Raw genomic sequence first — 69,541 nt, forward strand, 5'->3', positions numbered from 1 at the left:
CCAAGCCAACCTCCCAGATTATTGTAACGTGTTGATTGGAGATGTCTCGGCTGAGCTCCCACAGGGTCTAAGCAATAGACGGGCTCTTGCCTGTGAGAGCTTTTCCTCAAACATTAATGGGTAATCCACAAAAATAAAGCCCAAAAAGATAAAGCATACGAATGTTCAATCTAATATTGTCCGAGATTCTGAGAATCTAGACCTGCCAAATCAGGACTTTATTCTTCTCCAATAAACATCAAGTTAGATTCATTGTTTATTCATTGATATACTCACTCATCTACACACACAATATTCTCTCTGTTTTTTATTCTTTGACTTGAATGTCGGAGGGGTTACGCCGGAACAACCTCTCGGCCCCCTTCTAACATTCTTGTTTGTGTTTTCAGATTTCGAAGGTCCGATCCGAACTCTTCAAGTGAAGATCCGACATCTTAACTACCATCCCGGATTTCAACAACTATCTTAATTAAATCTTTCTGACAAAAAATGAACTCTAAAAATTATCAAATAATATTAAATCGAAACGTGTCGAGAAACCTGGACTAAAGAACATTTTCAACTCTTCAAAAATAATTCATTCAGGATATAACAAGATCGTCGCCCTAACATTTTCTAGAGAACAGCGACAAGTCAAGACTTCTTTAAACATTTACGTACTACATCACATTAGCAAGTGAAAAAATCAACGAGATATTGGCATATAAATTTGGGAAGTTGTCTCGAACACTTCATAGACTAAAATACAAAAGCCAAATAATAACAATATAGTATATGAGCACTACACTGTCATTACATATTGCTTAGAAGAAAGACGACAAAATTTCCAACCAAGTCAACTGAATGTTTAGAAAATGAATAACCATCAATTCTAAATTAATATAGTTCATCTAAAATAACTATCATTAAATATAATAATGACTTCTCAGATTATATTTCTTTGAAATATAAATTTAATTATATTTTCTAATATATTAACAACAAATGTGAAATCCAAAGAAAAATAACCCCACATATATTAATAAAAAACATCAACCCTTAAATAGATCTTGGGAATTTCCCAAGTGTACCATTTTGTTACCCCGAAAATAAAGATGTAAACGAACCGAGCTGGTTAACGAATTTTTCGAGCCGGTTCAAAAAATATTTGATTAGTATACGAGCTTATCGAATTCAAATATGTTCGAGTCTTTTTTCGAGTCGAGATCGAGCTCAAATTATTTTGTTCTATATTTCGCGAGCCTCTCACGAGCTTTAATATTTTAATATAATATAATTATATATTAAATAAATAAATTTCGAACCTTTAGATTACTTATTTTCGAGTAAATATTCAAATAGTTCGCGAACATGTTCGGATCCGTGGGGCCGAACTCGAAAGTTAATTCGAACCAAAACTTTTTAAAATTTTCGAACTTCAAATCGAACTCAAACTCGAATATAACAAATCAGATCCTTCAAATTTTTGTCATATTCAATTCGATTTGGTTCGTTTCCGTTCGTACTCGAAAATGTTCAAGAGTGTCTTGGAAAAATCCGAGCTCCCTCCACTAGTATCACAATCCACAATCCTAGATCGACCTATTGGATGGGTTAAAATAAAGGTCCAGTCCTATATAGATGTTGGCCTTCTCTTGTGGACGCTTTGGCATGTTACATTGCCTAGTATTTTTGGGCCAAAACATTGATCATTTAGCGTCTTTCTGGACTGGACTGGGTCGCTCACAGGTCAAACTCCTTAGATAATTTTCTTCTTTGACTGCGGTTGAGGTATTTGAATCAGTGGATTTCGGATTCATTCGATTGCGTCGACGAATTTATACTAATTATCAAGTATTAATAATGTATTGGACTATGATTCCATTGAAGATATCTACAAGAATTTCATACAGATTAAATGAGCTTTTTTGAGTTTTAGCTAAACGAGGCAATTGGAAGTCCACGATTTCAAGAGGATAAGAAAACTAATTTATCACCAGATAGAGCTAGAGATTTATAATTTGTACCAATATTATGCTGCTCTTTTGTCCATTTTCTTGGTGTGTTTAGTCAAAACTAATTGGGGGTTCAATAATTTGCACACGTGGTTGTGTCTTTTGACAGCAACTTTTGGAGTTTACTTTAACCTTTTACACTGCAACAAAAATGCTAGATATTAAAATTTTCAATTATAATTTGAACAAAAAAGAGGGGATTTTGATAATATTTTAAAATCATAATGGGTTTTCGATACGCCGATCCGTATTCTGTTCTGTGTTTTTTTTTCTTTTAGTTTTTTTACCAGTTAACATTTTAATTGGAAGGCAAAATTCATTTTATTCATTTTACTCTATGGTGGTGAGTCTCCAATGATTTTCTTCATTCAAAACATATGAATTCATTATTCGTATATCGATCTAATATTTTATTCGATCAAAACATATATTCGTTAATCCAACGTTTTATACCATGGAGTACTGTATAAATGTAGCTTATTGTAACCAAACCAAGTTAAACAGAAGCCAAATTTTAGCAGGAGTTATTATTTCGAAGATGAGCTTGAAAGAAGATATGGAAGCCAAGAAATGGAGCATGACGTGGGGAGTTTTCGTCCGAGAAACTAAGAAAGCTGGTCATATAGCAGCACCAATGGCGATGGTCACAATTTTGCAGTATTTGTTGCAAGTTGTGTCGATGATGATGGTGGGACGACTCGGCCAGCTTGAGTTATCTAGCGTTGCCATTGCCACTTCATTAGCCAATGTCACGGGATTCAGTCTTCTGGTGAATACCCTTCTGCTGACAAGCATTTTCTTGAAAATATGTTACTCGAATAGAAATTAACACAGCCATTTTACTTCTTTTTGTTGAAATTTTGAACGTACTGTTAGTCGGGATTGGTTGGCGGTCTAGAGACTCTTTGTGGGCAGGCTTATGGAGCAAAGCAATACCACAAGCTCGGTAGATATACTTACGCTGCAATTTTTTCGCTGATTCTTGTTTGTGCACCGATCTGTCTTCTGTGGACTTTCACGGATAAAATACTTGTGTTTATGAGACAAGATCCAACTATCTCTTTGGAAGCACGAAAATACGCTATTTGGCTCATTCCTGGGTTGATCGGAGCTGCGATTTCTAAGCCTCTCGTGAGATATTTGCAGACTCAGAGCTTGATTTTTCCGATGGTCGTAAGTTCCTTTGCTGTTTTATGCTCCCACGTGCCTGCGAGTTGGGTTTTCATATATAAGTTTCACCTAGGAAGCATTGGTGCAGCTATGGCCTTCTCCGTTTCAAATTGGTTATATGTGCTTATGCTTGCAATATACATCAAATTTTCGCGTTCATGCAAAAACACGCGTTTGACATTCACAACTGATGCTTTTTTTGTTATGGGAGAGTTCTTTCGTTTGGCGATCCCTTCCGCAGTGATGGTTTGGTATTCTCATCTTCTCTGATATCCTTTTCTTTATATAATTTCACGGAGTTTCGAAATTTGTTATCAATTGTGGACTGTGGTTTTATATTTTTGTAGCTTGAAATGGTGGTTTATGGAAGTGCTTGTTTTGCTGTCTGGTCTATTACCGAATCCGACACTTGAAACATCAGTAATATCAATATGGTATGCACTATGGATAAAAAACTGTTAATTCGACCGATAACAAGTAAGACGATCTTGAAGTTTATTTGTTTTTATCAGCCTGACAATTTCAACGTTGCACTTCACCGTTCCATATGGATTCGGAGTTGCAGCGAGGTCTGCTTCGATCCTATCTTTGTATATATTCTATATATAATTTCTAATAAATACCAAGATAATACACGTCTTGTCATATTTTATAGCACTCGGGTTTCAAACGAATTGGGTGCTGGAAATCCACAGAAGGCTCGAGTTGCAGTTTGGGCCGTCATGTTTCTTGTTGCCACAGAAACGATAGCCGTAACAATAGCTCTCTTCTGCAGCCGACACATCCTGGGCCGAGCTTTTAGCAAAGAGAAACAAGTAGTGCATGACATATCTGTCATGACTCCTTTGATTTGTCTCTCTATTGTCACAGATAGCTTACAAGCAGTCATCTCGGGTTCGTCCAGTATGGTTTTTGTATGATTTTTGGCTACATTTTCCACCGAGCCATTCAGATCTTCAAAGAGATGAAAAAGTATCCAGAAAGAATAAATTTTGGCCTAAAAGAAGTTCATTTTTTGTGCATCAGGAATTGCTAGAGGGAGTGGGTGGCAACATATCGGTGCTTATGTGAACTTGGGGGCATTCTATCTAGTCGGAATTCCATCGGTAGTGGTTTTGGGTTTTGTTGTTCATTTAAAAGCGAAGGGACTTTGGATCGGAATAGTGATTGCTTCTGTGCTACAATCCACCATTCTATCCCTTTTCACAGCTTTCACCGATTGGCAAAAACAGGTTTCGCTCGACATTCCTTCATCAATTCTATTAAAATAAATTTCAGATTCTAGATTTTTAAATTTACTGAGAAAAATATAAAATCACGTTCTCAGAGGTTGCAAATACTTTTCCGACCATTTATATTATATTTGCATTGGTTATCCGTCCAGGCCACAAAAGCCGAGGAAAGGGTACATCGAGAGGGACAAAACATCCAAAATAGCAATTGAATAATGGTAGATGCATGTATGTGTATACCTTCGGTTTTATTTTATATTAATTTTTGTGTATTTTATATTGACCAAATATAATAAGAAATAATTGACCAATTGAAATATGATCTAAGATTTAAAGTTGTATCTTTGTAGCATTCCAAAGACTTTTGTTTTAAATCATTCTAAGACCTTTTGTGTTTTCATGTGCTTTTATCGATCAAGTTCACCAACTATCAATATTCATTTTAAGCTTTATAAAACAATTTCGCTATTTATCAGTGTTTCGTAAATTCAATTTAATGGAATATCGCATCATTAAATTTTTGTTGCTCAATATTTGACTCAACAAGTTAATCTAGACTATACTTTTGCGTAAATGAAAATTTAAACAGCTCTCCTTCCATTGTATGAAATAATTTAAAATTAAACATCAATATATCCGGTACCATATTAATATAAATATAACATGTTTTTCGAAAATAAATACAAGCTAATTTTTTACATTTTTTATAATAGCATTAGAACATATATGAAATGTCAGATTTAGTCCGAAACAATTACTCGCTGAAAGGGAATTTTTATTATTCCTCTTTAAAATTTCTTTGCTAAAATAATTGATTTTCCAAAATATCTATTTCGTAAGTGGCCATTCCTAGTCATAAAGCTCATTTGCTAGTAAACATGTTTGAAAGCAATTGGTATTTGGTGATGTAGCAAGGCTTGAACTATGCTGAAAACGTGTTTTGGTGGTTGAGAGTCAAAACTTAACTAATACTATGCTGAAAACGTGTTTTGCTGGTTGAGATTCAAAACTTAACTAATCAAATTTAATCAAATATCTATTAAATAATCAATCTTGAGTATTTAAATAACTTAAAACTCATAAAACTTCCTATTTTATCAATATATACATTTCAAAGTCGACATTCGATTTTTTTTTTTTAAAAGAGAAAAATCAAACTTGGGTTTTCCTTTGCTCTGTTGGAATAATAATAATATACCATTACTAATAATATATAAAGGATAAGAATAATTGTTTTTTTTAATTAAATAACATAAATAATAAAAAAAATTTAATTTAACAAAATTCTCACACATTTGTAGTAAGAATCACGGCCTTGAAAATTCCCTCTCTTTATTTTTATTTTTTAATTTTTAACTTACATTTTTAAAATTATTAACAAAATATCGAAAATTTTATTCATGATATTAATTAAGTAATTTCTTTACTATTTCTATTAATTAATAATGGTATTTAAAAAAAATAAAGTTTCATATATTTTACTAATAATTAATTAAAAATATATATTTAAGAACATTTGAGAAAAACAGAAATAAAATTAAAAGAGGGGCCCCGGGTTTGAAAGCATATCCTTGCGCTTAAGCCGTTAGCCGACCCAGCAAGAAAAGCACATCTGCTGAATCCAAGTCCAAACCCTTGCGCTTAAGCCATCTCACTCGACCGACCCTCCTGTTATCCTCCGTGTATTTTTGGGTTGTTCTGCAATCGGGTATAGCTCCTTCGGTAACCCACTGTTCGTTTCCTTTAAGTTTGTGCTGCTTTTGACTTATTTTTCTGTGTGGCTGGAAAGAATTTTTGTTTACTAGATTGCTGTTTTCGTTTAATGATTTTTATCATTGTCCATTTGTCTCATTTCGTAGCTAATGTTGTGTTTTTATTGCCTTTGGTTTGTGGTTTTTGGGTTTTAAATTCTGTTAGTTTCTATATCTGTCTTGTTCTGTGGTTTATTTCGAAAGAGTTTTGGAAGCTAATGCTTTGTTGAGTTTACGTTAGATTTCTATTTGGCTACGAATTCGTTTTTCTTTTTAATTTGTGGTTTTCGTGCTTTCAGGTTCATTTGCTCTCTGTAGATTATCAGTTTAAACTTTGTTCAAGTTGCAGCCTCTTTTATGTCCGAACAGGCAGTTCTCTGTTTCGGAACAGTCGGGCTGCTTGGAGAATATTGCCCTTCACCAAGAAGAAAGAACCCCCCCTCATTTTCAAAGAAGTTGACTGTATGCATCTGGCTCGACCCTGGAATACACTGGATTGTTAGGTTGCAGCAGACAGCAACCTTACTTCTTCCCAAACAATCAGTCTTTTCGTTCTGAAAAGTCTTTGGATGATGTTTATCTACTGAATCCAGACACTTTTTATTTGTAACATAAGAACCTTTATTTCTGATTATTTGTGCTGGCGCAAAAATGGCTTTGCAAAATATAGGTGCAAGGCCGGCTTCCTACACTACTAACATTGTGAATGGAGCCCATGATACTGGCAAGCTTGCTAGTCTTCTTGAAACTTTTATTAAGAAGTATGTCCAGTGCTATGGTTGTGGGAACCCTGAAACCGAGATCTTGATAACAAAAAACCAGATGATTCAAATGAAATGTGCCGCCTGTGGTTTCGTTTCAAATGTGGACATGCGGGACAAGCTCGCGACATTTATAATCAAGAACCCTCCTGAACCAAAGAAGGGCTCCAAGGAAAATAAAATTTTAAGGAGAGCTGAGAGCTGCAGATGAGGAGCAGAATAAGCTCAAGAAAGATGTTAAGAAGAAAGGGTCTTCCAAGGAAGGACTTGCAAAAATAAGCTCTAGCAAAAAGAAAGGTGGAGGCTCTGATGAGGAGCACAAATCACCCAGAAACCTAACAGATGACAGAGAAGAGAATGATGAACGTGAGGATGATATTCAGTGGCAAACTGATACTTCATTGGAAGCTGCTCACCAACAAGTTCGTGAGCAGCTGAATTCTGTTACAGCTGGCATGGTGATGCTTTCTACTGACGAGAAAGAAAAAGTTTCCAAAGGAACTGCTTCATCTGCAGTTGATGAATTTATGGTCAATGATGTTGAGTCGATTCACGAGAAGCTTGTGGAGGAGATGAAAGCAAGGCTTGACAAGGGAATTAGTGTCAACGAATTTCAATCCCTTTTAAGATCATTTTTGGGCTCTCCCCTGGAGGTGATGATTGCTCGTTATGAAGCACTTTTTGCAGGAATTGACAAAGGCTTTGCAAAGGTGGTTGCAAAGAAGAAGAATTATCTTGCTGCTGCTGTTGGTCAGAGTGAGGGTTCACAGCTGCTTCTGCTTCGAGCTATTGAGGACTTCTGTCAGAAGCCGAACCCGTCAGCTGTGAAGGAAGTGGCTCTTGTTTTGAAAGCTCTGTATGATGCTGATGTATTGGAGGAAGAAAGTATCGTGCAGTGGTACGAGGAAGGAGCGGTTGGAAGCAACAAGAACTCGCCTATCCGGAAGAATGCTAAACCCTTTGTTGATTGGCTCCAAAGTGCCGAGCCGGAAAGCGATGAATGAATAAATTGCGTGAATTTTGAGAAAATTACCAAATTTCCGCTCCTTGTTTGGAGAAGCTTTGTGTATTTTTGTTCTACTTAGATTACAGACTCTATGCTGATTCTAAACTGGACGGCCAACTATGAATAAATCATGTTTGTCATTTTGTGTTATCTCTTTCTAATGTTCTATTTATGTGTTATATATTCTCTTTTGTGTTGTATGTGGTGTAATATATTATTGACCCCAAAAGTTCAGAGGTAAATTGGATTTGATCAATATAGAAAAATAACTTGGTAGATTCAGCCTAAAATTTTCCCTTTCCAGCTCTGCGGCAATTTGTCTTTCTCACCCTCATCTTTTCCGTCACCAAGCCTACGTTTTTTGGCCGGTGTTGTGCTAGTCAACTGTTATTTTGTCGCCTTGCTTTTGGTTCTCAAGAAAGTAAAACTTCGTAGGTTCGTAGGTTGAAGTCTGGTTGTTCTTTCTTAGAATTATTTCCGCTTTTAGTTATTTGATCTTAAGCGTAAGTAGAAACTTCAAAGGTGGTGTTTTGCTCTACATAGATTGGCTTGGGGATGTAATTAAGTAGAGTCTCAAGCTTGAATGGGATCCTAAATCGATCTAAATTCATATGAAAAAGCTCGTTCCCGTCACGGTTCAGAATTAAAAGATTAATAAAGGCAACGTTAAACACGAGCTTAGCAGGCAAAGTCCACGCCCTTCTTCATTCCATTAAATACTATAGCATACACAGACAAGTTATTGTAGTAGAAAACAGAGCTCAAGCATAAGGAAGCAGCATCTTAAAGTAAACTATGGCACACATTGCCAGTGAGAAAACAGCTAAGACATGTTGCCAAAAGAGTAGGGCCGACGCTTCTTTTACTGCATAACCCCTCAAGTTAGCCACTGCTCCCAACAAGATGGCACTCGGTGTCGAGTACTGCAAAAGAATCACGAATCGATACATCATATCCCCATGGATAAAAAAATTTAGTCTATCTGCCAAAGAAACAACCCCTACACCTACTAAGGGGAGAACCAAGAGTCTCGCAACTATAATGCCGACTGTAGTTCTAATTCCAAGTTTTGATTCGTTGGGACCCTCAGCAAGCATCCCTCCAAGAATTAGCATTACCAAAGGCACCATCGCTCCAGCCAGTATTTCTAAACTATCCGTGATGAATGCAAGTGGAGCATTATCACCATAGACAACAGATTTGATAGGCGGAATCATACCAATCAGAAAAGCCAACAATGTAGCAAATGTCGGGGGCTGAAGAATGTGAGAGATTGGAGTTTTCTCAGCAACAGTTCTTATTTTTCTAACCATTCGTGGCTCAGCTAAGCATCTGAGTGATTTTGGACTCCCACGGACGTGAACATACTCCATCCGATGAATCAGGATCCGGAATAGAAATTTGAGAAATGATCGATGCATTCCCAAATACTCTGGCTATTAATGGAGTTTTACAGTGCTCAGTTTCTCTATCTTCCATTCCGGGCCATTCAGCTTCTACAAAGAGTGGTCGGCTAAGATCATTCGTTAATAAATGTTCCTGAATTTCAAGATCATCCTCAACAAGCTCGTAATATTCCAATGGCGGCTCCATCATGTGGTAAACCAGAGTGTAGAGAAGAAGAACAGCAACCCATTGAGCAAAAGATACATAAGCTATCCCATTTGTGTGACATTCTGGACCAAATAGATTATCGGAGCTACGGCAAATGGACCCGACAATAGCAAGAGGGAGGTTTCCCGTGTTTCCAAATGCCGTCATAATAACTGTAAACCTAACAAATTCTGGAGGAGGGCGGCATATCTTTGCCACTATGAAGCCCAGAACACAGCCTATAGCAGTACTAAGAATCACATTAACAGGTATAAACCACCATCGGACAAAATTCTTCAGAGTTATAGCTTCCCCGAGATGAGTGAAGATCACACAAGGCAAGAACAATGCAAACACGAGCTTGCTAAGAAGCTTGAAAGTGGCCTTTGGAACCAATTGCGTTGTTGGGTGAGCGAGAATTAACCCAAAAACAGTTAGACAGATGAGTTTCAGTAACGGAAGAATGGAGTGTATAAGATCATCCCTAGTGGAGTGCATGCTATTCTGATTTTGAGCAAAAATGGATTCCATCCCAAACTCCAAAAACCAAACTTTTAGAAAAAGAAACAAACCCCACAAAATCTCCCACAATATTAATTTCAGAATTTCAAACCCTAATCGACAACGGGAATTCAGAAAACAGATTTTGAGACTTCCATATGGGGCAATAAGAAGATTCAGCAGAAACAAACCCCGAGGCAAATTCGAAACAAAACACCGCAACCAAACTCCTGAAACATCAACAATCAAAATAGCATCCAAAACAGCAATAAATTTAAATAACTGAATCTGGAAACAAAAACTCAAAAAATTGAAAACAAGGATTTCTTCAAAGGACGCAGAGCTTTCGTGTTCGGTAGGGAATTTGGAAGTACTCCGGGAGTTGGGGTGCGATTGGCGAGAAGCCAATTGTTTCTCCACCCTTTTAGCTAACAATGAGACATCATTTCAATTACATTTTAACTACTATATCCGCACGTGGACATATGTTTTTTTAAAAAACTTTGAATATCAATTATTAACTTGATATTTAAATGATATAATTATATGTTTTCTGAATTTAAAAAAATTGTTTTTGTCCTTGTACTAAATTAATTTTTTACACAAATAATGTCAAATCATGTTATGTATTTTCTCCCAAATCTATTTTCCTGCCAACTTACCTTTTTATCACAAGCCCAAATAATAATTATCATGTCTTTTCTGAAACGATATCACAAATTTTTATCTGTGAAACGAGTTAATCATACCGATATTCACAATAAAAATAATGTTTTTAGCATAAAAAAATAATATTTTTCATAAACAGAATACAACGTATGAAAATATCTTATACAAACTTTTGCTAATAATAAATTGGGCAGGTATAAAGTGATAAAAAAAAATTGTGAGACAATCACCCTCTTATCCGTTAAACGAAACGTGTCCTAGGTAAAAAGACAACATTATCCTCATCCATGATCTTGTATCTTCTTCAATCCAATCCCCTCTTCAAACCCTAGACGATAAGGCTGTTGTGGATTTGGGGCAGTAATCGCAAGAAAAATGGCAGGGATCAACAACAGTAATGAGCCCAGTACTGCGCCGCAAGCCGATCGATGGTACAATCTGACACTGGGCTCCTCCTTGAAGGATCCTCATCACTCCTCAAAGTTCTGCACTCTTCGCTGTATGTGTTTACTGGCTTGATTCAACCATTTATTAATGTTTTCCCTTTACGCAAGTTTCATTTTTTAAGTTACATTGTTCTTTGCTGACATGTTGGTAAGATGAAAATTATTCCCTACTGGTTCTGATGTTGTATTGAGGTTCCTTGCTTAATACTGAGTTTTCTCTTTTTAAAAAAAAAAAATATTGTGTATCTCAGATGAATTCAAGCCAGCTTCAATTGATAAAAACCAGCGTGGCACGTTGCATAAGAGCAAGGATAACAAGGTTACAGTTGAGTTTCAGAATAATCAACCGGGGAAACCCAAGGTGACATTTGAGGGTATAAGCGAGGATTACAAGGAAAATGATGCCGTTCTTTTCTTTGATGGTGAATCCTTCAGATTGGAGCGGTTGCACAGGGCCGTTAAGCGTTTGAGGCATAACCGGATGCAGGGTGAATCCACAGCCACTTTAGCTGCATCAGCTGGACTTTCTGATGCAAGTCCACCACCTGTTGGGAAAGGGGTGAAGCATCAACCCACGTTTAAAGATGCCATTCATGCAATGCCGGTGCGTGCTCTCTCGTAACTCTTCTGTTGATTGTTTTGTCATATGAATATTATGGTTCAGTTTTGAGATTTGAAATGGCTGTAGTGCACTGTCTTCTCACTAGGAAAACTTTACTTTAAATATCCCAGTTGGATGGTTCCTTTATTATCTATAAAAGTGGTTTTAAAAGGAAGGTTTGTATTTTGATTCTGAACGATGTGTTGTGATGACTGAAAATGTTTGTTGATGTTGAAATCGACTGAAACTTTTTATTTATATAATTGTGCAGGTTGAAGTGGAACGAATTGATATTGGGGACTTCAAGAACTCAGGCATGTTTTTGTTACTCCAGAATTTGTGGACAGAGTATGGTCGTGATTCCCGCCTATCACTAACCAACGGGAAAAGCCATATGGTTGATTGATCCTATAGTTGAGGGGTGCATAAAAATATGCTTTATGTTCGAATGATCAAATTATCCTTCTAGAATTAATAAAAATATATATGCTTTTCCTGGTTTTTAAGGAAATTCACATGACTTCGCTCACAAAATATGAAAAACAGCAAAATATTTATGTCTCCCTCCTTACATGGATGAGATGGACTGTGTTTGTATATATTATTTCGGGAGATGTTTAGGTGTGGCAAACGTAATTTTTTCATTGCTTGGCTATGATTTGGTCTTTAATGTTATTTCTGCAACTTTATTATGTGATAATCCTTCCTGATGAGTCTATCAATTGTACTCTTTCGAGGAAGCTTAAGATTATAATTTCATGAAAGTAGCACTATATTTCCTTTTTATGAGGTTAGACATCCTCTTTTGTTTTCCAAATCGTGTTTTATCAATGTGAAATCCAATCGCCGTGTGCGGGGATGATCTTCGTAAATTGGTGAAGTTGAGGATATTCGTCATCCGGTGGTGATGTTTTTTGCTGTTGTTGAACCAGATACAAAACCAAGACAAGAAAGCCTGTTGATTATCCTGCATCCCAAGCAAAGCCTCCAAATCCATCACCGGACCATGAGAATGAGGATGACCTGGAGGAGCAGTTGGATATAATGAATGCTGATGAGGACTATGATGATAATGCAGCAGCTGATCGTGGCGCTATTGGTGTAAAAGAGTATAACACTGGCATTGATATCAATATACCGATTGATACAGATGATGAGATTGCCGATGTTGATGTCAGTGACGATGAAGCGGATAAGGGTCCGAATGCTGCTGAAGCACTGAGAGCACAGGTCAATGCAGAAGAAAGAAAAAGCCAGACTTCTAGCTCAAGTGGCAGTAGCGGAAGTGAGAGCAGTGGCAGTGGGAGTGGTAGTGGGAGTGGGAGCGGGAGCGGAAGTGGAAGCAGTAGTAGCGACAGTGAAAGTAGCGACGGTGATTCTGTAACTTCCATTTGAAAGCTTAAGTTGGTCGGGAACGAGGCAAAGACTAAAATATTGAGAGCAATCTTGCTATATTTTTGGTTTTTTTAAGCTGTTTCCGATTCTGATGGAGTAATGTTTATTGACTTGATTTTATGGAGCCCTTTGCTTTCTGTCACTCCTACACAAAGATGCATGTAAACTACACTCCATTCCAAATGAATTTATAAAATAACTTGTATTGCATATACTATTGAAGCTTTTACATGCATTCTTTTGTACTACTCTCTACCGCAACATAATCACCAAAGCGATTAGTGTGCAAATAATTATTTATGTCCAACATGTCATTGCATTTTAAATTATTATAATTCAATTCATTATTAAATAATCGGAAAGATATTTTGTTTAAACTTATTCTAATTTTAGATCGTCGATTACTTTGTATTCAAGTAACACTGTCTTTAACAGAAACTTTAGATAAACTTCGCGAGTTAAGTAATGTTACAATTGAAGGCTGGATATGCAAATACCTCGCTTTACAATAGGTCCCTTTTAATTTTTTTTCCTAACCGAGATTAAGAACTATTATCGATCGTGTGCCAAAGGACCAAGTATTTTTATGCATAAATATCTTTTATCTGTTTTTATAAATGATGAAAAAAATGATTGATATTGGTACGATGTCCACTTAAATGAGATACGTGAGTATTATTTGGCAAATATGTGAAGCGTCATATTCGATAAATGTTCTCGTTGTATTGACACAGATCTTTCCAGTGTGTTTATATCAACAGTTGATAATATATTTTCATTCAATATCTAATAGTTGGTAATGCACTAAACAACTGCGAATTAATAGAGAGATTATATGGAAATTGTGTTTTAAAAGTTAAATAAGACTTATATACTCTTTGCTTGCACCTACAAATTTGGACGCAATCGTGGATGAAGTAAAATATCGTAGTATTGGCCTGTGGTACATTAATTGGGTTAGAGAAGCGATGGATGGCCGTAGATTGTAATTAAGCCTCATAATCTAATTTTATGGGCATATATTTTTATGCCAATAGAATAAATATTCGAGGCTTGTCAAAACCCTTTTTTTTTCAAATTAAACACATGCAATATTCATAGCAAAATAAAAATTATCAATAATAATGATAATGATAAAACAAATTAATTTGGAAGAAGATTTCCATTAGAATCATACAAAATCTTTCCCGAGAAATCCAGAGGCCGACACTTTTCTCCTTTGATGATGGTCTTCTTCCAAACGACGTCATCTCCGTCGTCTCCCTCAAAATCCTGATCATGGCCATAGCTGGGGTCTTCTTCTTCTTCCTCACCTTGATCGTCCTGCACTTTTCTCCAAGAAACCATTTTCGCCATCAGCAGAGCTTTGCTGCTTAATCCGCTGTGTAGCTTTCGAATCACATGCTTCTTTTCACCTCCCAGTCTCACAGTTTTCTTCTCTTTTCCGTGAGAGCCACACAGAAAAGTTACAACGGAAAACACAGAAAGAACTGCTGCTAAAAACATCAAGAAGGTGACTGATCCTGGTAATAATAAATGGATTTTCTGTGTTAGTACAAGTGGCAAAGGTCTTGCCATGATTAGAGATGGGCAGATCACAGAAGAAGAGGCGTCGGCCGTGGTGGTGGAGGATGAAGCAAAGTGATTAAGGTTGTGTTGAGAAATTGTGAAGTTAAATATATATAGTTGGAGCACTTAGTAAAGTAAAGGCAGCCAACTATTAAAATAACATTGAATGGGTTTATAGTGGACCATTCAATTAGTGAAATATCATGCATTATCATTTCGATAATTTTATTTATTATTTTTTTAAAACTTTTAAAATTCCTATTCTGACATATCATTTCAGTTATCCATGTTTAATATATTCCAATTACTTTTTAAAAATATTAAGAAAAGATGAGTAAATATTCTTTAAATTTTTTAGTGAAGAAAAAGTGATCGATCATATGTGTATCGTGTTATCATTCATAACATGAAAAAGAAGTAAATCTCTCTGATTAGTCTATCTTTTTAACTAATATCTTATTGATCACGAGAAATTAATATTAAGAAAATATACTTAACTTTAACTACTAGCGAAGTTAATTTATTCCGTATAAATAATTATTTTCGTTGGGTTGAATTCTAAGACAAAGTTTGGTCGACCCAAAATGATTTTTAGTTTATTTTTTATTTTGAGAATCTGTATTTGCTATTTTCAACGTGCATTAGTCTTCTACGTGTTTAAATAGTTCACAAGAATTCAAGAATGCTACTATCATATATAGCTGGTATGTACCAAGAATGATATGGGAAAAAAAAATATAATAAAATTAAAAATATATATTTAGTCTTCATATTACATCACCTTTTTCGGATTATCTCGTCTTTCGCTTTCCTTTTTATTTTTTATTTTTTTTGTCTGCTCCTAATTTATCATGATTTGGCGTTTGTTCTCATATAGATTTATGATTAATTTATAAATGTATTTGGAATACATGCCCTAATGTTTCATTTTTTTTAAAAAAAAATTGATTTTTTGACTAGACTAGATTATCGTGTTTTACCAGTTATCAAAAGTGCAGTCGATCGATTGACTTAAAGTCAACTATAAAAGCCAAATTGGAAGTGTTATTATCTATGGAAGTTGTTAAGTGGTCTATACGCCTAACTGTTGAAGGCGATCTTGGAAGGTACGAAAGGGAGAATTATAGTACTATTTCCTTTTAATATAAATATATCCTACTTTTTAAAATATTAATGTGTTTAAATCCATTAAATGAAATATAAATATCACCAATATATATATATATATATATATAATATATATTGAAAATCACATTCGAACAATAGTATATAAACTTCTCTTGACGTTTTTCTCGGTAATCTCATTACGATTCCAACCGAAAAACAAGGGGCCACCTAATTTGCACGAATACAAATACGTAACACTACGGATACGACATACAATAATTATCGAAAATTATAAAGAATGATAAAGTTGTCTCACATTTATATACAATATAATGAAATTCGAAATTTTAAATATATATCATATTATTAATGAATTGAAACGAAATATTTAGATATATCAGTTTACTATATTCATATTTTATATTTTTAGTTATTGTCTTCGGTGAAAATAAATTGATAAGTTCCAGGATACAATAATATCTTCTGCATTTTCTTAATAATGGATACTTTTATTTAATTTTATGAAGTGAGTATTTTAATGAAAGTCCATAATATATGCTAATGATCTAAGAGTTAAAATTTCATCGTGAAGAAAAGTACTCCGGAAAAATCGCGATTAATATGGGTACTTGAGAAATATATATATAGGGGTGAAACTCACAAGGGGGGCATACTGCATCGTGTTATTTCTCGACATGGTCACGGTTGAAAAGTTCGCCCAATTAGTATTACTTCCTCTTTTATATTTTTCCCAACAAGCAAAAGTAAATAAACATGACAACATTTACCAGTCACCCGGCATCGATAATGAATGCCCGGACTAGCATCTGTGCTATTACTACAAAGCAAATTATTTGCTTTCCCTTTTGAGAGAAAGGGCAATAATCCATGCTCACTCACATCTGATGGAATTTCAATCAAGGGGAGTGCAAACCATCGAGGCTCTTCGTTGTAAATGTCTTAAGCTCTGCTCCATACTAACTTGCACCATCTCAGCAAGCATCTGTTTCGCCTTTTCTGATTGATCCTCCTCACTAATCTGAGATATGATGTTGCACACTATGTTCTCTAGTGTATCCGGTTCAAGATTAGATCTTGGATAAGGGTTCTCTCTCAGCAGTCGCAAAAGAATCTGGGCTTTTGATTGAGATTTAGGCGTCCCTTGAACAGTGAGCTCAAGAAGTCCTGGTATCGCACCCTCCTTCAGAATCGGCTCTCTGTACTTTGACCTATCGCTTTCGCACATTGTCAGAAGCGCACCAACTGCATGCTCGCGGCTTTGAGGTAACCCGCTCTCGAGCACTTCAACTACTGCAAGTATTCCACCTTCTTCGCATGTTAATGCCCTTCTTCCCTCATCAAAACTCACCAAGGATTCGATCAGAGCGGTGCACTTCTCCGCTGTTTTGGAAGATTCCTTGCAAGTTTTGAGCACTTCAACTAAGGAAGGAATCGGTTGTTCTTCAAGAATCAAACTTAGATTTTGTTGATGAGTTGATAGATTGTAAAGCACCATTATAGCATCGGATCTAACTTGTGGACCGCCTTCTCTTATGGTTTCCACAAGGTGAGGGATGGCACCGGAAGAGCTGATTATTGGCTTGTTTACAGATGAGGCAGAAAGAGTAATCATAGCAGCAGCTGCATGTTCCTGCAAAGTCAGATTCTCCGAGTGAAGGAAGCAGATAATTGGTTTTAAGGCCCCGGCACGCGGTAGGTTAGACTTGAAAAGATCAGCATCGACAATTTCTGTTCTATAAAATAGGAGCAGTTATTTCTTCGAAACAAACTTTTGGTTAACACGACAACTATGATTCATGAATCTTCTTCAATGAACATGGCATGGAAACAGAAGAATATAACAGGACACTGGTTGTGACTGTCTGGGTGGAAAAAATTTCGACTTTGGTTGCATACATTTTGTAAGTTAACAACTCGCACTTTAACCCAAAGTGAACTTTTTTTTTTTTTAAATTTGATACACACTGAAAATGAAATTTTGGTTATTGGTAGAAGGGCATAAAAACAAAAAGAGAAAAACTAAATTTAAAATGTTGTCCTTGTGAAAAAGTCCTCGTAAATCTAGAAGAAAAACCACAGCATGTTCTGTGTGGTCTGTTTCCAACATGACACGAAACGGCTTGTTGATCATTTGTACTGGTACATTTGGACCAGAACTATTCTTAAAGAAAGAGCCCTTCGAGGAATATCCTATTATAATATTGTTTAGCCTTCAATCGAATTTTTTTTTTTAAAAAAAAAAACTCTCATCGTTATTAATTTTTTGCCAGCACTGATCAAAGAGAACAATAAAATATCTTATCCGGGAACAGGGTACCGAATAAAGTGTGAACTTAAAGGTAGCAATTGAGCCCTTCTGAGAAGTGTTCATATTGCTTAATCTTCGATAAGTATTAAATATTTGCCAGCACCAGTCACAGAGAACAATAAAAAATCTTTTAAAATAAACCATTAACCAATCAACATGATCAAACTCCAGGAACAAGATGACAATCTACTGACAGAGTACCAAAGAAGAGCGAAATTAAAGATTATCAAAGAAAAGATAGGGGTCCGTTGAACAGATACCTAATTCCGAACATAAGAAAGCTAGGAATATGGAACAATTAATCGAATTCAAAATCTTGATATCAACTACATTCCAAAAAACAATCTTGATATCGACTTCAATTTCAAAACCAGAGCAGCCAAAGGCAGCACACTTCAAGATCAATTACAATAAGCAGCATGTATTTGCTCTTACATTTCATCTTTGACGGCGAGGTTAAGCAATGCGGCGAGGGCTGCCTCTTTAAATTCAGCTGAGTCACAGCTGAGCATGTCGACAAGCGGCTCCACTGCACCAGATAAAACACGGCGGCACCGCTGCGATGTCTTCGTCAACCTTCGAATCTCCTTCGCCGCCAGCAGCCGCAACTCCGGGTCGTCGGATTGAACTAGGAGAAGCGCCTGATTGACGGGGGATGACGATAAAGAAGACAACGGCGAATTCGCAGTTTCAGAATCAGCCTTGATCTCATGTTTGCTTTCTTTCTAGCTGTGGGTTTTGGAGAGAGAAAGAGTTCGAAGAAGATTTGGAGACGAGAGAAGCGTAGGCGTTGAGAAATGGCGCGGAGGCGTTAAGCAACGGTTGCAGGGGTGGTGGGGTTGGTTAGATTAGGGTGGAGGCTTTTTCAACGGCTTCTTTTGTGGTCTGGGCCAGTGTGGGTTGGTAGTTAAGTTCGGTTACTTTAATGTCTAATTCCTTGAGCTTGCGTTTGATGTAAGGATTTCAAATACATAAATTTTAATTATATTTTCGTTATTCAGAGAAATAATATTATAGACTTTAAATCTATATATTATATGTTTATATAAAATTTGTTAATTAAAAAATAATCCAGATTCCCACTAAAACAATATGGTGAAAGATCAACAACTTTCAGATTATGGTTAGAATGATGAATTCAATTTATTTTTTTTATTTGAATCAAAAAATTCAAGTAAAATTTTAATTCATTTTATATCAAATTAAATAGTTTTAATAGTATTTGATGTGAATTTCAAGTACACTATAAAACAAGTGAATAGTTTTAATAAGTTTTAATAATATTCCTCCTATTCATTTGATAAAAATTCTTCTTCTTGAAGTTATCCTATAATTCTAACATTCATCTCAATATCTGCATCTCCATAATTAGTAATTCATCCATATTTCCTTCCAAAAAAAAAAATTTCATCCATATGTCATAAATTTTTCGTAAGAGTTTACATATATATAAAATATTGAATCTGGTTTTAAAAAAATGTATATTATTCCGCTTAGGTGAATTTTTTAGCTGCATGTTTATGCAAATTTTTAGTATAACCATAATATTTTTCACGAATTAGATTGAAAATATATATCACAAAATTGATCTGTGAGACTATCTCATTATAGTTTTCGTGTTATTTCATGTGTTAACCTAAAATTCTTAACCAATTTTGAGGACTTGTTGAGATTTTTATTTTTATTTTTTAAAAAAGCATTCGGATAGCTGAAAAAATAATTTGATATTTACAATATATTCGAATTTAACAACATAGTTAGGAATAATTGATAACGAATAAATAATTAATAATTAAATAAAGTAATATTTAATTGTTAGTTATTATTATGATTTTAAAAATAGGAAAAAAACGTGAGCGGCAGGATTCGAGAACCTGCGCGGGCAGAGCCCACATGATTTCTAGTCATGCCCGATAACCACTCCGGCACGCCCACGGTGCTTTCCAGAGTAACTAAAAAACTATTTATATTTATAATCTATTTTATTCATATCAAACTAGGCGAATTATTATAAAAATTAAAAGCACATATTAAAAAAGTTAAATCATGTAGCTGAAAACTTTATTTTGCATAGTTTATAACCCATATCCGATACTTAACACAGTCAAATCCAGTCAATTATTGTCAAATACAAATTGGATTATTTTATTTCGGAAAAAATAACCTTGAATGCTAGTAAAATATTTTCATGATCAATAAAACAAATATTCAACAACGAAGTATAGAATAACCTAAACAAATAATACTTATTTCTGCCTCAAGTCAACGAAAATTAGTATCTTTAACAAGGATTTAAATTAAGGCAGAGCTTCAAGTGGATCGACACGATTTAACTTTGTCCGTCCGTGATAACTTTGTCATTTTCTTTGTAAAAAATCAAAGTTTTTATAGATTTAACAGACAAATTTTCTTCTCAACGTTTTATAATTTTTTTATGTATAATATGTATATAAGTTAGTGTAAAGAATCATACACGCCATATATTTTACCTATAGCGAAACTTACCAACATCGAATGGATGAAAAAATTTATATTATACAATATCATATATATCTCAACGACGATAACTAAACATGAATTTCGAGACATTAACTGATTTCCAAACGCTGGTAATTAATCCCGTGATCATTTTTAGTGAAACAACAAGGACTAGAATAACTTTGCTACATCTTTGACAAGTTCCCTATTCGCCCTGGAAAATTCTGTGAATTCATCAAAAGAAATGAAGCCATCTCCGTCGGTGTCGATTTCGGACATCATGCGCAGGATTTCCTCATTACTTACAGATCCAAGGGTTTTCAGGACGTCTCCAAGCTCGGAGGATGAGACTTTGCCATCACCATTGGCGTCGAAACGCTTAAAAATTCGTTCGCGATCAGCAATGTCTTGTGGATCATCTGCCATTTTTGAGTTACGTATCGTTTCCAGGAAATATGTTGGTTGAAAAGTTGAAATGAAATAATGAGCTAGATTTGGAATATAATGTGAAGGATATATATGGTTATGCTTTTAAATCGGTAAAAATGCGGTCTCTCGGTGATCCTTATATTTCTTCCAAGAAGTGGAAAACTATATGTGGATATAATTAAACTGGTTGAATTTGAGATGTTTGAATGTCTACCTATTTCCTTCATGAAGCTTGAATTCTCTTCCGGCATGTAAGATATCATGAGATGACTAGTTCTCTTGTGAGACGGTCTAACGAATCTTTATCTGTGAAACGGGTCAACCCTACAGATATTCACAATAAAAAGTAATAATCTTAGCATAAAAAATAATACTTTTTAATAGATGTCCCAAATAAGAGATCAACCTCACAAAATACGATCCGCGAGACCATTTCACACAAGTTTTTGACTCAGAAGATAAAACATATAATAGAGATATCTATCCCTCATATCACCAGAAATGTCTTGAGAAAACATTAAAGAACTATTCATTTTGATTACAAATGCTCTTCTGCCAAAGAAGTTTCTATTTTTCAAATTTTTTTATGAAAAAGATTCTTTTACAAGGCTTAAAAATCAAGATTAAGAAGCTCAGATACGTGATTTAGGAGTTTATGGTGTAGTTTCAAAAAAAAAAAATTTAAAAGGATTTCTTTTGACTATCATTTATAAATACTAAAATTAACTATTTGAAAGGGAAAAAAAAAAAAAAAACCGTCTAGATTCATAAAATATTTATTATATCTATCATTTCTTTGTGCCAACTCGCTCTACTTCTTAATGGGGAATCAAGGAGTATACTAAAACTTGTTTTGTATATGTCAAGTGAAAAATAAACACTTGGACCTATATACAAAATAACATTATTATAATGGCCGGGGGATTAATTGGTTCTTAAGTGTTAGATATAGCTAGACACGTACATCTAATTATGATTTCACTTTAAATACAAAACTGTAATTTATATGGAATTAAATAATATTATAATGGGACAGCTGTGTTAGTCTTATTTTCCATTTAACCGAAAAACCCAAATTAAAAATCACATTCGCTTCATTCTCCACGCGTATTCAAGCCACCCTCTGCTCTATAAATACCCAAAAGCACAATAGGAAACCACCGCTCAAGGAAAATAAGAAAGCAATGGAGAAAGCAAAACCACTTACACATCAACAACTACAGCAAATTTTCGACAAATACGACGCCAACGGCGACGGGAAAATCTCCCTACAGGAACTCACTGCCATACTCACCAGCCTCGGCTCCACCACCACCGCCGCGGACGAGGCGGCACGCGCGATGTCCGAGCTAGACTCCGACGGCGATGGATTCATCGACTTCAACGAGTTTAAAGCGTTCCATTGCCGCGGAGGGGACAGAAACAAGGAACTGGAAGAGGCGTTTGAATTGTACGACAAGGATAAGAATGGGAAGATCTCGGCGAGTGAGCTGCACGACGTGCTCGGCCGACTAGGGGACAAGTGCTCGCTCAAGGACTGCCGGAGGATGATTGGCTCTGTGGATGTCGACGGTGATGGGTGCGTTAACTTGGACGAGTTCAAAAGGATGATGGGAAGATCTTCGTGATTACTGACAGTTCATTTTCTTGTTTAACTTTCATGCATACATGTAAATTATTGTAACCAACAGATACTGCAAGTCTCAGACTTTCGTTAGGGTTTACTGCTTTTTCACTCAATAAACCATATATATCCAACTTATTCACTACCCTCGTACGTACATACGTAATTTCAACACATATAATTACAACAAATATTCAAGATATAATCATCCAGAGTAAATATATTTCGTGGACGATAGATCATCAGTCTTGATACAAAAAAAATATGTTTTTATCCACATATTATAAGATCGTTTGCAACATCTAACAAAATTGATTATTAGATGGACCGTGAAGATGATAAAAATATCTACAAAAGTTGGATTTGGGAATCTTGGTGGAATCTTGGGTGGCATTCAGCCACTTGCCAAGACCATTAAAGTAATAATAATTAAGAGATAAAAGATGGGGTTTTGTCAAAGATTCATATATCTTTTGACCACGTATCTTGGTTAAGGATTAATGTTTAATACTGTAAAAAGGAATTTGATGAGTTGAGAAACTTTTCTATATTATGGATCCATCCAATTTGGCTTCCTCCTAACGATAAAATTCAGGTAATCTCGACTATCACAGCTCATTTTAAAAAATGATCGACTTGTCTCTCCTCGTAGCAATTTGATCAAATAACCCAAAGAGTAGCACCAATATCCGAAACTGGGGCTCTAAACAAATATAAACGATTTTAAACGCATACAAGAGAACACATAATTAAAGAATCTGTCTTCCAAGTAGCAGGCTGGTATATGCATGCCATCAAACACATGCAAGAATAAAGGCAAACAACTTAAAGCAGAGCCAGCTAAATTGGCTGGGCATTCATTTTTTTCAAACAAAAAAATAACGAATTTAATTTCTACTAGTCTCTTTGTCAGAACCATTTCATTAATTGCCTATGTCTGTCAACCGGCAATGCAATCAGCATCAGACAAAAGAAAATATTTATAAGAAAAGCATTCGTTTCCCAGTTCATAAAATCTTTAACAAGCCACTCAAGCCACAGATCAAACACGGGAGCAGAAGAACAAAAGAACGAGAATAACAACTACGATTTAGCAAGCCAAGCAGAGAATATAAGAGATTCAGAGCAGGACAAGGCAATCTTGAGGAAGATACGAAATAACTTTTGGCGAAGTAGAGTCGAAGTCACTCTCCTGTTGTATGGAGGCATGTTCTTCTTGGGACAGCCGGCTGGTTGGTTACCTCAATAATATGCTCCTTCGCCTCAAGAAATTGGTCAGTCTGGTAGAGAAACCTCAGAGAGTAGTTTGCAAGCGTATTCTTCAGATGCTTCAACAAAATCCTTTCTCCGCTACAGCACAATATGCCCACTCATTTCCCAAACGGCTGGGTTAACTTGAGTATCTAAAAGTTTGTGGTTTACTTCTCCACGTGCTTGCTTCTGGGCGTAACACTGGATATTCCTAGAAGAGAAGAATATTCAATTTTTACACCTAGCACATAATAATGGTCATTAAGAAAGTCAAAAGTTAGCCTGAACTTCTTTAAGAATGGTATCTTTATCATATATACGTTTGATATGTATCTTTCTGATCAACAAGAAAATTGCAAACGATTTCGTGAGAAAAATCACCCTAAAGGTAGCAAAAATACCCTGTGGCCAAAATTGGAAATCAGTATATTGAAAGGAATGTCGTTATTCTGCAGGTAAAAGCAACAACTCGCAACGGCGTCAGATAACATACGCAATTTACATCCAGCTTCAAAAATAAAACCTCGCACAGGATAATCCAGTAGCTCGGAAATAATCACTCCAACTTCATTCAATCCCATGCCGTTCATTATCGTGCAAGCCGGTGCTCTTTCTAATGGGAAAGGTACTGATAAGCAATATGCCTACAAACAATAGATGTTGAAATGATCATTAACTGGCTAAAACGTAAGAGCTATATTACACGTAATCCCCAACGAAAAACACGATGCTGCTCAATCACCTGAAAGTGAAGGTGATTGATCGTGGCAAATGCACCCAAACTGTTATAACCCACTCTAAAAAAGGGGTCTGATGCTTCTCTAGCTAAGCAAAGAGCAAGCAGGAGGCTGTTTGGGTCAATCTTCTGTTGCATGTAATCAAGAACATGGGGTATCAGAAGCACATGCCCGTACTCTATCAGGCTCACCTGAAAAACAAGTGCACAAATTATTTAGGTATCAGAAGCACACGCCCATACTCTATCCGGCTCACCTGAAAAACAAGTGCACAAATTATTTAAATCAAAACATGTGGCATCGATGTTTACCAATTTCAGTCATGTGGTAAAACAACTCACATTTATCGTAACCACTGTGGGTGAACTTTCCCGGGTGGATGCGGAGGCACTGGCACAGTAGTAAGATTTGTTTCCGGTGCCTGGCTCAAACCTAAAGAGCACTTCCTCTTGCCCCACTTTAGTGAAGTTAAATTTGCTATCATCGAAGGGTTGGATGACCTTGTCAATACGAAATTCTGTTGGACGTTTCTTGAGATGGCACCCCTCGTTCAGCTGTGCAATAAAACCATACTTCCTGGAATGACCTTTGTCTCACAGGATGTTACATCGTACCTAAAAAAGTCCTCTACTCATGCGATCCTCCCACTGTCCTAACAAAAAATTGTTTAAAAAGGATATCTGAGAAATTCCTCCATCACAAAATTCACATTTATCTTCCACAACTATGGAATGATCAGGATTCTTGAACTTGTATACGAGTAACTTAGAAACTGGAAAAGGAAAAAAAAAGTAAATAAATAATCTAAGTATAACTCAGACTTATCAAGAGGTTTCCTCACTGTTTGCTACTTCCTCATAAGCAAGAAATAAATAGAGGCTAGATACTGTCCTAATAAAACATTTGACTTTATTTTTTTACCGATGACCCCAGCAACTTTTCAACGAAGCACATCAGCAAATCATCATACAACTTGAGTAATATACGCTCGTGATTTTCTTTCGCCGAACTCCCAATACAATTAATTTAGCTCAACAAAAATCTAGAAATTATCATCAAATAATGTCATAAATACAGTGATATTTAATCCAAGAAAATACCCGGCAAGCAGCAGCTTCCGAGGCAATTGTGGCCGCAGCCCAGCGTCACGCTTTTGTGGTCTTCCAATGGAGCATTCTCTTGATAGTTTGAAACCACAGTTGGCACCCTCTTTATAGTCAACATCTCTATCTCTATCCCGAAAGAAAATTAAAATCAACAATAGTAAACGAACATTCACTGCTTTATAATTAGTTTAAACGGGGTGTCGACGAAAGTAACGCAGCCTTCCGCCGGCGACGAAGAGAAGATCAGAGGGGCAGCCGCCTTCCGAGGGCAGAGCACCCCGGCCTCCGTGAGAAGATGGGTTCCTGTGCTTGTCGTCCAATGCACAATTGAAAGCCACCGCGTCCTGATATCGTTCAACCGTTGAAGCTTCAAAGTGGCAACCGATGAAACCAAATAGAGCCGTGATTGAAAATTTCCCCACCGAAAATTCTATCAAATTATTACAAAATGGGGATGAAACACAGGAAGATTTGAGGGTTTGTCCTAATTATGGGTTTGTATATTGAATGGAGGATATCAGATATGGGGGCCGATCGGTACTCCGCTGGTTTCTCTCGTCACCACTCTTTTGAAGGCGACTATTTAGCGTGACACTAAAAAAATTAAATATAATAATTTAAAAAAATCAAATAAAATTGAAGATTCGTTATTGGACTTGGATTCAAGATTTTGATTAGATATGATCCATCAAAATCTTGGGCTAGTTCTGTTCAGTAAAGAATCTTATTTATCAGAAATCCACATTTTGTGATTATGGGCTTAGTTGAGCGGATTGTCCGCCGGCCCACTTTAAACCATCGTGCTGCCGTTGTTACTTTAACCTATTATTATTCTTGACATATGCGATGTCTAATGTGCGCAGTCTGTCAGAAAAATAAAAAATTGGAGAATGATTTTTTTTAAAAAAAATAAAGAGTAAAAAAATAATTTGGTATACAAACTATTGAATATAGATAAATAAATTAGTACAGTAAGTTATTCAATTACTACATGATTCAATTATAAAGTCAATTTTATTCTAAAACCAAATTGTTTTAATAAGTAGAATTACTCAAACTAAATTCAATTAGATACATTTTTTCGGTCCTTTTTAAATAGTATATTTATTTAAAAATTATATTATTATAAATGAGTATTATGCTTTTGTATTAAACTATAATTATTATTCAACCCAAATATATCACAATAGATCGTATACTCATCATATATAATATATTTAAAAAAAATATTTTTAAACTTGTAGTAAAATAATATTATTATGTTATCTATATTATAATTATATACTAATAAAATTATAACTCAATAAATAAGTCATATATATAACAATTTTTTTAATATATAGATAAAAATATGATTGAATGCATTTCGGTGATGGAGCTCTGAGGTGATATGTTCGGAAGGCCAAAGCAAGCCTAACAAATATTTTAGTTTTTCGAGATTTGAAAAAGATCCGTTGAGAATTCGAAAAAAGTTGTTCAACATGAAATTTGTAGATCATGAAAATACAAATCGATCTTGTGATAAAAAATACCGTGTGCGTCTTGCGGTTGAACCTATGATATGACGGCGTGCGAAAATTCGTACTTATTATCTCGATTTGCATGATCTGATGTCCAGAATTTTTTAGATTATAAAAAAATTAACCAACATAGAAAAAATAATTACTTTAGGAGCTTTGATTTTAATTAATAGTGTAGATGAAAATTAAACGAATTAGATGATGCTCACAAGTATGTACGACAAAATAATTGTGGCCATATTACAATCCTTGGATTAAGACTTGGTGTAGTATTCATGCGTAGCATCGACCAACCTATGTTGGACAGAGAGTATGCATATTATATATTTAATAAATATATAGTAAATATTTTAATAATATTGAAGTCCAAGGTTTAAATCTGGCAAAGCTGTGTTCACGAGACAACACATTTATCATATCCACGATTATGAAATGTTCTAAATTTAAAGTATGTCCGGATAAATAAATTATCAAGTTAAAAATAATATTTTTAGAACATACTTTTTCCGAAAACAAAAGAAAGATAAAAGTATAAAACCCGTGTTTGGATAAAAGAACTCGTTTAAAATATATTTAAACATTTTCGCAGAAGTCGATGATAAAGGTATTATTACGGAAACAACTCAATAAAGTTATATTTTTGGAAAAGACTTAGGCTCAGTCGCAGCTTAACAGGCTCGCTCGAAAAAATATAACTTTTAGACTTCTACTTCAAATTTCTCAACTAATTTTTTTTTTTTAAAAAAGCTCTTTTATATCATTATATCAAATATTAAAATTAATTTTCTTCTGAGCTCATGCATGTTTATACTGACCCTTGATGAATAAGATCGTGGCATATATATGACATTATTATGTAGAATAGAAACTGCCTACCCCGAGTAGTTCTCATCTGTCCTTTTTCAAAGTAGAATGCGGGCATAATCCATATCATATGCTGCTTCGACTTTAAATTGAAATAATAAGAAGAAATAGCTCAAAGAAAGATTCTGACGTATTCTCGAATGGGTGAGTCTATAGTGCACTGATATATTTACTTCTGGCTTTTGTTTCTGTATAAGATGATCAACAGATCATTTCACTTTAAAACAAAAAATGAAGGGTCCATCAACATTTTTTTAATTTTAAAGTGAGATGATCGAACTGATCATCTTATTTAAAACAAAAAATGAAGGGTCCATCAACATTTTTTTAATTTTAAGAGTGAGATGATCGACTGATCATCTTATACGAACACACTGATGGTACATCTTTAGCTCGGTATAACATAGACTCACCTTCTCAAATAACACTCAAATGATGACACTCCTATAAAACACTTATATTTATTTTTTGTGAATTACCACCGTCAAAAAGATATTGTCTATTAAATACAATCAAGAATTTTTAAATTATGTCGAAATTCACTAATGTGGTTTGATGAATCAGAAAAAGTGTCGACATCTCCATTCTTGGGAAGATTAGGTGGTCGGGATTAAGTCTAATATTTCGGAATCGCATTGGTTAAAGTAAATGAATCCAACAGAAACTAATATATTCTAGTTATTATTTTAAACCATGCTTCGCTACCATATATTTTTTTAAATCTCTTGATTAACTTTTACTGAATAATTTGTAATAAATAATATAAAACAACCAAAAAAATTACTTTTAATATCTTTTTTTTCTTATCTCTAGATTTAGCAAAATTTTGGTTAAATAAAAAATTTACACCTCAATAATTTTACATTTTTTGTGAAAAAATTAAGTAACACAGTACAAGCTCTATAAATCAATACTCGATAAATTAATAAATTCAGTAAGATTATCTTTTTTTGGTCTGACTTGGGTCAGCTTACTAAATTATAATTTTGATAAATTAATAAGATAATAACAGTTTGGAAGACCTTTATATAAATCTATATATTCCCCTCAATATAATAAATTAATAATAATTTTTGAACATTATACACATAGTATGACAATATAGTAAATCGTGATTATAATGTTGTTTGTTTTTTTTTTTATTAAAATTTAAATATAGTTAGATTTATATCTAACCTTTTCTCATTACATCAAAAAACTCTAATATTACATTTTCAAATTGCAACAAAAAATTGTGAATAGTTGTTGATATGAGTACTTCATCCCCATGATTGGTTCAACAGATACTTGTACTCACATTCAACGATGAATTTTATTTGATTAAGAATATAATAGAATATCATTTAGTTATTAAAAGTAATAAATTATATAATTATAAGTGAGATTTTTTTATATTGTATTTATATATGACAAAAAAAGTATCATAAATCTAAAAAAAAAAAACTTGACAATTTTAGTTGTTACCATGCAAAATTAAACTTTTGGAGAAATTGAAATTATACCATAAGGAAAATTATATATAATGGCAATATTGTAAAAACGAGATTAAAATGATGAGATGAAGTGTTACCGACTCTTGTCAGAATGTAAATAACTAACACTCCACTAAATTTTGACACTTAAAATTAACCAAGATGAATGATTGATAACAGTTGTTGGGATGCAAATTGCTTATGTTATGAGAGCAATTAAAATATATCGTTTGAATTACTATAAATTTTAAATATTTGAGTTGTACTATTAATATTAAGTATAACTTTCGATAAAATGACAGATGTACCGTATTAGAGACACATGAAGTATTAAATTCTCTTTAAATTTGTCTTGAAAACACATAACTTACTTAAATGCATAAAACAAATTATTGTAAAAATATTATCATTTGGGACAATATTAATATATATTTGGAAAGTGGAATCATGTATATCTGTTGGTCTTGATCCTTGAGTATATGATTTGCTGATGATCAACACCTGTACATTCTCGTGCTTCCAAACCCGCAATCCAAGGAACCTAGCTAAGACCTCGTTGTTAGGTTAGTTTGAGAGTATTTCTCTTTATATTTTAATAATATTAAATTATATGAGTTTTTTAAATTTTTATGAAAATTGATATATATATATATATATATATATATATATATAGATAATGTAAAAATTAACATTTGATTAAGAAAAAAATAGTCTAAATATAGCATAAAATAATCTTGAGTAGGTCTCCTGTGAGACGATCTCACGAATCTATAACTGTGAGACGGGTCAACCCTACTGATATTTACAATAAAAAATAATACTCTTAGCATAAAAAGTAATATTTTTTCATGGATGACCCAAATAAGAGATCCGTCTCACAAAATATGACCCGTGAAACTGTCTCACACAAGTTTTTGCCAATAATCTTTAGTTACTAAAGATTCTTACTGGTTTAACAAATTTTAATTACGTTGGGTTCAGCCAATAGAAATTCGTTTTACAGCCAATTAGGAAAAATACTAATTTGATTGTGTAATATAAAAGAAACATTATTTTATGGACTTTCCCTTTTAATAATGGACATCGTTTTCGTGTGCCCCTATATTTAACGACTCCACAAACTTTTAAAAAGAATAAACAAATAAATTATATAATGCAGATCTTAAAAACACAAGTTTGAGTATCAAACATCTGACAATCAAACGTTAAAGAATTTTCTTAATTCATCGTCTCAATTATTGTTAATTTTTTTAGTGATAACTGATAAGGTTGGTTTGGTACGGCCAGAGAGATAATATTATTTTGTAAATGTTTTGATAAATTATACCATTGATTATATGCACAAGATCATGGAAGATATATGAACAATAATAAATTCGTTATCGATTCAAGAAAGGTTTTTATTGGATGGAAAGATTATTAATTACTTTCCTCATTTTAAATGAAAAACTTGAATTTTTTTCGAAAATATTTAGACAGACATAATTTTTATTTTAATAATTGACAATACATTGGGAGAAGTTCAAGCGATATAACATATAATTTACCTTTTTTTTTTTATAAAGTGAGAACATATATACACTGAACACTCGTCACTTTTCGTTGTGTATTTGGTAAACCATCGGACTAACGCATTAGTCTGCAAGCTATAAAACCAAATTGGACAAGTTCTGTGTAATATACTCGGCCTAGAAGGTATATGAAGAATCGATCCTATGACCACTGATCAAATATTCACTTATCCCATCAAACATCTTTTGGTGATCCTAATATTGGTTGCTGAAAGCACAAATATAATACTCCCTATAAAGGCGCAGCTGAACTTTATTCACGTGAAAGTCCTAAAAATCAGCCAAAAACTCACTGTACTGTGGTTCATTTTTAAGGTTCGTAAATTTACTTAAATGGGAATAAAGTTTTTCCCTTTATAGAAATATTAAGGAAAGACTAAGATTCCCACGTGTCAATATTTTATAAGCTACAGCGCCATTGATCCTAGAGTGGCTAACAATTATAATATACACAATACCCCACTTTTTAAGGACAATTTTTGGTAAAAAGAGAAGAAAAAATTGATATGTTTTTATAAAGGGCTTGACTTTGATTCGAAGCTCTATGATAACAAAGTTCTTTTAATTACCTTATTTCATTGCGTAGCCTTCGTTTCTAAGCTCAAAAAAGATCAAAATTATGTTGAAAAGTTTACTCTTAATAATTGGATATAAGAGCTAATTGTGTTTAGATCTAACTTCATTCTCAGAGAAGCCTGAAACCCTAGTTGGGGATCTTGATTTTGGAAGATGGGGAGAGGAAAAATCGCAATAAAAAGAATTGATAATTCTACGAGTAGGCAAGTGACATTCTCCAAGAGAAGGAGCGGGTTGCTAAAGAAGGCCAAGGAGCTAGCAATCCTTTGCGATGCAGAAGTTGGAGTCATCATATTTTCAAGCACTGGAAAATTGAATGAATTTTCAAACTCCAGGTTAGAAACTGGTTCTGAAATGTTTTGAGATTGTTATTGTTTTGTTTCATGTTACGATGACTTAAATTACTCTGTCGACAAAGATATGTTTGTGCTTTTCTATTTAAAGCAATCGGATTTTTCGACTTTTTTGTATGAATTTTATTTAGAGCCAAAAATTAGTACAACATTCAAAATAAGAAAGCACAAGTTATAATCCTGCATCAAGATAATATTTAAGATTATCAAACATATATATGATGACTTCATGTCTCGATTAGGAATAAACAGCAGTAGGAACAGATTCAAAATTTGATTTCATACTGAAAATGTGCACATATATATATTGAAAAAAAAAATCATATTTACAAATTTTTTTCCTTCATTTTGATTTCTGAATTTTATCAGCATGAAATCGATAATTGAACGATACAATGGAACGAAAGAGGAACACTATCATCTGCTTAATCCAGGTTCCGAGATCGAGGTATGTTCACTTAAGGCTCACATCTATTGTTAATATGCAGAGGCATTTTATTTAAATTCGATTTGAATCTAATTTTATGACGACCAATGCTTGCGATCCATTAAGGGTTCGATGATATCCGATTAGAAGCATTTGAAACTAAGCGAATACGAGGCTAAACCATTTCACGTTCGATTCTATTCCAAAATAATTGAGTGAAAATTTTAAAGAAGTCATAGTGTATGGTTAACATTCCTAGATTCGATTAAATTTAGCTAAACAAACAATAGGATTAAACCAACCAGATTTGTTCTAGTAATCAATTCAAAACTAATCCATATCCATTTCAAATTTTTAGGACGTGAAAGAATGTTATTTTGAACCCGGCCGTGAGGCCAAATTCTCTATATATACCAGTTATAAACCTTCTGTTATAGTTATAATCTCGCAGTCAATGTTTTGATGAATAATTCCCAGTATTTATGTACTCGTTCAACTAAATTCGTTAAGTTGGGTGATTGATCGGCTAGTTTTCTTTCAACTTAATCTAGTGTATGTTATGGATAATGTAAGAAGTTGTAATGTAAAAAATTTCGCTTGGACGAAGATAATGGGAAAGAAATTAAGTAAGTGTAAAAATTAATTACATTCCCTAGCTAATTATAAGTCTGTTGAATTTATTCCATTTTTCCAACTTTAATTTATTTGAAATATCATACAGAAAAACGACATGAAAGTCAATTTTTTTTTTTTTTTTGTTAATTTGCTCTTCTATCAACTTACTGCTGAAAAATCTTGACGTACATTCCAGCACTATAAGTTGCCAATTATACTATTATTACCATTACATTGATTTACCAAGTAGATATGGTAATTCGAAATAATTATCAATAAAAAATTTGTAATCGATTAATTGAAAATTATATGAATTAAACGTTATTCAAGTCTATATTTACGCATTCATATGCAATCAAGTTACATGATCACTGTTGTTTTTAATTACGTTTATTATTTTGCCTTCCTTTTTTTTTCGAGTTTGATTTGTAATTGTAGAATGATACAAATTTCCACCCTACATGCTTATGGATTAACAAGTGCAAGTGCAACTGTGGTTGTTAGTTTTGGCAAAGGGAGACTGCAGTTCTAAGGCAACAATTACAGGATTTGAGAGATAATCATCGGTAAATTCCTGCTTCCAACAATATAATAGTAATTATGAAATTATTTTACGTACTATAATGTACCTTTCGTTTTATTTATTTACCATGGAAAATGACAGGAGATTGATGGGAGAAGAACTTCATGGCTTGAATGTGGAAGAACTACAAAGATTAGAAAACCAACTGGAAATGAGTTTGAAGGGCGTGCGCGTTAAAAAAGTCGAATTTCAAACCCTTGGATTTTAATTGAAAGGACTTGAGTTTTATGTGTGTGTGTGTGTGTGTGTGTGTGTTTTATCCATCGTAATATATAATTATATTAATTTTAAAAAGAATATAGAGCTGATACAATATTGATGATGTATTGTGGTTTGCATATGCAGGAACAGATGTTGACAGAAGAAATTCATGAGTTACGTAGAAAGGTAAATTTTAAATATATCCCGCAGTTAGCATTACAAATTTACTCTGGTTATCTTTAAGCTATAGTAAGAAAGAATTTTGCATTAATTAGGTGAAGACGATTTAATATTACAATTATGCACCAAAATTTTGAAATCGAAAAAATTGATTATCCAGTCAAAGCGTAACCTTGTTTGTTTTGGATTAATTTCAGGGAACTCTCATCCATCAAGAAAATGTTGAGCTCTATAAGAAGGTAAATCTTGCTAAACTAACAAGTATATATATCCATGCAAATTGAAACGTATAATTGTGCTATCAATACATGCATGAAGATATCTTCATCTCTAAAAATCATAACACATCGCGCCGTCTTTCTCTCTAAAATCTTGGGGCGGCCCATGAGAACTTGATCGATTAATTTTTCTGCAACTCTTACATGTATCAGGCATATGGAGGGAATTTATGTGCAGCAAATGGAATTCCTGGAATTGTTCCCCACAATTTCACCATGAATAAGGAATTGGATGGATTGGTGGAGCTGCAACTGAGCCAGCCTAGCCCTGCAACACAGGGTTCGGGAGTAGCATTAAGAACATCAAGAGAATCAAGGTAAAGTTCGAGTATGAAACTTCATATAATCATGTCCTATTTATGGGAGATCATGCGACTGTCGATATATGTATGTAAAATGATTCCATGGATTTGCCAAGTTGAATAAAAAAAAAAACCTCTCTAGCTAGTAATGAAAACACATTGGATATAGTTGCTTATGGTTGAGCTAATTAATCTGGTGTGATATGAGCCTCTTGAATTTTTGTATTTTATACATATGGCTGGTGTTGATTAAAAATATGATCATTTCGTTTTAAAACGGACATTAAACCTTTTGTTTTTGGTTTTGTACTTCAAGCATTGCCAAAGGTATGCAAGTAAAATGGCTCCACAGATTTGCGATATGTTAGAACAAAAAACTTTAATTTAGGGCATCTCCAATACTGCACCAAAATGGTATAAGCAGCCCATTATCTTCCAATGGAAAATGCGCTATTTTGCTAAAATAGCGCATCCTCTTCCTCTGCGCCAAATGGAAACATCTGCGCCAAATTTGGCGCCGCAGAGATTTCCAATTTTTTTAAATTTTTTTTGTTTATTTTATTATAAATTTGCTTTTTTGTTTTTTAATTTTTTTATTAAAAATAGTTATATTAAAAACTATAAATATTATTTAAATTTATTAATAATATAATATTGATATATAATATAAACTTTATTCATAATTAAAAATATATTAAATAAAATATAATAATTAATATATGTAAAATTAAAAGAATATTTTTGGTGTAAGATTTGAATTAAATAGGTTGGAGATGAATGTTGTATTTGGTGCAGAAATCACATTATTTTAATGTAAAATTTGCATCTAAATAGATTTTGTGGTTGAAGATGGTCTTAGTATAACAAGATTAGCTAGCCAAGCCGGTGTGATGGGTCTCCTCTTGAATGTTTCAATATTTATATTTTTTTTGTCTATATTATATTATAAATATTTTTTCTATTGGTTTACTAATACACTGCTATTTAATTTGATGTCTTATAATTAACTAACTATTGAAAAAATAACAAGCCATTTATATAAACACTAATTAAATAAAAGTAAATTTGAAAACTTGTTTGTATAATTGCTATTTCTAGTGAATTTCTTAAATCTTAATAATAATAATAAATAAATAAAAACAAGTCTATATAATTAGGTCGGATGCAGTACAAACAACTTATCTATTATTATTATTATCAAAAATCTAGATAATAAAGACAAATTTAAAGTCTGCTTTTTTTGTTTAGTTTTTTTTTTTATTTTATAATTTCAAATTACACAATTATGATTTTATTAATATAAATTAAATTCAAAAAAAATCAGAACGTTGGTACACTATTAACTAACTAATAAAAACATGCCAACAATTACACATATATAAACTAACGTCATTTGTTTTTTTATTGTTATTATTATTAATATTTTCTAAGTTCTTGTGCGCATTTTCCTATGGACTCGAAAGATGACGAAATAACATACTGATAACTCTAAGACACAGTAGACTATATATCAGTTATACTGTTGTCGTGACTAAAGCAAAATTTGGACTATTATTTTTTGGACTTTGTAAATAAAATATATTTGTATAAAATCATGATATTAATAGGTTTGTTAAAATCAGAAATTACAGCTTTTACTTTCTGCAGAAAAAAGTTCATATCAAGATTCAATAGTACTTCTCAAAAAGCGAGTAAATGATAAATTTAGCACCAACGTCGATGATTTTATACTGATAGTTCACCCACCTTTCTATTCATGAGTCTGTCACTACTTTGATTGTGATTAAACGTATTTAAATTATACAATTTTTTTGTCTATTTTGATTATTGATAAATAGAATGGTTGAAGATCATGTCAAAACTTTTTAAACCAAATCTAGCGACAATTGGAAGAACGTTATTAACAATCGGATCTTGAAACTTATGCGGGCTCTTGTTGAAATCTGGTTTCATTGAACAAAGCTGTCCTACTGCTTGTTTTCAATTACAAACTCAATTTCAAGAAAAATACAACTTCTGACACTCAATCCGAGTAGCATGGATCGGTCTGTATATGTGTTTTTTGTTAATCAAACAAGAGTAATTTTGATCTGTTTCGTTCATATAAAATTTGGAGAATAAGCGTCACATTATAAACGCGAGTATATGTAGTTATAATCTGTAACCCTCTTGAAAAAGCAGTGGATCTAAGTACTGATCCAAATATTTCGAAGCAAGAGTTTAATACCAATCACCACGTATATACACAAGGAGCGGCGGAGGCACCGCTTAAAATCTTGACATGCTCGTCGACAGCGCGTACATCTCCTCATCTCTGTGGCAGCCATCGTCGAAATTCTGGGAGTAACTTAAGGCGTCGTACTGGAAATTGAGGGGCTTGTGCTGCCCAATAATGCTGATCTTGCTTTCGTTCACGATCTTACGGAGGAGTTTCCGCAGGCGACGGTTGCGGAGCCCGCCGCCGACCTTGTCGAGGCTTGGGGTGATGTGGGAGTAGTCTTCGTGCACGGGGACACACGACGGTGACATACAGCTGGCGAGGTAGGAAGGCCGCCGGAAGAGTACATCGCCGCCGCCCATTGTGGAGGAGAGAGTGCGATGGTGGTTTGGCAAGTTTGTTAATGTAGATAAGAATTTGTGTGTTGTGGGGAGGGAATGTAGCATCCGATTTGGGGGATATATGTTTATCCTCACTTGGGGCTTTCGGCATCCAGTTTTTAATATTTTTAGATTTTTTATTTGATTGATAATTTTAGATGATATTTTTAAAAAAATAATGTTAAAATCATAGATATCATTAAATTTTGTTATTATATCGTAAAATATTGTATTGAATTTATCAATTTTGATAAACGAAATTTTTGTATTGAATCTTTTATGTTGTAAAAATTGTTGTAATAATTTGATTGTACACGTCACATTGCTTTTTTCTTATTACAATTTTCTGACTGTGTTTTGCATGACATATTTAGTTAATTACCATTTCACATTTATTTTGTTTAGACTTTCTCATGAAAAATCCTTACATTTCATACACAGGCGCGTATGTATATATTATCCAATATCTGAAATATATATGAATATTAAATTAAATGTAACAGTGTATACTATACTACACAATTTTTTATTGGGAGAAAATATATATTTTTTCATGTTTTCTATTTTCGTCATGTTGACAGGAGCGACTTCTTCATTAATCGAGTAAATGACCAGGGAAAGTAAAGTGTCAAAACATACTAATGGGGTTGACCGACCTATAACCCACCTCAACCCACCATCAGGGGCAGGGCTGTTCACCCGCCTTTTAGATGGTTGGAAAAACATCAATCCAACATACTTATTTTTGGTAGCGGGACGAGTCAATCTGACGGGCTTATCTGTAATTTGGCTGGTTAGAGCGGACTGACTCACAATCCATCATTAGGAGGGTCGAACCGTTATTTGGTGGATTGCAAAAATGTCAACTCAACTCATCTATTTTATACGATGGCACGGAATAACCCAACTAATCTAATCTATTTTGACACCTCCAATGAAAAGTAACAAAAGTGATTTTGGTCTTGTATATTTTTTGGTATGTTATATATTTATTTTCATGTTTTCATGACATTACTCTATTTAGTACTTGGTCTAAAACTTAAATCTTTAATTAATGAGTATATCTTTTGAAATTCATTTATTTACTATCTAAAGGGTTTGTTATCTTATATTTGCTAGTAATGTAATACATCAAATTTTAACATTAATATTTGACATATGTAAGATATTATCCCCAGCACAAGACTGCTTCCAAATCATTGTTCATTGACGAAGGTGTCGCGCCATTAATTGGTGATTAATTTAGGCTTGAAATTAGCTAGACTTTACACAGCTGCATTTATAGTAAATAATAAATGCGCATTTTGGTATTTCTCATTAAAAAATGGAAAAAAAATTGGTTAAATAAATATATAATGATTTTATAATACGTTGAATTATGAATCTTTTTCACCCAATCATAGATGTTTATTTTTGAAGAGGTGTAGGGACTCGTTGCTGAAACCTCACAAGGCAGTATTTATTACTAGTTGGTAGTTGGTTGAATGCATGAGCTATCATAAATTTTGTTAATTGTAATTTAAATACCAAAGTTTATTTAAGTACATGAGTTATTGATAATGTACATTTCATTTACAAATTTCTTTAAATAATTAAATTGGTACATATACAAAAATTTGATTATTTTAGCCTGACCTAAAATAATTTTGTTCCCGTCAAACAATTATTACCGTTATTCTCCCATATTCAATCTCAAAATTAAATACTAAATATTTGCCCGACATAAAATTTAGCGTTTTCCGCATTTTAGGAACTTGTCAACTAATTTTTTTGTTCTACAAGATGGGGATACCAGTTACATCAAATTATTTCTAGACACTCTCTTGTGTCTACTTATTCCTAGCTTGTTTTCATCGATAATCTTCCTTAGCTTTGACAAAGGGTAACAATGACTGAGTGATTTATATATATATATATATATATATATATATATGTATCTTTCATGAATTTCTTGACTGATTGGAATTTTTCATATAAATTTTACTACAATTTTTTCAATTTGCGTATAAGATAATGATGTATGGCACTAATATTTTACAAAACTTGAATCAAATATTGAATAAAAATAATAATAATCAATCAATATCTTATTATTTTACTATTTTACATAAGTGGAGTTATTCTGATTTAGTTAATCTTCGACCATTTTATTTTGTAAACAAAAATAACTACAAAATAATAATTTTATTATTATATAGTGGGGGATGGGTTCGGACAAGTTATGTAGGAAGCATGTGATCATTTGAGTACAAAGAAGGGTACTATTGCCAGCGCTGTATCCTGTCCGGTGGGGGACCTCCATTATTCTCTCAATCTTACATATGTATTCTGCTCTTCTACCGATTACCGGTTGGACCAAAGGATTCTTTGCAATATAAAATATTTTCATGAATATATCCGAACATAGAATGTACCCAAACCCTGCAAAGGATCTTCTAGCTTTTCGGGGATATTCTCCCCTTTTGTTGCGGAACTTCTAGCGGTTCGAGAGGCCATTTTGATAGCAATGCATAATCACTGATCCAATGTCATCATTGAAACAGATGCACTTAACGTGGTATTGGCTGTTTCAAGCCGTCCCATTTTGAAGCGGAAGCACCGATTATTTCCTTTCTCATCAACCAATGCACACAGGCTTCGAATTGGGAAATCCGTTTCTGCCGAACATCTGCAAACCATGTTCCACACTCATTGGCTACTCATGCTTATTATCTTAATGCTACCAAAGAATTTAGGGATTGACGCCCTTTATTTTTAAGCTCTTTTGCAAACCATGATTTCAGAATATATGAATGAAATTCATATTTAGTCTAAAAAAATAATAGATGCGAGTTATATCCATGGGATCAACCACCTAATACATTAGCCCTGTATTTATTCAATATACATCGAAAAATAAAATAAAAGGTGTGTCTTAAAAAAAGTGAGATCAATCACTCCTTAAATTTGTTTAAATTTTTTTGATATAATAGGTCAATCCACCTCTTTCAATTTCTTTAAATTATTAGCCCTGTAGTTTGTCAGTGGGCCAAACCAGCCACCATGCCCCGAGATTATGAGGCCCTGGCCTGGTAAAGCTACAACTCGCCACTAATGTCAACTATCTGGGACCTCATTGGATTTTCAATTTGATATTATCAATATGAGCTGCACCGATTTTGGGGCCAGATTGTGGCGTTTACTGCCTAGCCAAGCCCAACATACTCGATTTGATTATTGAAATTTAGCGTTAGTTACTACCCATCCAATGCTTTCCTAAGAAACTAAATTAACTGATAAAAAAACTTAATAATATAGTTTTGATAATGTAATATAACCAACTCCATTATTGTTTGATTGAATAAAAAAATTATGTGTGCAGTAGATGCACGTCTCGTTAAAATCACTTGTGTGTCGTTTATTTTCGATTGATCGTGCTTGGTGAAATTTTAAGTTAATTTATTTGATGGTTTTCTATTAGTTCCGCTGCGAATTTGATTTATCAGTGCACACCCAACAAGTAATATAGTCTAAGGCGAGGCGAGTTCACAATTAGGGATGTAATCGAGTCGAGCCGAGCCGAACTTTTTAATGTTTGAGCTTGGTTCGTTTATAATCGAGACGAGCTCGAACTTTATTTAACGAATATATGCATGGTTCACGAGCTTATTCAAAATCAAATATCAAAACTATTATTTTTTCATCTAAAAGATTACTCATTAACTTACAAACGAACATGTTCACGAGCTAACGAGCCGAATACGGTAAGGCTTGAGTTTGGCTTGTTTAACTTAACGAGCCTCATTAAACGAACTTAAACGAGCTTTTATCGAATCGAACTTCGAATAACTCACATGCTATTTTCTTCGTTTACATCCCTGTTCACAATGTCATCGAATGAGGATTCCAAGCGTCCAGTTGCCACGCGTTAAAATGGTTGTCCAATTTCTTGTTATAACCCATCTTGCTGTTATCTTACCCGCCTCCCCATATCTCGATCAATCCACAGCCCATTTGTTTCCTAAAACCCAATCCCCAATTTCCCTTCTCTCAAATCCCGTCCTTGTTCCCGTTGGTCCTCTTCCTTCTCCCTCTGCCTTCTCCCATCACGCTCCAACGTTCTTCCCCAGTCAACCACTTTTAAGCGTCGCATCGGTTCATTTCCCCCGGGTCGATCGTTCTCCGGCTCCGCTTCATCAATGGTGTCTCGCTCGAGTGACGCGATAATGGATTCGGAGTCCGGAAGTAATCCGCTCTTGGAGGAGTTTTACTTCCCGCCCTTCGATTCGATCCTACCCAAGCATGTCCGTCCCGGCATCCGCATGTTGCTCAAACAGCTTGTAAGTTATTGACAAATGACTGGTTGGTGTTTAAGCTACATTATGTAAACGGTGATATGTGAATGAAGACGTGCTAAAAATGATGTGCTCTTTTTGTGAGTTATACTTGTGGTGTCTTTAATTGACTTTTGGAATTGTAGGAATTAGAGCTAGAGGAACTGGAGAGAACAGTGGAAACTACATGGCCAAAACTGGTGGATCCACTCGAGAGGATAGTTGACAGGATGGCTGTGGTGTGGGGTGCGGTTTCGCATCTCAAGGCAGTTAAAGATAATGCGGACCTTCGCGCTGCCATTGAGGAAGTCCAGGTGCATATTGTTGCTTTTGTTTTTGTGATTTAATTGTGTATGGCTATTTTTAGACAATATTTTTGTTGCTAAATGTTTTTCTTTTCTTTGTTACTATCTAGCCGGACAAAGTAGCGTTTGAGCTTAAGTTAGGTCAGAGTAAGCCTATTTACCATGCGTTCAAAGCTATTAGAGAATCGTCTGAATGGGATACCTTGAGTGATGCTCGAAAAAGGATTGTTGAGTGTAAGTATTCGCAACCATTCTATTGTAGTATTTCAATAGTTATGATCTTCATGTGGAGGTTTTGATTTGGGTTGGTGTGGACTGAATTGCTTTCTCATGGTTGGATTACTTTACTGTTCCATGTTAACATTAGAGGTTTGACTTTGAATGTTGGTCTTAATAGTTCTCACTGACCTGCTTTCGCAGCACACTTAAAGGATGCAGTTTTGAGGGGTATTGCCCTTGAAGATGATGAAAGAGAGGAATTCAACAAGATTGAACAGGTATATTTCATTTTTTGAGGATGCTGGAGGCCATTTGATGGATGGAAGAACTATTGTATTTGATGCTACTTAACTGCAAATGTCAAATTAACTCTGGAATAATATTGGTAGCTTATGAAAGGGAACATTTTTTTAAGTTTATGAACCCGCCTGTTCCATATTGTAAGAGCCCACAATCATTGTGGATTTGTTAATTGTTGTACTGGCGTAAATTGTGAAATGACGCTGATCTACTTTTTGTCCACTTTTTCACTTTTTCAAGGTTACTCTATGCTTTTAGTTCAATTTCCCATATTTTAAAGTATTATCTATTATCTATTTTAAGGATCATTAATCTTGTCTCTCCAAATGAGTGTGAAGGAATTGGCAAAACTATCTCAAAAATTTGAAGAGAATGTTTTGGATGCGACGAAGAAGTTTGAAAAATTGATAATAGAGAAGAAAGACATCGAAGGGTTGCCAGCTACAGCGCTCGGGTTGGCTGCACAAACAGCAGTGTCCAAGGTATTTATATAATTATGTCAATGAGTTAAGTAATAGCTCTAATCCGTGAATTGGAATATTGGATATAATGTCATCTAGTGATTACATTATTTGTGTTTCTCCTATTGATTACAGGGACATGAAAATGCTACTGCAGAGAGTGGGCCATGGATAATAACATTGGATGCCCCAAGCTTTATGGCAGTTATGCAGCATGCTAAAAATCGAACACTGCGTGAGGAAGTATATCAAGCCTATATAACCCGTGCTTCTAGTGGAGATATGGATAACACATCAATTATTGACCAAATTTTGAAGCTTAGATTGGAAAAGGCTAAGCTTCTCGGGTACAATAATTATGCAGAGGTATGACTTGTTATTTTATTTATCAGTCTGTTGGATATGCGTGATTATGTAGCTTTATCAGGTAAGTATGGAGACCAAGATGGCAACTGTTGAAAAGGCAGGAGAGCTCCTCGAAAAACTACATAGTGCATCTTGGGATCCTGCTGTTCAAGGTACAGCCTTTCTGAACCATGCAAGTTTGCTTTTTTTTTTTTTCCTTATTTTCTTCCGGGAATTTAGTTAGCATTTTTGGTAGAAGTAAAATAAATGGGAGACAGAGAGAAGGCATCTGGTGATATACTACTGAGTTATACACACAGCTACATGCCCAGCTTCCCATCTTCAACATTAATTTAACAACCCCTTACTGTGTTCTGTGAAAATAGAAAACTGAATTGTTCTTTGTTTTCTTAAACATTGGAAGAATGATGATGCTTTGCAATATTTATCAAAATCTAAGTAGCGAACAATAGTTAAATAAACTAGTTCTTAAATATGAGATTAATCTATGCAAGTTTTTGGAAAATGAGCATTTTCCATCTTATTAATGTTTTCGATAGCTCTAGCTCTTTTTTCCATTGTTTTTTGTTATTTGTAAAGCAAAATATTGTTCTCGGATCACCATTTACTGGATAATTTGTTTTTCCTTTCATAATCTTTTCAGATATGGAGGATCTCAAATTTTTTTCAAGGAACCAAGGAGCTCCAGAAGCTGATAACTTGAACCATTGGGATATTAGCTTCTGGAGTGAGAGACTTCGTGAATCTAAATACGAAATAAATGAGGTGTTGTGCTCCCTTGGTTTAGTATCGAGTCATGTTTATGTAGCTTCCTTATCGAAACATTTTTTTTAATATTCCAAAGCAAATTTTTATCTTTTAAATCTCCTTTTTTTCCTTCCTAGGGAATCAATGATATTATTTGTCATCTTATTTTATTTAATACACTTATATTCTGCCAGCAGAGGGAACAGGTCTTAGTATTACACATTTATTTCTTTGTAGAATTGTAGTCCTAAATTGTATGGACGAAGTTGCTATGTGTTCATGGTATTTATTTGGTAATGGAAGGGCCTCACTATATCCTTGTTTAGGTCTCTTTGTAGTATTTCCTATATATTGATGTCCTACATTTTGAAATTTCCAATTTGTAGACAGTTGTTGGAATGTTTCCTTTAAATATTAGTTTTTGAAGGTGCATTTTCTATTGAACAGAGTCCTAGGTTACTTTGGGTTTTGGCTTCTCCTTTAATTTACTAATTTTATGCCACCGTCTCTTGTTTTTAGTGCCATTTGCCTTTCTCAAATAATAAGCTTTTTAGGTGGGTTGCCTTTTCTAATATCAACAGGAAGAATTGCGTCCTTACTTTTCATTGCCTAAAGTTATGGATGGTCTTTTCAGTCTAGTAAAACACCTGTTTGGGATCGATATTGAACAGGCAGATGGTACAGCTTCGGTATGACTTTCCATCTTCTTTACATTTTGTTTTCTTCCAGTGAGAGTTTTTAGCTGGTAGTGCATTTTTTTCCATCTGAATAGCCGTGATTATAATCAATAGGTATGGAACAGCGACGTTCGGTTTTACCGCGTTAATGACTCTTTTGGCACCCCAATTGCGTTCTTCTATTTTGATCCATATTCTCGTCCGTCTGAGAAACGAGGAGGAGCATGGATGGATGAAGTGGTAGGTCGAAGTCGTGTCATGTCGCGAGATGGTCGTACTGCTAGATTGCCTGTTGCTCATATGGTTTGCAACCAAATGCCACCAGTAGGGGACAAGCCAAGCCTTATGACGTTTCGTGAGGTAGAAGCGCTCATATTTGCTCATATGTCTAAACTCTGGTTCTTAAAATGATTTGACCGTGAAATCATACTAGTTTACTGGCCGACTAGGCTGGCCCTGCTCCACCAATTTGAACATAATGCTTAAAGCGAGGCCTATTTTTGTGCCTATATGATGGATGAAACATTATTCAATCATTGATATAGGTTCTATCTTGTTAAAACTGGCCTGTCAGCCTCCTATTTGATTACTGAATTTAAAGTTAGTTTTTTATCTGATTATTGACACCTTAAATCATTCTTATTTGTTCTAACATATCCAATTATGCTCCAGAATATATTCTACCTCATTTATACAGGCATCATTTGAAACAAGAAGCTTACCTCTTGATTATGATGCATTAGGATATGATTTGTTTTTCTCTAACTTTAAATGTTTAAATGAGTAATTTTGTTTTTTATAATTTAATGTTAGGTTGAGACTGTCTTCCATGAATTTGGTCATGCCCTTCAGCATATGCTAACGAGGCAGGATGAAGGTTTGGTTGCTGGTATAAAGAATATAGAGTGGGATGCTGTGGAATTGCCTTCCCAATTTATGGAAAATTGGTGCTACCATAGGTAGGGATTTTGTCTTGCAACTGTCCACCATGGACTTTAATTAATTTTCAATTTACATTTCCTCTTTTTAATGCGTGCTAGTGCAAGTTCTCTGAGAAAATCATCTGGTTGCTTTTCTTCTCATCTGGTTTGCACTGCGAGTGGAACGGAAATGGCCATTGCCATGTTAAAGTTCCAAGCTAAAATGGATGTACAACTATAACGCCATTTTCGCAGCTGTCGCGGAACGGAACGGCTATTTCGCGGCCGTTGCAAAACGTTTTTTTACAATTTTTTCAACATTTTCCTTTTTTAAAAAAATCCATTAAAAATTTATCAAAATTTCCAAACCATCTAATTAATTCTGTTTTTATTTTTTTAAAAAACCACAACAATAACCATGACCGTTCTGTGAAATGTAACTGGAACAACAACCTCCGCGACCGCGAAGGCAAACCATGGCTGTAATTGCATCATTTCTTCCATCAACATCTCCACTGTTGACCAATTACAAGTTTTTCTTCATTGTTGCCTAAATTGTGCTATGTGGTACACTACCAATATAAATGATATTATGCTAGAATTCACTGGGATACATTTTGTTTTGGGCGACTCTGAAGCCAATGTTGCGGGTTAATATCAGAGTCCTCGTCTTACTGTTTTTTTTGTGCATTAACATGATGTCTCCAAAATCTGTCACCGTTGGTTATATTCCCAAAGTTGAAGTCTATTTGGAGCACTTCACATTGTTACGACTCTAAAAAGTGTCAATGATCATGCCCCCAATTTGATGTTGTGATGGATGCTTTTGTTGCTGATACTTATTGCAGAGATACCTTGATGAGTATTGGCAAGCATTATGAGACTGGAGAAGCTATTCCAGAAGACATTTACAAAAAGCTTCTTGCTGCCAGGACATTCCGTGCTGGTTCTATGAGTCTTAGACAGGTCTGGCCTCTTAGTTTTTTTTATCAGCACTCCTTAAGTGTATGATATTCAAAATTGTTTTCCAACTTTTATTCTGTCTGACAACTCTATTGATACTTTTTTTTTTTTTAATTAAGTTTGATCTATTCTTTTGCTTCAATTGGTGAAATTAAAGCTTCTCTGTCTGTATCTAATGCCTACTTTGTGGCATCCTTGTAGATTGAAAAGTAGTATGTATGCTGTGTTTTGTTTCGAGTTAATGTTCTCGGAACCTCTGGAAATTTTTTCATGGTAAATGTGTTTTAAATCTGCACATGGGAGTTTTTTCTTCTACGATGTTGACTCACAATTTCCATCAATAGAGAATATTTATTGGACATTCTTCCTCATCTAACTTCATGATTAAATTCTGCCTCCCTTAGTGATGGTGTAGCCTTCTGATAGACAGCCACGTATTTGTCGTCTCTTGTGTGCTGCAGCTAAGATTTGCAACTCTTGATCTTGAATTGCACACAAAGTATGCACCTGGTGGTTCAGAGTCGATCTATGAAGTTGACAGAAGGGTCTCTCAAAGAACACAAGTGCTCCCTCCACTTCCTGAAGATAGGTTCCTTTGCAGTTTTAGTCATATTTTTGCTGGTGGATATGCAGCTGGATACTACAGTTACAAGGTGAAATATTTTTTGCCTTCTGTTTGTTGGATGACAAATGATATCCAACGGCCATGTTTTCATGCTGAGACCCTCCTTCTCGGCTTCCCTTTCTAACGGTAATTGATGTTAAAACTGTGCAGTGGGCTGAAGTTTTATCCGCTGATGCTTTCTCAGCATTTGAGGATGCTGGGTTGAACAATGATGAGGTATGCCTGCAAAATCTGTGAATGTTCTTTTAAAAAGCTGTAGTTTTGAATATCCCGGTGTCTTTTGTCTATATTCAAAGATTAAATTCACCTAGCTAAATACATAGACATCAAAATTTTGCACTATTTAATTACCATATCTATCCAACTGATCACTGATGTTTACAACAGGCTGTAAAAGAAACAGGCCATAGATTCCGAGAGACAGTTCTTGCTCTTGGAGGCGGTAAGCCACCCCTAGAGGTATATAAATGATACTGATTCAACATTTTAACCTGCCTTTTAAAAAAAATTAATTCTGAGCGTGCTGGAATGCTTGTTTTCTTTCAGGTGTTTGTGGAATTCAGAGGGCGTGAGCCCTCACCAGAGGCACTGCTTAGGCACAACGGATTATTGCAAGTTTCATGAGATTCTAGCAGGTTGTGATTTAGGCTTGGCATAGTCACTTAAAGATATAAGGGAACACAGAATTTCTGGTATTGCCGGGCTTAGTGAGAAAAATCACTGTTTAGAATGGCATGAATAAAGCATGGTCAAGATTCAAATGTTTCTGGTTCTCTGACTGTCGTATTTATAGACATCTGAATGCCCCTTCTCTACATTTAGTCAGAATTCTCCTTTTGCTTTTCGCTGAGACTACTTGTTTATTACCATGGCGAATGTGCTATTACTATATTGTGCGGATGTTGCGATTTTAGTCACTAAAGTATGATTTCCTTTTTTAGTAAATTTGTGGGAATTGAAAATCTTTTGAGGTTCACTGTGGATTAAAGATTTTGAAACCAATTCCGTGATTTTAAAATAGTTTGATTTGATTTGTGGTGACGAATTCAATGGCTTGTATGCGTAATGATAATAAATTTCAAATATGTTAAAGATATCATTTGAAATATATATGATCAAATCAATAACCTCATCTAAATTAAAATTAATCCATCTAAACTGATTGGGTGGTCATCTAGAGAAACATGTTAATGGGTTGGATTTTATCAAATCCTATATTAGCTTGGGAATATGATTTTATAGGTGACGGGATACACACAAAAATAAACAAATCAAATTTTTTTATGAGATCGTCTCAATGAATCTGTCTCGATCTAAATCATGAAAGGGTATAAATTTTTATGTCAAAATTATTAAATGATAGGTATAAAATGGATAGGCTTTCTTCACGAATATAGATCCATGAGAGCGACTCATAAGATATCAACTTCAAATAAATGAGTGTCAAGATTCAAGATTTTGTGTAATTTTGTATTAGAAAAATGATACTTTGAAAGCAATTCCTTTAAAGAACTTCTCATACTTGTTTAATCATATTGGATGCAGGTAGTATGACTCTATTTAAAAATTCGTTGATCATTATTTTTTTTCTAGAATATATATATGAATTTAGGTCGTCTTTGAAGCATACACATCAGATATTTTATTGATTTTTAAACTCGTTATATTCTGATTTAATAAAATCAATAAACTGGTTAACTTTATATTCTGATTTAATAAAATTAAAAGAAAATAAATTTTTTTTGATAATTCGAATATATTTTAAATATATATTTAGACAAGAAGCTTAGACAACAAAAACGATTAAGCAAACAAAATTTCAGGATTGGACAGAGGAGCTAGACCATGGCAGCTAAACCCTCAATCTTCAGAGCTGCCATGGCTCCCTTTCCTGCCGAATTACCCTCCATTTCGTCTAAATTACGCGCCATATCTACTTCCCCTCTCATGCTATCATACTTTAAATCCTACCACTCCACTCCCCACAAACCAAAGAGTAATATTCGTGAGTTGTGAATTTGTTTTCTATGCTTTGATTCTTTTCGATTCTTCGTTACAATCTTGTATAATGTTCAGTTCTCCTTTTTTATTTTGGTGTTAAATAAGGGTTCTTGGCCATTCCTGTTACCGAGGCAGAAGCAGATGTTGAGACTGATATTGAAGTAGTAGAAGGATGCACAATGACCCAATTTTGTGACAAGATGATTGATGTGTTCTTAAATGAGAAACCTAAGTCTAAAGATTGGAAGAGATTGTTGATTTTCAGAGATGAGTGGAATAAATACCGGGAAAGGTTTTATACTCGGTGTAAAGTGAGGGCTGATGCTGAAAATGATGCTCAAATGAAGCAAAGATTGATTGAATTGTCAAGAAAAGTTAGAAAGGTATTGTTAGTCAATGGCTTTTCTTTTATTTTCTTTTTTGATAGAAATTACGATTTCTTATTTGGACTGGCCTTTATAACTTTACCAGATTCCTTCTTGTGAATTTGTGTAAATATAATTTGAATGATTTCATTCCAAGATTGAATTTTTGGCCTCATAGTTCACTCCACATTGTTAGAACTTTATCAAATGCTGATTTCTGGTGGTGGAAGTACGGGGTCGAATGCCAAAAAAAAAAAAGAAAAAGAAAAAAAAGGGTCAGATTTTGTGTTCAGTCATTGAAAAATTGCAAGTTCTGAGGATTGATGGGATGAATTTTGGGCTTTGGATGTGCATTGCTTTAGAAAAAGAGTGTTTGTTTGCTAGGTCTTGTTCAAGAATGCATGCGTGTTTGCAGATTGACGATGAAATGGAAGAGCATACTCAACTTCTTAAGGAGGTACAAGATAGTCCCCTTGACATAAACGCGATTGTAGCAAAGCGAAGAAAGGATTTCACAGGAGACTTCTTTCGGCATCTCACTTTACTTTCGGAAACCTATGATGGGTTGGAGGACCAAGATAGTAATATGCCTTACCATTTGACACCCCACCCCATAGCAGATTACGTTTTTCTTGTGTTACTTTTATTTATTTGATTGAGTAATGGTATTCTGTATTTTGGAGAAACATTTTATGAGGGTGTGCTATAAGAATAATAGTTGCTTAATATGATTAAAGTTTAGTTAAATTTGTTTAATTAGGTAGAATATTTGATTCATATAATGAGGTAGCTTAGGTCCTAGCAAAATGCTTATGTCACCTACTCAAGGATTCCGTATGATTATTTTATTATTATTATTATTATTATTATTACAAAAGCTTCCGTATGATTCTACTTGGCTAACAATGGCTAAAGAGCATTGCATGTGTTCCTATGATTTGGCAGCGATTGCCCGACTCGGTGCTAGATGCTTAGCAGCGGTTAGTGCTTTTGATAACACTTTGGAGATTGTGGGCACTTTAGACACCGCCCAGGAAAAATTTGATGACATCTTGAATTCCCCTTCAATCGATGTGGCTTGCGAAAAGATCAAAAGCCTTGCTAAGGCGAAAGAACTTGACTCATCCTTGATTCTACTGATTAATGGTGCTTGGGCATCTGCAAAGGAGTCTGCAAGCATGAAAAATGAGGTAGTATGGTTTTAACCGCGTTTGGCTTCAAAATGCCATTCTTTGTGCTACTGTATTCTCATTTACTCGAGAATATGCTTAGTGTTATATGAATAAGTACTGCAAGTCAAAAATAACAGGTGAAAGAAATAATGTACCGTTTGTACAAGACGACACAAAGTAGTTTAAGGAGTATTGTACCCAAAGAAATCAAGCTGCTCAAGTATTTGCTGAACATAGTTGATCCTGAAGAGCGATTTTCAGCGCTAGCCACAGCCTTCTCTCCTGGTGATGAACGTGATGTCAAAGAACAAAATGCCATATACACGTAAATCGCATATCCTGTTCAAATCTTGATAAATATTTCAAGTATTTCCTTTCATTATTTTAACATGTTTCAATATGATAGAACACCTAAGGAACTGCACAAATGGGTTAAGATCATGCTCGACGCATACCACCTGAGCCAAGAAGAAACCGAAATTCGGGAAGCCAAGAAAATGAATCGACCTGTGGTGATCCAGAGACTTTTCATATTGAAAGAAACTATCGAAGAAGAGTACTTGGAGCGGAATAATACAATCGAAAAAGATGCAAACTCAGAGGAGTTGTGAACAACTACTTCCTGGCTTGTTGCTGCCAAGCATGGTGCTTCAATCGCCGGAGCTTGGATTCTATCGCAACATGCGACCAGTCCCATATGTTTAGGGTGTGGCAAGAAGGGTAAGATCGATACCTATTTTGCGCTGATGAATATTAAAGATGCTTGCAAGATTTTGCCAGAGAAGCTCACAAGGGCTAGGCATCCCCATGAGGATCATCTTTTACTCTGATCAAATGAGAAAATTTAACTTTGTATTTTAGAAAAATTTATTGTTTTATCTTACGCGAGTCATCCCTCTTGAAATTATATCATCCTCTAGACCGAAATACAGTACATCCAAAGAAGAATCTTTAATGTTTGTTGGGGGTTTATCTCGTGCATAACGAAAAGTAACAGTGGTGGGTTTTACGTCCATAAAAGAAAACAAGGAGAATCTTTAATTCCGTCTATTACTTTTACTAAATTTCCGGGGGGGGGTGGAATCAAATTAAAAAATTACATTGATTTATCAAAGTTATCTTTGAATTGAACAACTCAAACCAATCTTTGGGTGTATCCTTTTCTTGGAATGTGTAGCCTTTAAATCGCGTGTTGGATGGTGCACAATATGAGTGACTCCAAACGGTCTTTCCGTTGGCAAAACAGCAATTCACGTTTCTTTCGTGTCGTCGAGCCAGTCTGATGTATAAATTCATAAATAAATTATTTAACTAATATTAAATTTTTAAAATTTATTTTTGATTCGATGGGATGATATCTCGATGCCTCGAAATCGATTTTTTGTCTGAACCATGTAAGAAAAATTCACATTTTCGTCCTCTTCTTCTTCTTTTTCTTTTTTCAATGAATTTGTATCTCATGAATGCATCTTAAAACAATTGCCAAGATTTACCATATAAAAAAGTCAAACCCAATTTGGAATAAGAACTAATTTAAACAAAACACATAATTTTAAAATTAAAAATGATCAAAAAAATTTTGCTGACGCCTGAAAAATTATTTTGTTATAGTACATAATCGTCTCTCGAAACAACCCCCGACCAGATGATCTACCGACTTTGCCCTCGCAAGTCTACATCATTCGGTAACCATATAATTCACATAAAATTTCGTAAAGGCAAAAAAAAAAAAAATTAAATAAAATTTAAAAAGGAAAATTGTAAATAAGAGTCTCCTAAAATTAGTTGAAAAGATAAAATCTCATAATTACTTCTATGTGATAAATAAATAAATAAACTATAAAAACGTATGAGTATGTCTTTTGTGAGACGATATCATGAATCTTTATATGTGAAATAGATCAATCATATCGATATTCACAATAAAAAATAAATAATTTTAGCATAAAAAATTATATAAATTTTTTATAAATGACCCAAATTAAAGACATGTATCATAAAAATAACACATGTGATATCGTGTCAGGTAGATTTTGTCAAAACGTATGGGTAATGATTTGCTAAGGGTAGTTTCGTCCTTCAAATTCCTAGTTGTACTTCACCAGTTTGGATATCGTACTCGTTTACTGCTTACGAAAGAGTTTATAAACATATCCATTGTCCATTTCTCCTTCATATTCAAAGCGAACTCCTCCTTCGGCAAATTGCGATCAACTAGTTAAGTGAGTGTTCTCTGCATCTTCTTTTATGCTTCCCGATTAATTCTTTAGTTTTTCTTTCTGATGATCATGATCATGTTTGCGTGATCATCACTATTGCTCTTGCCATTTTGGTGATTTTAAGTTTTGCTCGTGAATATTTTTGGTTATATTGGCCTTTGAATATCGATTGATTGAAAAATCTGTTGTGATACGCGTCTGTTTTCGGGCTGGTGAGTTCTTATTTGATTCCACTTAGTTCATTTGGCTTTCTGGATGATCTCTGTGTTTTTGTGTAGTTTCTTGGTTATTTGTTTGTTACAATTTTTTTCGATTAATATAGAGTATATTTATATTTGTAAACGGTCTGTTAAGTAAAGATCTGCAAATCAGTGCACCGTGTTTCATTAAGAGCTGAATTTTGTGGGTGAAATATTAAGGAATGGAGATGGAGTGGAAAAAAGCGCAGAGCATTGAAATAAGCGTAGACCTTGTATCCGCGGCAAAAAGGCAGCTCCAGTTTCTTGCGGCTGTGGATAGAAAGCGTTGGCTTTATGAAGGGCGGGGTCTAGAAAGGGCCATTACCAGGCAAGATTTTCGTTCCAAAACTGCTGGCATTGAAAATCTATATTTTCTGGATTCTTTAACTATTCAAAAGCAGATGTTTCATAGATTGACGGATGGTTTGTGTTATAAATGCTGTGGAACAAAATGTTAGGCCATGAAGAGCCGACACGAAATACTGACCTTATTCACTTGTCAATACCTCCTCCATAGCTTGTGGAGCTGATGTGGACGTGATATTATCCACCTCAGAACTCAATCCGTTCAACATTTGATATATGCATCTTAATCCAAACTATCGTATGAAAACAAACCACGTTATCGACGCTAATATAATAGTTCACCTTTTCTGTGTTACCATCAACTTTAAATGAGAGCACAATACGAGACGATGGCCCAAACAGCCTTCGTGGTCGGAGAGTCTTCCGAGCTTATTAGTCAACCCATGATTGATTGAGCATTCGATTTGTAATGCAACAAATAATGGCGTAATGATTGTGATATTTGTTTGTGCATATTCTTGATGCCTTAAACCTAGATTCTACAATATTCAGTTTACTCAGAGGTGCCGGAGTTGTACCAAGGACATTGATTGTTGTTGTACTTGCGATTTAATTTGTCTAATTGTAACCCTTCAGGTACAATACTTGTTGGATTCCTTTGCTGGCAAAACATTCTGAATCCCCACTGTGTGAAGGCCCATTGGTGGTTCCATTTGACTGTGAATGGATTTGGCATTGTCACAGGCTAAATCCAGTATGCTTGTAATTCCATTTTGCAGTTTGCCTTTATTTTATTGACTCTACAGTAGAACTGATGCATAGAAAATTTATCTGTGATCTCATATTCCAGGTCGTGTACAAATCTGACTGTGAGGAGTTCTATGGGAGAATTCTGGACAATTCCAATGTTGTTTCTACTGTGGGAGGAACTTTGATGAAGTCATCTGAAGAAATTTGGAAGAATTTATACCCTGATGAGCCCTATGAACTGGATCTAGCTGACGCTTTGAATGACAATTCAAATGTAAAGCAACTTGGAGGCGAAAAGTGCACCATGTATGATCTAGTGTCAGCTGTTCAGAGGCAAAGTCCATTCTTTTACCAGGTGACATAATATTTTAATTTGTTTTCACTTTGTACCCCGTAGCTTATCGTATGCGCAATCTAACATTATTTTGGAGAAGATCGAGTTAAGAATGACTCAAATGCGCGCACACACACATATACATACATGTCATTGTTACTTAATTAAGGTTTATGTGTATCATAGGTGTCCAGGCTCCATATGAACAATGAAAACTATCTTGAGGGATCTGTGGCTAGGTACAAAGGATTTTTGCACCTTATTAAGAGAAATAAGGAGAGATTCATCAAAAGCTTCTCAGTTCCAACTTATGATATAGACCTCATTTGGCACACTCACCAGTTGCATCCAGTTTCGTATTGCAAAGAACTCGTAGCAGTAATGGGAAAAGTATTAGAACATGATGACTCTGATTCAGACAGAATTAAAGGGCAGAAACTGGATGTTGGATTTTCAGGGACTACAAAGAACTGGGAGGAACTGTATGGTTCTAGATATTGGAGAGCAGGAGCAATGTACAGAGGTAGCAACCCTTTGCCAGTCAGAACTACTCCTTACTCCGGCTTCTTGACCGAGGAAATGGCCACATCCGATGGAAGTCAAAGCATTACACTTCCTGAGATGAAAGTAGTGGAGGTATTTTTATAAAGACCTTTGTAGCAGTCTGTAAGGCTTTTAATATTCCATAAATTTAATTGCTCGTACTCAAGCATAAACAAAAAGAAATACAGGTAGGATTAAATTGAAGAACTTTGATTCTTACCATGTTTGGGGGAGTGTGGGAAGCGAGACTGGAACCATGAAAAGCAGTTGATTTTGAAAACTTTTTATAGGTTCACCTTCGGTGTTAATGTGATCCTGAAAATTTCAGGTAATGCTAGAGTTCGTGGATGTAAGAAATCTGCCGGAGGGGCACAAAGGAAGTCTTTTGGTGTTCTTCAGTAAAACTCAACCTGATGCAATCTTCAATGCAAAGCGGAGCTTTACAATTTTAACTGAATCTGGAGACAAACAGGTGGCTTCCTTCAATTGTGAACCAACTGGGCATCTGATACTTGAACTTATGTCATGCATACCTTCCAGCTTACCAGTATTAAAGTCATACAAAACTATGGGCAGCTGTTCCATACATTTAGAACATTTATTGGCCCCAGGTTCTTACCCAATGGTGGAGAAATGGGTGGAATTGGTGCCGAGTTCAAATATGACAGAATCCAAACCAATTGGCCTACGAGTGGCCATCTCAGTTACTACGCCAACTCCGACACCACATGTTCTTCGTATGATTCGTACTCAGCCGTTCATGAAAAGATCTTGCCTTTTCCCACGACCAGGAAGGAACCAATTGGCTAAAAGTTGGACTAGAGTTGTCAATGAAGCTGGAGATACTATCATCAGTTTAAAGATCAGGTAAATTAAATTCCACGTTTTTCTTCTGTTATGTGAGTTCCAGTGGTCTAGGTCTTTGATATGTGTAGCAAATTTATGGTATACTTATTTTCTCTAAGTTACCTATTATGCTGCAACTTGATTGTTATGGATCATTACTGAAGGCAAATTTTTTCATGGTCAAGTAGAAGAAATGGAATTTCATGAAGAAAACATTCATATTCCATTGTCTGAAATTTGTGTTTATCTACTCGAGTCACGGTGATTTTTTTCTTGATCCTTTTCAGATTTAGGATTTTCTAATCACTTAAGTTTTATGGACTCATTGCAGAGGTTTCAAGAAGTTTAAGGGTAAGAAAACCATAGTTGGAAGAAAGTTGGTGGGCATCATGCAATCAGGTGAAACATGCTTGCTGGCTGAGTTTGCCGACTCGAAGTGGGCATTTGTAAATTCTCCATGGTCCCTTAAGTTTCCAAATTCAAACGAAGATGATGGCCACCTCTTGGAGCTGTTTGGCCCTCAGAATGTACGTGTTTCCCTTTTTTACTAGATTTCACAAACCCCGAAAAATTAATGCAAAATGGTGGAACAACGGGGCCATGTAATTCAGATTCATAAAGTGTTGATCCTTGAATCATTTTTCTATGAATCATAGATTTGTATTTGATGGTCACTATCGTTATGTGTATATCTACTGTGCAGGTTAGACTTTTCAGTGGTGATAGGCTTGATTATGAATCAACAGACTGCTTGAAACATAAACACAAAAATGAGCTTGAAAGCCACCTAATAACAGCAGTAGAATTCTCTGCTGAACACCCCTATGGCAGGGCGGTGGCATTACTTGACATGAAATCTGGCATTGTTAAGGTAAACTTATTTGCTTAAAAGAAGTATCGATATCTCCCCTGTTTCTCTGAGATGGTTCCTTTGAAAGTGTCAGGTCAAAGATGAGTGGTTCCTTCTTCCCGCAATTATACTCAGCTTTATGCTTGGCAACGTATTGATCAAAGAGATGCATGCTAATGTTAGAGTACATACGAAGGAGGCACGACACTCAATCAAAGAAATTAACCTAAAGGGTATGAATGGAAGAACTACTACAGACTCTGGAGGCTGCGGTGGATGTGGTGGGGGTGGATGTGGAAACATGGCAAGTTGTGGCGGTTGTGGCGGGGTTGTGGCGGTGGGTGTGGAGGCATGGCAAAGAATGGTGGCTGCGGAGGTTGTGGCGGTGGGTGTGGAGGCATGGCAAAGAATGGTGGCTGCGGCGGTTGTGGCAGCGGAGGTTGTGGGGGTAGCTGTGGAAACAACTTAGCGGATGCTGATGGACAAGCAAATCAAAGTATAATCCAAGGAAATGAGATATTAGTGGCGTGAGGTCCGAGTCCCTAGTACAGTAAACGTGGAATCCTTTACGCATGTTCCCATGTCCGATGTTGGTGATGTCCAAAGCCGGAATGTGAATGTCTCTTTGTCTGCCTGATTAAAAGTTTGTGTTGTATCTGTGCACGTTGAGAGCATGCAACTTGGTTTAATAAAATAAAGCTTTCCATTTAAATTATTTTGTTATCGCTCCGTCACCCTCATCTCCAATATTATCTTTGACCTTATGCCAGAAACTTGTGCTACGTATAAAGAAATTATATTGCTAAATTTGATAAATTAACCTCAACTGAACAGTAGTAAATCAGCTTGAATCAATGGGTGATGGGAATATGTATCGTGTGTATTGGTATAAAAACCCATCTCAGTCACTATCATATAGGTGTGGGATCGGGTAGGGATCCGTCTCATAAACCTTGTACCCAATCCTTATCCCGATAAAAATTAGGAGTCTTTTTTTCTCCCAATCCCGATAAAAATTAGGAGTCTTTTTTTCTCCCAATCCCGTATCCGATAAGTGTTGGGATCAGAATGTTCGAGATCCCATAGAGTAGGGATATGATATCCCAAAAAAAAAAAATTTAAATCCCTTAAAAGCTACAGGTTCAATAGGCCAAATAATTAAATATAAGAAAATAACACTGCAACTCAACAAAATGACAAGTACATAGTAGATGTGGGAAGATGGTGGTGCCGAGAAGATGGAAGGTGTTTGTTGAGGATGGAGGCAGAGAAAAGATGTGAAGGAAAAAGGAAACAAATAGGTTTAGATAAAAGAAACGTAAATTTGTTTTAAAAAAATTAAACAATATCAGGAAATGTTTTCTTATAACTTATAACGCGTGATCACGTTTCATTAACAGACATCTTCGATCACGTATTATTAAGAGACATCTTCTGCATGTAGGACAAAAATATTTCAAAAAAACAGAAGATGTTTTCTCACAAGGCGTGAAACCTTGAAGATGGAGTGAAGGACAAGAATGGAGAAAATTTATAAGAACCTAGTCTTCTGCTCTTCTTCGGTCTTCTCTCCGTTTAGTATAAATTTATAAGATTAATAATATTATTTTGGGTCGAGACGGTATTCTCATCGGGAGGAGATTATATGTTCGACCTTTATCCCGAAATTAACATGGACAGGAAAAATCCCAACAATTAGGTCGGGAAAAACCGGGTCGGGAATTTTCGGGGCGGGAATGGATTCGGGTTGTGTCGGGATTTCGGATTTTTTGCCACCCCAACTATCACATGCAAGAACAAACTATGCTGCCGATATTACAAAAATATTGTTTTCCAAGCTTCATCAACATTTTATCGAAACGCATGTCCGTACACGAGAGACAATACCAAAGAGCAAACGGCATATTCGTATAATGATGTTAAGTAGGTCTATGAAATAAATTAGGCCGGTTTACAAAAATGAGTAATTGAAAGGTGTTTTGCTTAATAATTTCTCTTACTAAGCAAAAAGACCGTCCAAAACAAAAACATAATAACATTATCCACAATAAGCTTTAGTCAAATATAACGTACTACGTGTACACAATGATTAAGTGAAACCTAGTGACATTAACCAACACCATATGATTAATTTGATTTTATATACAAGAAATTGATTAAAATAAATATTTATATATATTGTAAATTGCAACTAATATTAATTCAACCGGAAAGCAGTCCGCAGGGGCTTAGGCGGCGGAGGTGGCGGCACATCCACTATGATTTTCTCCAGTCTCGGAGAAGGCAGTGCTATGAATTTGGGAACATTATCCCCAGGCATGACTACAACTGGAAGGCCATTATTTTTTGGCTGCTTCAAATTCTGAAGAACAAAAAATTAAGAGTGTCGGTGTGTGTTTGTAAGTATTTTTCTATTCTATATATAAAGTAATACTTCCCTCAATCTTATAATGGTTGGTTATATATCAGAAGAAGTTCGTCTCGCATAAAATTTAATCTAATTCGCCTCAAAATATTTAAATAATGACACTTGAGATCATGATTTGGGCTAAATAGAAACCACTCAGCATGAAATATGTTTCAGGTAAATGAAATAACTGGATAATTATATGATATACAAAGTCTTACGTCGGACTCGTGTAATTCATAAATAATCCAAATTTTGTTACGGTACATAAGATGATGCATTTCACGTTAGGTAGCATGGGGGGTAAAATTAACTGTATAATTAAATTGTGTGTCCCTGCAATATTAGGACTCTTGAGTGCAAGTTGGAACAATATTTGGACTTTTTTTTCCTGAATTGAGAGAAGGGATTGTGTTACAATTGAGTCTGAACTTTGTCTCAAACTTGAGACCTTGAACTAGATAGTTTAGTTGACCTACAAATGAGAGTAGAATAAGCAAGGAAACGTATATTTGAAATTGTACCATATTTGGTGCTTGAGGTTTGCAACGACCAACATCAAGAGCACCGGCCTCGACACGGGCTGTACGGCGGGGTGTAGCGTTGCGGCGCTTCTCCCAGTGGTAACAAAATGATAATATGCCGCTGAGGCCGAAGATAACCAACAATAATAGGACTGTGCCTAGTGGAAACGCAATCGTAGGCCGTGAACTTGAGCCGTGTGGAAACGGAGGATCTCCGTGATTCAGGCTCTCCATTGATGAATTTCGAAATCTATAATCACTTGATGATATTGGCTACCCTCTCCAGCAAGCAAAGAATATGAGATTATGCGTTCTTTGGAGCTATATTCAAGTAACGTGGACTGGGAAGATATTTTGGTATGAAGTACTATTGCAACTTGGGGAAGGTGAGGAATTTATAAGGTCGAGGAAATTTGTATGCTTTTGTTGAATAGACGACTTTTAAAAAGTTGACTTGATAAAATTAATAATTTACATATATTAAGAATATTTTTTTTAAAATAACTGGTTATCATAATGTTCATGGGGTTTCTAAAATAATAATATATTGAAAAACATTTTTAATTTATAAATAAATAGAGAATATATGAAAAAATGAGTAATATAAATAGTGTATTTTATATTAAAAACATTAATAAGTTTTTTGCATTTTTTTATTTATTAGGACTACGAAGGAATTAACTTCTTTTTTTTCTTGAAATGTGAAAGCAAATTGGTAATTTGACAAATTTTGGCTTTGCCTAGGCTGCTTCCCTTGCGTCTCCACAAGGGAGGAATTTAATGAAGGGCTGAATTTGAAAGTAATAGTGGGGTTGATTAATTTTTTTAATATTTTAGAAATCGTGTGTTTTTTTTTTTTTTTTACAACGGCGGTCACCTTATTTACCAAAATGAATCAGCCACCGTATACTTTAAATTAAAAGGAAAGAAAATGTTCCTTTAATCCTAAACCCAAAAAAAAAAAAAAAAAATACCCCTCCCTTGCAGCCTTCGCTTTTCTAGATATACACATTTATCATTATGTAAAGAGAGCTGCTAAACTTGCTTCTGCGTGAAATCAAACGGGAGTTTTTGAATGAGAGATCGTAGGGCGGGTTCAACTTATGAGTAGGTCTCTTGTGATATGGTCTCACGAATTTTTAGTTATGAGACGGGTCAACCATACCGATATTCACGATAAAAAGTAATATTCTTAGCATAAAAGTAAAACTTTTGCATGAATGACCCAAATAAGATATTCGTATCACAAATACGATCCGTGAGACTGTCTGAGACAAATTTTTTCCTAAACTTATTCTGCATAGTTTGATTTGGTTCTTGAGTCGGAATAACAAAAATATATTATATAAGAATGATAAATTAATGTCGCTCATTTATTATGTTGATTCGATATTGTTAAGTAAAATACGTACATCATTTTTAATTTGTACTAGCGACTTTTTGCACGCAACATGTGATATTTTTTGTTATTTTTAAATTATTGTTTTTTTAATATATTAGAAATGATAAAATCATTTAAAAAATTAAAAGTTTGGATAAAGATTAAAAATATATTTAAGTAGTTTATTTTTTTTGGAAATTAGATATGAAATAACGGTCCAAATGATATGAAGATAACATGATTCAAATCATTTAAATTATTTAATCATTGTAAATTAAGTTTAAACTCTACTTTTATCTTCTACGTACAACACTTTTAGTAAAATGGTTAAATTTAATTTTTTAGATTCCGACAATTTACTTAGGTTTTACCACTATTACATACATATTATATATAATATTTTGATAATATCGATTCTGTCAATAAGATGCTGTTAGATTGTGTTTTCTTTTTAAACATAATAATAATAATAATAATAATAATAATAATAAGAAAAACCCTAAGAAAAGAGTGGCAATGCAATTTCAGAAATGGAACTTGGCTGCCTAAGAATACAACTTTGAAACGTTTTCAAGATTGGCCCAATGCACCTTGTTTGTCTTCTTCGATATAGCTCTACATTTTTAAGAACTAAAATCTCAAAAAAATTGTTTTATTCAGTGAAAACTGACTTAGGCCAAACAATTTACCTATCCAGTTTCACTTTTTCTCGCTTTGCCAGAACCTCAACATCTCCTCACTTGTGTTGCTCATTGGTCATTATCAACTACTAGTGCAATATTGGAATTTTTAAAAAGTTTATTTTGTAGTTTAAATTATAAAAATTGTTCATGTGTATTTGGCAATTTTTGAAATTATCGTTAAAAAATACATTGCGAAATGAAGGGAAAAAAGAAAGAGGTCATGCCATTTTGTGCTCTCCATTTTTTATATACATTATAGATAAAACATTATCGTTTCGTCCCAAAAATTATCTTGAAAATTAATTATATTGATCTATGTACGCCAAAACATAAAGTAATTAGCAGTCAAATATATTTGATATATTGATGAATTTATTGTGCTGATTAAATCAAGATACTTTGTGTTCAATTTAATAAATGATTTCGGATGATGTTTTGGGGGTCACACGCATAATAGATTGATGTTGATAATTTGACCAAACCCCAAGCCATTACGACATTCTTATCACATCGAGTCCGTTTATTGTAAATTCATTAGCTGGCGTGATGGCTACATCGAACTAAAACCACTTTTATTCAACTATTAAATATTTTCTATAGTATTATATTGTTTTTTTTTTTTATATATTCATCAACGATCAATGAATTTGTGCATTAAGAATCCGAATATCTTCCCAAAGATCTTGCTAAGTAACTTCTGAGTTCCATCATTTCGTTGAGGATATTAGAAACGAAGACAGGCAGAAAAGGAGGGGACAGAGGAAAACATGGAGTGGGAATAGCAACTTTTTTTTTTTTTTTTAAAAAAAAGATCTATTTTGGGGAACAATAAAGCCGCAATGGAACTTTGCTTTGCCGGTTGTTGACTACATACAGTTGACCCCCAAGTCACCTATTTTTCTTTTTTGGATTTGGATTAATATTTCTCTTTTTTATATTTATAAATTATATTAAATGCTTTTAAGAAGTATGATCCGAATTATTAGATTTCTCTATACTTGGTTGGAATTATGAGAGAAGAGAATTGGAATCATTTAGAAATTTCAACTTTGTATAAAATCTAGTCATTTTCCAGCAAGTAATAAATTTTAATTTCAAGTAAATTAATATATTAAAATTTGATGATCAAAGTGATTGATTATTCTGATTATATTTCATTCAAAATTTTAAATAACTAAATTCCCATATACGCCAGAACCCATAAAGTTAAAAGAAGCTGTCACCATTTACCACCTGCAAAAATTACACGGGTAATAATTTCTCTCTGACCGACTTCAACGGCCACGATTCCCTCCCTTTAACCAATCTCAGCCGTTAATAAAAAACTACTCCTGTTTCCCATTTTACCCCGGACACAGAGCCTCTAACCACGCTCTTGTTCTTGCTTTATAGCTTTGTTTGCCTTAAAAATTCCCTGTTTCCTGCTCTTAGTGCGGTTACTTCGAACTTCTTAATCTTCGTAATCATTTCTCTGTTATGTTGTTGCTGCGCGCCATTCAATTCTTCAGGTGTGTTATTTTGGTTTCTGCAAATGTAATATCTCTGTTCTCTTGCTTTGATTTATGCTTAACATGTTAAAATATTTCGGGGAAATGTTTATGTTTTGTTCCCTCAATGACCGCTGAAATTGAATTTAGTTGGCTAAAAAATTTATGCTTTTGTGTTTTTGTTTTGTTTTATTTTATTATCCTTGTCAATGTTTTTTTATTCTGTGTGGTTTTCAAATTTACAGTGAAGTACAGATTTCCGTTGTTTGTATTTTTTTTATATCATCAAAAATTCCATGCAAGAACAAAAGAAGAGGTTCTTTTTTTAAAACAAATTCTTCTTTTACCACTTCTTTCTCGATGTATCGATCCGCCTCTTATCCGTGATGTTGCTGAGTTGAAATTTCTCACGTTAGAGGCTGTGTAAACTACCAATTTTTTTGTTTCTTTCGGTTTTAGTGCTCACTTGAACTCATTTGCACAATTTAATCGAGCAGCTTGTTTTTTAGCTGATTATTATTTTTTACATGTAATAAGATTTTCTAATAAACACTATGAGCCAACAGTTGGGAAATCAGGCATATTCAAGTCAGTTAGGAGCATCCTCCCACGGTGTCATGGTAGAATATTTAATTTGCTCTTTTGTTTAGTTTCAAATAAGCATGTCAAATCTTCTAACTTGGAAAGGCCTTGTAAAATTTGTCTACAATGTGACATGAATGTGATACTGTCTTTGATTATCCGAAATGATGATTAGTTGATTTACACTCCTGTTACTAAATGTTCTTTGGATTATGTTAAAGTCACAAACTGGGATTTCGAAATTGAGCTGTTGTTTTTTTTTTTTGGAGTTCTGCAGCTTGGGAACAGTTATTCCCTCACCACTGTCATATTGTTGATGATTTGTGATCGTAGTTTTTAAATCACTATAGTATGTTATCTTGCAAACTTATACAACGCTAAAGTTTCAAGATTGATGTCTTCGGTGTTGCAGGGTGTTGAAGGGCAAAGCCAGTGTAGTACTTCCTGGATGGATTCCTCAGCTTCTTTAGAATATGTTTCTCAGAATGGCTCGCGGTTGAAAGAGCACAATTACTTTGGGCTTTGTGAATTTTCCTTGGTTGACAGCTCTACAGTCTCCTCTATGTCTCAGGAAGATGACAAAAACTTAAATCTGAAAGCCACAGATTTGAAGCTTGGTCTTCCTGGATCACATTCCCCTGGACGTGATTCAGACATTACTCCGATAAGCACCATAAATCTTGATGAGAAGCCATTGTTTCCCTTGGTTCCTTCCATTGACAGAATCCGCTCATCGTCACAGAAGATTGTTGTTTCTGGAAGCAAAAGAGGATTCTCAGACACCGAATCAAAAGATGGCTTGTTTAGTGAAGAAAATTGGATGTTTAATGCAAGAGGATCTGATTCTACACAGGAAAACTTGGCTGATAATTCTGAGATAAATGTTATGCTCTCCAAAAGGCCGTCTGTGTCTCAGTCTTCCATTAAAACAGAAGTACCTGTAAAAACATCAAAATCATGCCATAACAATGTTAATGTATCTAACACCAACATTGCACCCGCTGCTAAGTGAGTACTGAAGTTGATGAGAATAAGTGAGCCAGTATTTTAGATAACTATGGTCAAATGATTTTTTCTTTTTAATATTCTGAGGTTTGCCTCTATTGTTTTATATGTTTTGTTGCAGGACACAGATTGTTGGTTGGCCTCCTATCAGATCTTTTAGGAAGAATTCTCTGACATCAAGATCAAAGAACAACAATGAAGTTGATGGCAAACCAGGTCCTGGTGGTACTTTTGTAAAGGTCTGCTTGGCCGCTGCTCCTTATTTGCGAAAGGTTGATCTTAGAACATATTCCTCCTATGAAGAACTTTCTTTTGCTCTTGAGAAAATGTTCAGCTGTTTTACCATTGGTAAGCTGTTGTTTTTCAATTTATATGTTTCCTTTATGTTTTAGTGTTACATGAGAGTATTCTGGTTTCAGGACAATGTGGACCTCCAGGAGCTCAAAGTAGAGAAATCCTGAGTGAGGGTAAGTTTAGGGATCATCTGTATGGATCTGAATATTTGTTGACGTATGAGGACAAAGATGGTGACTGGATGCTTGTTGGAGATGTCCCATGGGAGTAAGCTTTCTCCCCCACCTGCTTTTATTTGTGAAGTAATTAATTTGCTTTCTGTAATTTTCTTTTTGGTGGGAATTGAGTTAGACAATTGGATGCTTCTATCCCTCGACTGCACAAAATTTGTAAGAATCTTTGACGGAGGAATTACACTTTTGGCATTTAACCTTTCTGAGTTTTTAAACAATCATAAGTAAAAAAAAGTATTAACAACACACTATTATTAAGTTTTTTAAAATCAAGCTAACTGACGATGCCATGTGGAATGGTCACTTCAATAGGTATTGGACACATTGTTTTGGCACTTTTAATTGGATGCCAAGGTTCCAGTTGTTATCCAAGAGGTGAATAGAGACACCCCCTGAGTTATATATTTATTATTTAAAAATTGAAATTCAGTCAAGAGCGTCTGGTGCTGTCTCTTGCATTACAATTGGAGTCTTTGCATCCTGTTAAAGGTGCACCGACACCTGTTGAGTCATTTCTAGTCCGTTTGAACGTAAATCAAAAGGCACCCATGTTTTCTCTCAGTTCTTTATTGGAGTGACACCAGATCCCAAATTTAAAAGGAGTCGTCTCTCGGCGTTGTGTTCATTTGACAAAGAAGAACTTTTAATATTTTGATATTTTCCTTAGTAGAATATATTTGTAAAATCTCTAACCTTTTTCACTGTCGTATCGATTACTTCATACGTTGTACATTACTGTTGGGTTTCCAACGTTCGTCCCCAGTTGTTTCATTTTTTTGGGCTTTTTGTGCTGCTTTTAGGATGTTCATCACTTCATGCAAGAAGCTCAAAATAATGAAAGGCTCTGATGCTATCGGATTAGGTGAGAGATCTTGGTTTATCGTCGTATCCCCTTGTAGTTGTTGTCATTCCTTTGTATTTTCTGTAGCGCTGATAGATTATAAATAAAAAGGGTAAGATCTCGCATTCCTGAGAACTCTTCTGCAGGCTCCAGTAAAATGGTTTGTTCATATTTCTTTATACACTAGAGTACAATTGGTTCACATTATTGATGCTTGTCGATTTGCATTAGACAATTGAGAATTACAGTCTACGAAGTCTTGATCAATAACTTGTCAAATTGTTTAAACTTTATGTGGGCTCTAATGTTTCGTGATTCAAGATCGTAGACTTCACATTTTATTTCGTTTGCTGCTTCACAGCTCCCGGGGCCGTGGGAAAATGTGAATCCCCAAACTAGCTCTGGCCTCGCTCGAGTCAGTAGTGGAATGTTCCAGAGGTTAAACCCAAAAAAAACCGTTAAAGCTTCAGAGATTAACTGGTCTGAATTACTTCCATTGCTTCGTGTTCCTCGATTGCATTGAGAATTTTCCAACTCCACGATATATCTAGTGTTTTCGAATTTCCCGTTGTGTTATATTCTCGTTTGAATCAATATTTGTTGGATTTTTAATTTCTTGTACCGCTGTCACGATCATTTTGTTGATCTAAAATTGTGGATTGCCTCGTCGTTTTTTCATTCTTATGATTCACATTCGAATATCATTTCGTTTAATGTGAGAAATGTGCTGCACGTTATTGAACTGCTCGTTTCCTCGTGAAGTTGAACAATATTATTTCGTTACGTCTTGTTTGCAATAAAATTAATAACCAGTGAATTTTGACATTCAAGTATTCGGGCATGTGTCACCATTCTTAAATTAAATAATTTATCCTCTGACTGTGATACGGGAAAGCTTATATTTTCTTCTCCATCGCCAAATCTGAATCTGATTTCAAATCCAGAGTTGTCGATCCATTTATTGAAAGAGATTCCTTTGACTTTATGCCATCTGGGTGCCACGATTTAAGACAGTAGATGTTTAATATGTAGCTGCTGTATTTAGAAAGCGGGGACAATTTTATAATTTTTTCTCCAAACTAAACTCGAAGAAATGAACTTAAATAAGTAGCAAAAATGATTTTAATCTGAGGAAGAGGATATATTTTTTTTTCCATATTTTTACTAATCAAAATTTTACCCCAACTTTAGATGGTCTATAGTTGAAATTTTAATTAAAAGTGCTTCCTGTTGACTAATTTGGCATTTAATCATTTTTCGGATTTATTGCAATGCGTGATTATCAAACCAACCCCATTTCGAATAATTGAATACAATATATGTGACGAGAGAGTTTCCCTTTTACCTTGGATTTCTGCGGAGTTGGTGTTCCGTGAATTCAGTTAAGTAAATTTTTAGTGGGATTAAGTAGAATCAATCCCTTATCTCAGTTATCTTAAAAGAACATATCTTTGACGAAATATGGAAAGATAAGGTTTGACTTTACAGCATGATTTTCTCCACGTTAGAATTCAAAGAAGGAATGGTAAAATAATGTTCCGATATCTACAGATTGATTCAGATCTGAACGCGAAATTAGAAATGCTTGCATGGCGAAATTTTGATTGCTATGGACACTCAAGTAGTTAAGTTCCATTATAAGAAATCAAGAGTTTAATGATCAATAGATTGATTACGATAAACGCGAATACTATCGTTCCAGAATTCGGTAAGCTTGAAGATGTCGTCTCGAATATATATTGTTGAATTAGGCTTTATATATCAGTGGCGGAGCCAGAAATATGGCTCTGTACGGGCTAGAATTTTAAACTCTAGAATTTTTTAATATTTTAAATTGATTTATCCGGGCTAATATCATATTATTCCAAAAGTATACAAAATTTACATATAAAAAAAATTTGGGCCACCTGGGTATGTACCTCCGCCTCTGGTATATATGGATTTGGATAATCATCTTACTGAGATAAATTTCGGGGTGAAATTAGGTTAAAATCCAATAATCTCAACATGAAATCAAAGCTCAACATCATGTTATGTGTTATTCTGCCTTTTCGAGCCACCTGTTAACGTCTTATAAACTTTACGCTCCACTTATTCATTCCGAAACTATTAGATGTCTCACATCGACTAGATTGAGTTCTTGGGAGTTGTGTATATGAACTTAAACAATCATCTATTTTGATCTAATTTTTGGGATGAAGTTATAATCAAGTTCATAATCTTTAACACATTAACACATAATAATATAAGGTGTAGACAATCATAGGTATCAATTATCATCAGTGACTTTAAAATTCTTCGTCCTAAGCATATTGATTTCAAGAAAATTCAGTGCATCTTCTTGAAGACTCTCGTAAGTCTTAAATATGTATTATAGTAACGGCTAGCCCACCAGTTCTTCACCCTTGCTACCAGACAAACTGTCTCAACATATATACGTGCCTTGAGCTGCTCAAACAACCATTATTGCAGATCAATAAAACCTTTCATTTTCTTTGTGTTTTTTTCGTGCTGAATGTGAAATTTGGGCCTTTTTCGACGCCAAGTATCAGGTACAATGATAGATTCGAAATTTTGGTCGGATGTGTCATTTATCGAGTTAGTCACCATGTGAAATCTATTATGTATTGAATTTAGGAAACCACCAATTTGATTGAAAATTAATTATGAACTAACTGATCACTAGGCCGAGTAATATTAATTCAAATAATTAGACTATTAATCATAAGATTAGTCAAATTAATAATCAGATTCTCCAACTCCAATAATGTCCATTGTCGTTCATGCCATATTTTTTTAATACATTTTTAAAAAACATTTCGGCTGATGAAATCATTTTGTAGGTTATACTTAATAAGTAGTAGAAGTAATTATAGCTTTTATATTTTACTAAAAGTAACGATGAAGCAATAGGATCTGCTGATTGAATTTCATTATATTTAAATTTGAGTAGTAAAACGTTAGAGCTTTCTTTGCTCTTTGAAATTCGAAAAATACAAGAATGGCTTGCTCTTGGACATAATAAGTTTGATCAATAATGTATAAACTCTATAGAGTAGGTCGCTCGTGAGACGGTCTCGCGAATCTTTATCTGTGAGATGGGTCAATCCTACCGATATTCTCAATATAAAAAATAATATTTTTTCATAGATGACATAAATAAGATATCCGTCTCACAAAATACGATCTGTGAAACCGTCTCACACGTATTTTTAACAACTATCTATCAGTAATTACACGAATTATGATAAATAGGATCGCATTTATTTGTCTTAAATGAAACCATATGGTCCG

At 34.5% G+C, this 69,541-nt stretch overlaps 12 protein-coding genes, 1 non-coding gene and 2 pseudogenes across 15 annotated transcripts; 9 read left to right on the forward strand and 6 right to left on the reverse strand.

Annotated features, from left to right (window-relative positions):
- Positions 1-2,520: 2,520 nt before the first annotated feature.
- Positions 2,521-4,608, forward strand: LOC142544126 (protein DETOXIFICATION 14-like). Its single transcript, XM_075651200.1, has 7 exons — positions 2,521-2,763; positions 2,871-3,415; positions 3,512-3,598; positions 3,677-3,733; positions 3,820-4,058; positions 4,191-4,396; positions 4,549-4,608. The coding sequence occupies exons 1-7, from the start codon at positions 2,533-2,535 to the stop codon at positions 4,606-4,608; spliced, it is 1,425 nt and encodes a 474-aa protein (XP_075507315.1). The 5' UTR covers positions 2,521-2,532.
- Positions 4,609-5,952: 1,344 nt separating this feature from the next.
- On the forward strand, positions 5,953-8,064 carry LOC142546614 (eukaryotic translation initiation factor 5-like; annotated as a pseudogene).
- A 486-nt stretch (positions 8,065-8,550) lies between these two features.
- LOC142546615 (protein PIN-LIKES 2-like) lies at positions 8,551-10,459 on the reverse strand. Its single transcript, XM_075654431.1, is given in 2 exon segments — positions 8,551-9,284; positions 9,286-10,459. Coding segments are annotated over 2 exon segments (1,362 nt in total). The 5' UTR covers positions 10,039-10,459; the 3' UTR covers positions 8,551-8,675.
- A 431-nt stretch (positions 10,460-10,890) lies between these two features.
- Positions 10,891-13,348, forward strand: LOC142546616 (uncharacterized). Its single transcript, XM_075654432.1, is given in 5 exon segments — positions 10,891-11,176; positions 11,375-11,727; positions 11,996-12,038; positions 12,657-12,677; positions 12,680-13,348. Coding segments are annotated over 5 exon segments (981 nt in total). The 5' UTR covers positions 10,891-11,052; the 3' UTR covers positions 13,120-13,348.
- Positions 13,349-16,451: 3,103 nt separating this feature from the next.
- Positions 16,452-20,635, reverse strand: LOC142544127 (U-box domain-containing protein 17-like). The gene is made up of 3 exons (XM_075651201.1): positions 20,630-20,635; positions 18,560-18,849; positions 16,452-17,549 (listed from the first exon to the last, which is right to left on the reverse strand). The coding sequence occupies exons 1-3, from the start codon at positions 20,633-20,635 to the stop codon at positions 16,709-16,711; spliced, it is 1,137 nt and encodes a 378-aa protein (XP_075507316.1). The 3' UTR covers positions 16,452-16,708.
- Positions 19,976-20,059, reverse strand: TRNAS-AGA (transfer RNA serine (anticodon AGA)). Its single transcript has one exon. It is a non-coding gene; the product is annotated as a tRNA-Ser (tRNA).
- Positions 20,636-20,639: 4 nt separating the features above from the next.
- On the reverse strand, positions 20,640-21,088 carry LOC142544780 (polcalcin Ole e 3-like). The gene has a single exon (XM_075651817.1). The coding sequence runs from the start codon at positions 21,026-21,028 to the stop codon at positions 20,774-20,776; it is 255 nt and encodes an 84-aa protein (XP_075507932.1). The 5' UTR covers positions 21,029-21,088; the 3' UTR covers positions 20,640-20,773.
- A 1,080-nt stretch (positions 21,089-22,168) lies between these two features.
- LOC142544781 (putative calcium-binding protein CML18) lies at positions 22,169-22,797 on the forward strand. Its single transcript, XM_075651818.1, has one exon. The coding sequence runs from the start codon at positions 22,216-22,218 to the stop codon at positions 22,657-22,659; it is 444 nt and encodes a 147-aa protein (XP_075507933.1). The 5' UTR covers positions 22,169-22,215; the 3' UTR covers positions 22,660-22,797.
- An 822-nt stretch (positions 22,798-23,619) lies between these two features.
- Positions 23,620-26,333, reverse strand: LOC142546617 (GDP-L-galactose phosphorylase 1-like; annotated as a pseudogene).
- A 5,344-nt stretch (positions 26,334-31,677) lies between these two features.
- Positions 31,678-34,916, forward strand: LOC142544782 (MADS-box transcription factor 23-like). Its single transcript, XM_075651819.1, has 7 exons — positions 31,678-32,087; positions 32,475-32,553; positions 33,652-33,713; positions 33,812-33,911; positions 34,076-34,117; positions 34,309-34,350; positions 34,543-34,916. The coding sequence occupies exons 1-7, from the start codon at positions 31,906-31,908 to the stop codon at positions 34,708-34,710; spliced, it is 675 nt and encodes a 224-aa protein (XP_075507934.1). The 5' UTR covers positions 31,678-31,905; the 3' UTR covers positions 34,711-34,916.
- Positions 34,917-41,262: 6,346 nt separating this feature from the next.
- Positions 41,263-48,123, forward strand: LOC142546621 (putative cytosolic oligopeptidase A). The gene is made up of 16 exons (XM_075654435.1): positions 41,263-41,608; positions 41,749-41,916; positions 42,018-42,141; positions 42,328-42,404; positions 42,765-42,908; positions 43,023-43,253; positions 43,315-43,405; positions 43,897-44,018; positions 44,582-44,689; positions 44,792-45,037; positions 45,491-45,636; positions 46,446-46,563; positions 47,022-47,213; positions 47,336-47,401; positions 47,573-47,644; positions 47,732-48,123. Exons 1-16 carry the CDS (start codon positions 41,468-41,470, stop codon positions 47,807-47,809), a joined length of 2,124 nt encoding a protein of 707 aa, XP_075510550.1. The 5' UTR covers positions 41,263-41,467; the 3' UTR covers positions 47,810-48,123.
- An 848-nt stretch (positions 48,124-48,971) lies between these two features.
- On the forward strand, positions 48,972-51,682 carry LOC142546618 (uncharacterized protein At4g37920). Its single transcript, XM_075654433.1, has 6 exons — positions 48,972-49,190; positions 49,292-49,569; positions 49,967-50,132; positions 50,497-50,741; positions 50,861-51,048; positions 51,130-51,682. Exons 1-6 carry the CDS (start codon positions 49,031-49,033, stop codon positions 51,332-51,334), a joined length of 1,242 nt encoding a protein of 413 aa, XP_075510548.1. The 5' UTR covers positions 48,972-49,030; the 3' UTR covers positions 51,335-51,682.
- A 1,145-nt stretch (positions 51,683-52,827) lies between these two features.
- Positions 52,828-57,525, forward strand: LOC142546620 (glycine-rich domain-containing protein 1-like). Its single transcript, XM_075654434.1, is given in 10 exon segments — positions 52,828-52,945; positions 53,362-53,509; positions 54,124-54,241; positions 54,338-54,592; positions 54,758-55,207; positions 55,443-55,981; positions 56,292-56,487; positions 56,664-56,831; positions 56,905-57,133; positions 57,136-57,525. Coding segments are annotated over 9 exon segments (2,307 nt in total). The 5' UTR covers positions 52,828-52,945; positions 53,362-53,363; the 3' UTR covers positions 57,342-57,525.
- Positions 57,526-58,756: 1,231 nt separating this feature from the next.
- Positions 58,757-60,133, reverse strand: LOC142544783 (uncharacterized protein At5g65660-like). Its single transcript, XM_075651820.1, has 2 exons — positions 59,742-60,133; positions 58,757-59,172 (listed from the first exon to the last, which is right to left on the reverse strand). The coding sequence occupies exons 1-2, from the start codon at positions 59,973-59,975 to the stop codon at positions 59,008-59,010; spliced, it is 399 nt and encodes a 132-aa protein (XP_075507935.1). The 5' UTR covers positions 59,976-60,133; the 3' UTR covers positions 58,757-59,007.
- A 3,030-nt stretch (positions 60,134-63,163) lies between these two features.
- LOC142546622 (auxin-responsive protein IAA9-like) lies at positions 63,164-66,920 on the forward strand. Of its 3 annotated transcripts, none has more exons than XM_075654439.1 (6): positions 63,164-63,313; positions 64,287-64,882; positions 65,001-65,227; positions 65,299-65,440; positions 66,207-66,268; positions 66,609-66,920. In XM_075654439.1, the coding sequence occupies exons 2-6, from the start codon at positions 64,323-64,325 to the stop codon at positions 66,644-66,646; spliced, it is 1,029 nt and encodes a 342-aa protein (XP_075510554.1). In that variant the 5' UTR covers positions 63,164-63,313; positions 64,287-64,322; the 3' UTR covers positions 66,647-66,920. The 3 variants fall into 3 exon arrangements, with proteins under 3 accessions (XP_075510554.1, XP_075510553.1, XP_075510551.1); XM_075654436.1 differs by lacking the exon at positions 63,164-63,313 and adding an exon at positions 63,583-63,912; XM_075654438.1 differs by lacking the exons at positions 63,164-63,313; positions 66,207-66,268 and adding an exon at positions 63,580-63,912.
- The last annotated feature ends 2,621 nt before the right edge of the window (positions 66,921-69,541 follow it).

Source organism: Primulina tabacum, chromosome 5 (genome assembly GCF_025594145.1).
Source record: "Primulina tabacum isolate GXHZ01 chromosome 5, ASM2559414v2, whole genome shotgun sequence".
NCBI lineage: Eukaryota > Viridiplantae > Streptophyta > Magnoliopsida > Lamiales > Gesneriaceae > Primulina > Primulina tabacum.

Coding starts and splice junctions, on each gene's coding strand:
- LOC142544126 (XM_075651200.1), top strand. CDS start 2,533: ATGAGCTTGAAAGAAGATATGGAAGCCAAGAAATGGAGCATGACGTGG. Junction 3,599..3,676: donor ACATCAGTAATATCAATATG/GTATGCACTATG, acceptor TGTTTTTATCAG/CCTGACAATTTCAACGTTGC. Junction 4,059..4,190: donor CTTACAAGCAGTCATCTCGG/GTTCGTCCAGTA, acceptor TTTGTGCATCAG/GAATTGCTAGAGGGAGTGGG.
- LOC142544127 (XM_075651201.1), bottom strand. Junction 17,550..18,559: donor CTCGCCGTCAAAGATGAAAT/GTAAGAGCAAAT, acceptor CCTATTTTATAG/AACAGAAATTGTCGATGCTG.
- LOC142544780 (XM_075651817.1), bottom strand. CDS start 21,028: ATGGCAGATGATCCACAAGACATTGCTGATCGCGAACGAATTTTTAAG.
- LOC142544781 (XM_075651818.1), top strand. CDS start 22,216: ATGGAGAAAGCAAAACCACTTACACATCAACAACTACAGCAAATTTTC.
- LOC142544782 (XM_075651819.1), top strand. CDS start 31,906: ATGGGGAGAGGAAAAATCGCAATAAAAAGAATTGATAATTCTACGAGT. Junction 32,554..33,651: donor ATCCAGGTTCCGAGATCGAG/GTATGTTCACTT, acceptor TGTGGTTGTTAG/TTTTGGCAAAGGGAGACTGC. Junction 34,118..34,308: donor TTCATGAGTTACGTAGAAAG/GTAAATTTTAAA, acceptor GATTAATTTCAG/GGAACTCTCATCCATCAAGA.
- LOC142546621 (XM_075654435.1), top strand. CDS start 41,468: ATGGTGTCTCGCTCGAGTGACGCGATAATGGATTCGGAGTCCGGAAGT. Junction 45,038..45,490: donor GCCTTATGACGTTTCGTGAG/GTAGAAGCGCTC, acceptor ATTTAATGTTAG/GTTGAGACTGTCTTCCATGA. Junction 47,402..47,572: donor CTGGGTTGAACAATGATGAG/GTATGCCTGCAA, acceptor TGTTTACAACAG/GCTGTAAAAGAAACAGGCCA.
- LOC142546618 (XM_075654433.1), top strand. CDS start 49,031: ATGGCAGCTAAACCCTCAATCTTCAGAGCTGCCATGGCTCCCTTTCCT. Junction 49,191..49,291: donor CAAACCAAAGAGTAATATTC/GTGAGTTGTGAA, acceptor GTGTTAAATAAG/GGTTCTTGGCCATTCCTGTT. Junction 49,570..49,966: donor TGTCAAGAAAAGTTAGAAAG/GTATTGTTAGTC, acceptor GCGTGTTTGCAG/ATTGACGATGAAATGGAAGA.
- LOC142544783 (XM_075651820.1), bottom strand. CDS start 59,975: ATGGAGAGCCTGAATCACGGAGATCCTCCGTTTCCACACGGCTCAAGT. Junction 59,173..59,741: donor AACCTCAAGCACCAAATATG/GTACAATTTCAA, acceptor TTTGTTCTTCAG/AATTTGAAGCAGCCAAAAAA.
- LOC142546622 (XM_075654436.1), top strand. CDS start 63,847: ATGAGCCAACAGTTGGGAAATCAGGCATATTCAAGTCAGTTAGGAGCA. Junction 64,883..65,000: donor AACATTGCACCCGCTGCTAA/GTGAGTACTGAA, acceptor GTTTTGTTGCAG/GACACAGATTGTTGGTTGGC. Junction 66,269..66,608: donor CTCTGATGCTATCGGATTAG/GTGAGAGATCTT, acceptor GCTGCTTCACAG/CTCCCGGGGCCGTGGGAAAA.